The sequence below is a fragment of the Balaenoptera physalus genome, assembly GCF_965194825.1.
Source record: "Balaenoptera physalus genome assembly, chromosome: 21".
In the NCBI taxonomy this organism is placed as follows: domain Eukaryota; kingdom Metazoa; phylum Chordata; class Mammalia; order Artiodactyla; family Balaenopteridae; genus Balaenoptera; species Balaenoptera physalus.
The window spans coordinates 24,279,098-24,351,186 of record NC_138902.1 but is presented as its reverse complement, the minus strand read 5'-3'; the positions used below and the strand labels follow the sequence as shown (position 1 = coordinate 24,351,186).

At 36.7% G+C, this 72,089-nt stretch overlaps 1 long non-coding RNA gene across 1 annotated transcript; it reads left to right on the top strand.

Moving 5' to 3' along the window:
* The first annotated feature begins 52,417 nt into the window (after positions 1-52,417).
* Positions 52,418-57,876, top strand: LOC309651752. The gene is made up of 3 exons (XR_014258363.1): positions 52,418-52,838; positions 53,819-54,127; positions 54,438-57,876. It is a non-coding gene; the product is annotated as an uncharacterized lncRNA (long non-coding RNA).
* The last annotated feature ends 14,213 nt before the right edge of the window (positions 57,877-72,089 follow it).

The following is a 72,089-nucleotide window of genomic DNA, read 5'->3' as shown; positions in this document are numbered from 1 at the left end:
CTAAGTAATTATTTGAGCTCTCTCTCTCCCAATCCTTCCTCAAATATCTCTGTCCTCATTTTGTATTGCGGTGTTGGTTTTCATCTTAGGAAGCTGGGAGAGACCGTGTCGAGTGCACTTACACAGATGCCATTCAAAAGCAGATATTGAAAAAAGGATTTTTACTGCAGAATATTTAAGCCACACAACTTTAGACTTTCACCTGACCACTAACATAATCACTATCCATAAATTTTTGCTCTAGAATTATAGTAGACAAAAAATAAGACCGCATGATCCTCCCTGGATTCAAAAATCTTGTTCTAGAAACAAGATAAATAGGCAAGAAGCAATTAAAAAGAAGCAAATACACAGGGAATAGCTGTATGTTGCCACATGAGGGCTGAGGAAACACATCAGAGCATGTTCAAGCTTAACCTACCAAGTCCTTTGGCAGAAGATGTGCCTTAAGCTATTTGGTTTTTCTCTGCACATTGTTTTTCCTGCCAGGTAGTAACAGTTTAATTGTACTGGTAGAAAACTTTTGCAGCAGTTCTCTTCAATGCTGCACAATGGAAAGGGGCCTACATTGCACAATGGCAGAAACAACTGAGAATTTACATTTAGTTCTGTCTATTCTTACTGTATGTTTTATAATCCCTCAGACCAAGTGGAGTAGGAGATAGAATTGTTGGGCCACCTCAAATAATGATGCCCGCTGACTAGCTGCCCACCCTCATCATGACCTTAAAAGAAATGATTCCTCACATTCAAGGTCCCCAAATTCTTCCAATGCCCTTGAAAAATCAAAATGAGGAATAAAAATAAAATCTGTTTTCTTTGTAGGTTTTTAATACCAATAAATTTAATTTAAATCCTTTGAGTCAATAAATAATAGTCGTGAACGTTTAATGTGAATGTATAAATGTAAAAGAAGTAGCAGGGTGTAACTTCTGAGGATATTCAATTTGACAATTTTATTATACATTAGTAGTTGAGAGATGTAGGCCAATTATGTATTATTCAAACACGTACTTATTTGCAAACTTAACAGAATGAAAAATGTGTACAGATATTCATCTGCTTGCTATATTTGATTTTTAATACAGAATCTTATTTCAATATTCTCAAATTAATAATGTAATATGATACACTACCCTTCAAATTAGAGTATTACAAACATTAAACAATGAAATAGTTTTCTAAATCAGTTCTGAATTGAACAATATATTATTGAGATAAATATAAATGGCATAATAGCTAAGTGTAATCACAAAACTTAGGTCCACGTTTTCCAATAGCAAAGACTACTGTTTAAGAGAGTCATCTCTTTAGAGCAATACATTACTTTAAAATTAGGACAACCACTCTCCTTGGGATTTCAAAATAATGCTCGAAGGGATTTGCCTACTTAAATAAAAAGGAAAAGTTAAACATCAAGCACCAATGCCTTCTAATGTTACTGATCTCTGAGCTCTCCTGTCATTCATAAACCATGATAAAAAATTCATTTCACGCTTGTCTACTCTGATAAAACTCATGACTGAATTGTTTGAAAATACTGAAAACAGGGAATGATTATAGGAATGCCCCAAAGTGTGGGGCACATTGGAACAAAAATAGGTCCTTTGAGCTACTGTTGTGCTGGCCCAACTTCATATGTCAGCCGGGCTAGAATATTGCTAACCCTGGATACAGCAGATAGTTTACTTACATAAATTGGGGATAAACCATGAAAATTATAGTATTAATAAAATACAATGATAAAATTTTTACAAATATGCATATGCAAAAGCACATTTAAAAAATAGACTATCAAATGTTAGACTCCACTGATCCTAATTCCTTCCCCGTGTTCCCCAGTGACTGATAATGGAATCCTTCTCTAGGATTCACTTCCTGTCTACGCATGAATTTGAGGATGAAAGAGTACTCTCACATTAATTACTGTACTGTTTCTGTGTGTGTCTCTTCCCTCTGGTGTACAGTAAGTGAAACCTGTAGTCATGAGTGTAAGAGGCTCCTGGAGGGGTTCACTTCCATGGTTTCATTCTTTCCTGATTTTTCCTTCATAATTCTCTAAACACTTTTTAACATGCTCTAGTTTGAAGTCTTCCACTAACCCTTTAAATGTGAGTATTCCTCATTGTTCTCTTCCTGAACTTTTATTCACCTTACTCTGTACTTACTCTTTGTCTGAGAGCTACACATCTTCTCTACCAGGGACCTATTTTCTTCAGCTCCATATTGTGAACTGAGTATTGGGCATTCCCAGCCATAGGCTCAAAACATCAAAAGTTAAATTCACGGTTTTTATTACACCCTAAAACCTACTTTTTTTTCTTATTCTTAATTATAATAGATTGAAACACCACCTTCACATTCAAGCCAAAATAATTAGAAGTTTAAATTTAAAAGAAAAATTGTTCCTCGTAACTAGCATCAAGTTAGTCATGATGATTGATCCGTATACCTTCCTCAAAATATATGAAATAATTCAACAATTTTTCCATCATCACTGTCAGTGTCTTAGTTGATAATTTTATTATTTGCACTAGAATTTCTACAATGGCGTACCAGTAGGTTTCCCCAATGCTAATCATTGCCCCCTTGACTTAATTCTTCAAATTGTAGCCCAAGTGGACTTCCTGAAATGAAATTTGATGAAATAACTCCTCCGTTTAAAGACTGTAATTGCTCCCCCGTTGCTTTTGCAATGATATTCAAATATATAAAGTGTGTGTCTAATATCCTATATGACCTGGTTCAAGCCTTTCTTCCAAGCACCACCATTCATTGATTTTCCTTTTTCTCCTTCTTTCCTTGTTAAAAGTTTTACTCCTTGCTTTATTCATACAGAACTATGTCATCTTCTTTGGGTCCTTCCTGGAAACTCTACTTTATAGACTTAAACATGACAGTTTCTGCTTGTCACTGTTATATGCTTAGTATACAATACTGAAAGTATAAATTTTCATATCTGTATTACTGAGACCAAAAGCATCTTGAGAGTGGGAATGCTTATCTCTGCATCCCTAGCTCTTATTGCAATGCCTGGCATAATACAGGTTCTCAATAAATATCTGCTGAATCACTTAAGTGCTTGAGAAAATAAAGATATACTATTCAGTGATGTAGGCACTTGAGGAAAAGGCCTTTAATTAGAGGGTTTGCTGTTGCTTTTCTTTTGAAGAGCTATTAATACAATATCTTCCTTGGAGTTGACTCTCTCCATGTTATTGTTCCCCCTGACTACTTGGTATTTTACAGATACTTCAATAAACTTAGACTCCTCTAATTACTTTAAGAATAGATTTGTGACCTTTAAAATTATAGTAGTGAAAGCAACCTAAAAGATTCTTAGAAAAAAATACAAGATTTTAATTTCATAAGAGTGCTTAAATTGAAAATATACAAATTAATGTTTTCAACTAAATTTTGGTCAGGTGTAAGCAAGTATTACTGAAGAACTGAATTTGATGTGTTCTGTGGCTTTTCACTTAATTTTTCCAAAACAGGCAAGGTAAAAAATGCCTTAGTCTTTTTCCACTCTTGTGCAAGTGAATTTATTCTTTTTTTTTTTTTTTTTTTTACACATTCTAAACCTCTGATCCCTGATTCAGTTGGAGTTAACAGCCTTCACTGTCTTTTAGTCTCTTGGGCTAGAACAATAATAACAATAATAAGGAAATATCTAATCTATAATTTTAGATATTGAAAAAATTAAAATACTACTTACAGAAATTCAATTGACAATTCTGGTCTTTTAGTACCTTAGGTCAATGACCTTTAAACATTTGACTGCAACTCACAGTACAAAATACTTTCATTTGTCAGAAGCCAGTACACACACAAACATATATACATGTAAAATTAATATGATTCACAAAAGTATATTTAATCATTTCATATGAGTATGTAAGAAAATACTGATGATTAATCGTGAAATCAATTTCAGGAGCCAATAATGGATTGAACTTTGCAGCACATAAAAATAACTTTATATAATACTCTGATTGACAGTAGTAGAGGCCATATATTTATTTTCTCACCATTCTCCATATGGAAAGTGAGTAAAATTATAAAGCTCTACTAAAACACGCACTATTGTATTGCCAGTTGTATACAATCAAAATGTTTTGTTCTAGTAACTAAGCTGCCTTGATGCTTTGGCTAGAGGCAAGTCTCTCTCTTGTCAATAGGACTGGACAAAGCCACAGGCTATATGGACTCACACCCTTTGTCCACTGGGATGAATAGGGTAATCTGGCTCTGGCCTATATAGTTATAGATAGATAGATAGATAGATAGATAGACAGACAGACAGACAGACAGACAGACTGATTTTCCCTCACATCCCCTTTAGTAACCTTTGCCTCAGTGATTAACATTTCTTTGGGCTTAGGTTACAGGGCCATGGTGGCCTGAAGAGTTAGTAATAAGCTTAATTGTACCTGTAACTGTTAGAAAAGAACATGCATATTAGCATGCATTATTGTTATCAAGTTATCCATTTTCTAACCTTGGTGGCTCTTAATTTCCATTGCAATAATGTTTTGTTTACACTTGCCAGAATCAACTGACCAGAGTCTTAATTCTCTTCTGTAGGGTACCTTGATAATCCCTATCTTTTTCTCAGAAGCATAAGATAGTTTTGAATGCTATCCACAGTGTGAAATAATCTCCCTAGCCCTGTACTCCTTCCTAGTTGCTCCTATTAAAGGTGCCTGTAGAATTGTGACAGTTAAGCAACAGAGTAAGAACCTAAGGATCCATGCAGAAATAAGAAGACTTTGTTCTGTCCTAAGTTCTTCTTTCCCCAAACTTTTGAGGTCATTTCCCATTTCGTACTCTCAAATACTTAAGTAAGGAGACAAAAATGGTCAATCGTGCCATAATACTGTGTTACTCTCTTTGTGCTCAGGTTGGGGTAAATAGCAGAGAAATTCCCAAGGACAAGTTGTTCACTGCACTAATTATATATTGCTTTCTAAGGTAAGCAAGTACACATAAGTTGGAAATCGTCTGTGAATACTACAATGTAAAGACCCAAGGGTCAAAAACAGCTTTGGCTACAGAGGGTCATTCTCTCTAAAATAAGAAAAAAATAGTGAGGCTCCAGAAGATCATCTAAAAAGTATGAATCTGAGCTATTTAGCTAAGAGTTTAGTCTCTTGTTCTGAAAGTGTACTACGAAAATAACCTCAATTTCCTTCTTCAGATTACAGTGCATAGCCCATGTTTGTTCTATAATTTTTTCTTCCTTCATTGTACCCCTTCAGCCCTATACCATCTTCCCAAATGTTCCACTTGAGGTACAAGAGGCTAATGATGACATAAATCACCTGCCTTATTCAATACTCCAAGTGCTTGTCTGTTTTTCCCCCAGGGGTCAGGAAGAAAGGTGATATGAACTAGAAGGTCCTTCCTTCCATCTATGGGTTTCTTGACTCTAATGAATAGTTAGGCAAAGCACGTGGAAGGCAAAGTGACCGTCTTAGGACTCAGTATAAGGAAGTTAGGCAGCATGTTCTCCCGTGTATGTTCACAATACTAGTCCATTGACCCTCCTGGATCCATGTTCTAAGTCATTTTAGAGTTGGAATGAGCCCTTGTGTCATGCTGAATTTTTTGTTTTGTTCCATAACTTATTTTTATAAGCAATAAACCTTTTGTACCCAGGACAAAAAAAAAAAAAAAACGGTTTTTCATACATTCTTGACATCATTTGGGTTGTGTCTGTAAAACTGAGGCCCCAATCCATTTCAATCAGATTTCAATCATTTTTTGCAAATAAAATTCTCATTTTGCCAGCCATGGCTGCATTTAACTAGGAAGTCTGCACTTGGCTGGGATCACAGGGATGTGGTAGGAATCTATTCCTTTTATTATAAATTCAGTTTATGAGACCTCCGACCTTGAAGCCAGTCCCTGAAGTGGGGTCATGGGAAAAGCTCACCTCCTTGGGGGAACACTTCATGAACCCCTTGCAGATTTCCTCTCTGCTAACTTCTGCTGCATCTTTTTTGTCTCCGTGTCTTCTGTAGAATTAGCTACACACAACATCGACCTTCATCCAACAGAATAGCAACAGCTTGTTTCAGCTAATATCACCTCCTCCCTGGTGAGACAATGTTTGGGATGGTTGCTCTTTTAAAACCACATGAAAGATGGTTTCTTCCCCCATGTAATCCACATCTGAATCACAAGAGACCACACACATCATTCTGTCTTCAAGGGCTGTGCTCTCCTTACCAATATATCCCACTCTCTTTGCTCTCCACCAAATAGGCGGCAACTTCCAGTGTTTTAAATTTTTCTAGGGATGGGTTACAACAGAAATAAATGCTTTCCAGACTTCTAGGGACTTATGTATACTGTTCATGTTACTGCTTAATACCTTTCTGGCTTGAGCAGAGATGAGGGAGAAGAATCCTCTCCCCTCTCTCTTAGAAGATATGTTGTGGAAATAGCATAGCACTCCAGTAGCATTCTCCAAAGACATTTCTTCTTAATTTCTGAAATTCATGGCTGAATTTTTAAACTTATATTGTCTGAAGAGAGTTGTTGGTGAGTCTCATAAGGTGATATTTAGAACTTCCTCTATAACATTCATAATGCTGTAGCCACTCATTTTGGAAATTTGGGAGACTTGACCCCTATTGTTCTTAGATTCTTCCCTTCACCGAGGGCTAAATTTGAGCTGGCCAAATGACCATATGGGGCTGAAGTTGGAGCAGGGTGTTCCCATTGAAGTGATGTAATTTGAGGAAAAAGACTGAAAAGGAAAGTTGAGGAAAGGAACGTTGAGGAAAGTTCAATGTTTGGGGATTTGGGCAATAAGATGTGTACTTATTCGTATGACAACAATTTTATATTTTCTATGGAATGAGTTAGTTTTCCTTTTCGTATGGCTGATCTGAATTTGTTTATTATTATTGACAGCTGAGATGCCTAATGCTTACAGTACTATTTGCAGTACTGCTACAGATTTGTGCTAGACAAATATAAGGATTCTTGGAAGTCTTATTTTTATGGCATATTTTAATTGTATATGCTATATTATTTAGTATATGCTGTTAGGAGATAACTTCTGTTTTGATTAGGTGTCAGTGACAACCGAATACTCCACATACAGTCGTACCTGTATGATGACTAGAAGAATTTTTCCACAGAGCAGTTTTCAGCTCCATGTATTCCAGTCCTTATTTCTCCTTCAATACCCACGTATTTCTAGTGTTTCATACCTTAGGACATGTTTAAGTCACAAAATAACATGTGATCCTGCCCCTCTCTGTCACAATGCTGGGTGAGTTGGGACAATGGTAGATAGTAGATTTCCTGGTAGCCATTTCTACATGGAAACAGCTGAAAACAACTTAATTGTACATGGAAAGGACTGTGAAACGTATCACTATATCCCATTGATTCTAAACCAAATAGATCCCCAACTAACTTCCTCTTACCTGGATATCAGAAAGTGCCTATGGTATTTCCTCCAGGGGTGTTGGAAGGAAAGTGTGATGGGGGAAGTTGCATGGAGAAAATCACTGTCCTTTACTAATTGTAGCAAATTATTTTAATTTTGCAAATTTTCGGGAACTTATTGTAGGCCACTGCCAACTTGGAAAGGGGTCTGTGCCTGTGAAGGCCCCTAAAGCCAATGGTTCATTAGTTTCATGGAAGGTTTGTCATTAAAATGTAATCAAACTGTCTAAACAAGATTTTGTATTTCTTTACTTAGAATGTGATTTACTGATATCAGCTTATGAACAGAGGAATATGAAAATGCTCATGATTTCTCAAGCGCACAGATTATTACCTGTGTGGGCAAAGCAGGACATATTACAAAGAGCACACAAACAGAGGTTAAAAACCTTTATCGTTTTATTACCTTTTATTAATTTGTTGCTAAAATGATTTGTCCACACAAAACTGTTATGATTTACATTTATTTTAGGGCTTAAAATAAAAACATTAAAATCATTCTATAATTATTGATCACAAATTATTTATTTTTAAGAAGAAAACATAATTTGCTATTGCCAAGTCTCCTATTTAGAATGAACTTCTGTTTTGTAAAGGAAACTTATATTCAGGGAATGTTCATTCCATTTTATATTCTAGGGGCTGTGAGGACATTGGGGATATAGAGAAGAAAAGATAATCGATAATCTCTGGAACACTTCCAAGCCCCTCCAGGGCAAAGTCAATATATGGCTGTGTCATCTACAAAAGTCTTTTCTCTATCAAGAAAAAGGCTTAACAGCTACCAGGAAATCTAAGGTCTTAGATGAAAAGAAGCCCAGTATATTGCAAAGTTTATGGGCAATGTCCGAGCAATTTTGTTCTTTAGGAAACCTCCTAGATCTTGGTGAACAACATTTTAAGTTTTGAAGCCAAAGCATAAACTGTAGCAAAAATTTCAGCAAAGAATTTTCCTACATTCTCATGAAATCCATAAAATATATTGCATGATACATAGAAACCTCAAGGAAATTTCTTCTTTCAATTTTTATGCCATAATTCCGTGGGATCATTATAATCATCTCACACATATGAAGACCATCCCAAGCAGGTAACTGTGGCTGTATCTAGGTATTTTAATAATTTCTAATAAAAGGTGTGTGATTAATTTTACTTAAATTTGAGGTATTTTTAAATAACATAAAATTATTTATTTTAGGTTTATTTCCTCTAGGGGAACGAATATCATGCTTGAGAACATGAACAGTGAAATCATAGAGTCCCTGAAACAAATCTTAGCTTCACTACAGTTGGTGAAATTTTAGCAAAACACTTCAGCTTGTATTTAAAATGGTGATACTCATACACACACAAAGCCCTCAGGCATTAACATTGAGAAACAACAGAAATAATGTTATGCCCTTGGAGAGACTTACATTGTCATGTGAATAGGCTTAAAATTTCTTTAAACATTTGAGCTTGCTCCAAGGGAAGGAATATGTACTCTTGATACTTTTTATATAATTCATAGCCTCTAGTCTTTTAGGGAAATTCATAACTTTCAACAAAATTTATAAACGTTTGTAAGAAATTCAAAAAACTTGAAAGAAATATACACTCCTAATTCACTGGGGAGCCATCATGTTTGCTCTATATTTATATAAATTTTTAGCATGGATATATAATATACATACATGCACAGATATATTTTTAAAAGGAGACTATCATACATGCTATTTTGTACCTTAATTCTTTCATCAAAATATATGTTCTAGATGTATTTTCATATCAGTATGCACACATGTAACTCATTTAAAAAAAACTGTGTGATGTTTTTAATTAATTTACTTAACTATTTCCTCACTGATGAATATTTAGTTATTACTAATATTTACTGTGAGACAAAATGGTGCATTGAATATCTTTTGCATTTGATGTCATAATAAACGTGCTAGTAACTTATTTGGATCTTTGTGAATATATTCACAGTTAAAACCAATCATAGATTTTTTTTCCTTACCTGTGTCTAGGTTTTTTTCATTTATGTTAGCCATGTAAAATCAATTAGTATCATTCATTTCTATGCTCTGAAACAGTTTGTAGATATATATAAATAACACTGGAATATTTGTTTCCTGAGATTTTCTAAAACTTGTACCCAAAACATCTTGTCCTGGTAACTTACAGAAGGGAGGGGGGTAGAAAGCTGGGTAGCTATTCCTATTTCCTATTATTCCTAACTTTTTAAATTCAAGTTTTATTACATTATTTTATACTGCCAACTATGTATTTTCATATTTTTGTACCCTAGTGAAAGTTCCAGTTTCTTTTTGTAAATCGATTAATGCCTGCCTTCAAATTTCTAATTAAAATAGAAATATAAATGTATATATATCAGTTTCTCCTCCAATAATTGCCTCTCTCCAAACTAGAACATTAGTGTGCTTTAACTTAACTCATAAGCTTCATTTCTCAGTTTTTGTATATTCATCTGCAATTCATATATCAGATTATTTTACAAATGTACAGTTTTTTATTTTACAAATTTACAAATTTATAGTTTTGTTTTATATTAACCTTAGTTATTGGTTGCATTAAACTTAAAAGTTCTAGTTTTAGGAATCACTGAGAGTTTACAAAATTGTTTTGGATTCTTTAATTGACAAACATTTTATCATCAGATAAAAAAAAATCCCTTTCATTTTTAGAGCTCTTTACAAAGAACATTCCCATTTGTGAATTGTACAATTCTCAAAAATTCTCATGAAATAGGCAGAGCAGGCATGGTCAGCCCAGATTTAACTGGTGTGGAAACGAAAGAACAGAGACCACAGGATAACTGGATGAATGGAATATGGTCAGGTAATTTCTAATCCAGGACTCTTTCTTGAACTCTAGAATGAACCACAGTGAAAGTGTGCATTTGGGGCTTGGTCTTCCATTGGAAGTATGCTTCTTGTGTATTCAAGAGGGAATGACGTTGTTCTGCAGTGCTTCTGGAGTGCTTATCCCTCAGGACAACTCTGCAGCATGGTGATTACACTGGTACCTTGTTCACTAGAAATCTCTCTAGTGTGCTAGAGTCATGCTCAAATGTCCTCGTGTGACATCTACTGTCCTATTAGTTACTGAGGAGTTGAAACACAGGAACGAAGAAAGCAAAGAATATCCAGAATAGATGAGGCCAGTAGGTCAACAGTGAAGATGGGAATCTTGCATACGGTATGCTAGAGAATACAGTCAATGAGCAACGCTTCATGAACATTGAAGAAATGAAATATGTTCAGGCTTTACTCACTAAATACTTGTAGAAAAGACAACAGAAAGCTATTTGGCTTGTAAATTTTCTGATTTGGGGGGATGTATAAAAATATTTTGCCCTCAAATTTGAATATAGATTGGCTCATTTAAGACTTAGTATTATAACAGTTTTCTCCAGTGTTTTTCTTATTTCCCCAATATATTAGTTTGAGTTCTCCAGAGAAACAAACCGATAGAAGATGGTAGGTAGGTAGATAAATAGAGATAGAGATATCCATTTGCACTGTAGGGCAGATTTTATATATAAAAGTCAGCAAGCTGAAAACCCAAGAGAACAAGTGGTGTAACCTCAGTCAGAGTCTGAAGGCCTGAGAAATAGGAGAGCTGGCAGATAAATGCCAGTCTTGAGTTTGAGTTTAAAGGCAGAAGACCAATGTCCCAACTCAAAGACAGTAGGGCAGTGAGAGCAAATTCTCCCTTCCTCGGCCTTCTTGTTCTATTCTGGCCTTCAGTGAACTGGATGAGGCCACCCCACAGCAGGGAGGGCAATCTGCTTTGCTCAATCTGCTGATTCAAATGTAAATCTCATCAAGAATCTCCCTAGCAAACACACCCAGAATAGCCATGCTGGGAACAAAAGCTTCACTTGAGTTTCATTTCCATTCTTATAAGCTATTCTATCTCTCTTCAGTATTTTTTCTCACTTTACCAGGCAACAGTCAAGTATAGGTCTGTTTTCAGTTTTCCTCTAAAGATGGAAGAATTCTTGGCTGTTGATTCAAGTCCTGCTTCAGCTCAGGGAAATGTTCTTCCTTGATGTTTGCCTCTACACTGTCCTCCAGTCTCTTATTTTGGAGACCCAATTAGACAGTTAGGGTTCTCCAGAATCTATCCCCATGTTTTCTAACTTTGTGCTCATTAATGTTACCTTAGTTATTTTATTCCATATTCTAAGAATTCTTTCCAACCCATGATTTAGCCGATTTTCATACTCATTCTATGATTCAGTCTTTTTATTCTGTTTCTTTTTCTTTATTTTCATTTCTTCAAGTTATTTGCTTCTTGAGCACATTTTGTGGGGGTGGTTTTTGTGGCATCTCTTCATTCCTCTGAGGATACTATTTACATTTATGTTAAAGTTAGTTGCTGTTTCAATGCTTGGGATTTTTCAGTCTAGTGATTTTCTTTCATGCTACTGGTTTTATTCAACTTCGCAGTGATTTTTGGTTGCCTGCTTAATTTTCATGAAACAAAAGCTTAAATTGTAAAATATTTCTAGCTGAAGTGTTTCCTAAGCACTCTGCTTTCTGGCAATAAAGTAATTTTTCCAAACAAGGTAGAAGCTGTGCTGACTGAATTGAAGTGGGAAGCTAGGGGTTAGGGGTTAGCTTTTGGATAAGCGAACAGGCTGGCTTGCTTTTAGATAGATGGAATGTATCAGTATTTTCTAGGGATGCATATTTCATGTCCTTCGAAGAAACCAAATGGAAACTAAGTCCTGTGTTGCTTCTTTGCCTGACACTAATACCCATTTTATGAATCCCTATGACAAATTATTTATAAGTTTTAGTGTAAAAGTTATCATTGTACGTTTATCTTCAAGGCAAATACTAGACCCAACAGCTGTGATACCAAGATAATGGCACAATTTCCCATAGTCTTAAATTAATTGATTTGAAGACTGTCCCCTATTAGACCCTGCTGTCTCTGCTTGTGTGACTTGTCCAAGGTTTTGGTGGGAAACCTCACTTTCAGGGAGTAGTACTGTACTTCTCCTTTCTTCTGTCCCATATTGCTTTCCTCCATCAATCTGATTTCATATGATTTCTGTTTCCAACAGTTCAGTCCAAAAGGCTTTGTAGCATCCTAAACTTCTTAAACTTCAGTGAATTCTTCTTCTTTTTTATATTACTCTATCCTGTCAATTAGATTTTAGGAAGAAAAAAACATTTTGCCAAATCTGATGTTTTAATCCGTAAGATTTTTTTATGTTTTATATTTACCTCATATGTAGAGATTGGAGGTGATCATATTCCTCACTTTATGACACACTATTCCAATAGTCATTGAAAGCCTTCTTCTTGTGTATTTATTTTATCCCTCATGTCAGAGCCTAATGTATACGCGTCACAAACACATTCACTCAAGTGGTTCAATGTTCAGTACTAGGGTTTTCAGATCTCCTCATTGCTGTAGGGTATTTTATATATTCATCCAATACATTTTATTATTTATATTACCTTTAGTTATTCTGCTATAAGTGATGCTGACGTGAACATCTTCATATTAACCCTGTGCCCTGGGAACAGTTATAGTTTCTCTGGGAAATGTACCCAGGAGTGATGTGATGTGTGCATTCTCAATTTTACCAATTATGATAGAAATACTCTTTAAAACAACTACAACAATTTTTATTTAAATCAATAGTATATAAAAATTATTCCCCGTTGAGCCCTTGGTAATATTTAACTTTCTTATTTTTGCCAAGATAATGGATGTTAAGCAGTATCTCACCACTGTTTAAATTTGTATTTTCTAATTACTAGTGAGGTTGAGCATCTTTTCATATGCGTAGGCATTTGGTTTTCACATTGTATAAACTGCCTAGTAAAAACTTTTATCCTCTATTTTTAAACTGGATTGTTTTTGTTGGTTTTCTAATCATTGAAAAAATATATTTAATAGCATAGATATTAGAGAAATATATGTTTAATTTATACTTAATGAGAGCATGCATTAATTATAAAATTAAGTCTTTGGCAACTGATGAATAACTATATATGCAAATAGCTTTTAGTTCACTTCAAGTTCGGAAAAAATTGATTTCAGTTCATGTTGCAGTTTTAAATCCTATTACATTTTTTCTAACTTTCAGAAGCTATTTGAAATTCATTTTGGACAGTGTTTTAGATGTATGACTTTTTTTTTTTGTCATGCATGTGTTTTTGTGTGCTAAGCATGTGACCATCCAAAGAAACATAACTTATATGATTTTCTGCTTTTGTAGAAATCATAGTGAGTAAGTGAACATATTTGTTGTCATCTGGGCTGCTACTACAAATGTCATTATGCCAAGTACATATAGAATCACATGAGAATGCCTGCTTTCAGGCAGCTAAGTAACCCTTGCCACTTTTCATTAAGTTTGCTCTGGTTGAGGAGGTGCTCATTTAAAAATCTAGTTAATTCAACTGAATGCCATTTTCTTTTAGATTAAGGAACTAGAAATGTAACCTGAGCAGAAATGACAAGTATAGCACTCAAGTTATATATTAAATTATCTCAACACACTATACATAGTATTTTGCATGCTGTAAAATTATGTACAGTAAGTTCCCTACATACAAACCTTCAAGTTGCGAACTTTCAAAGATGAGAACCTGCATTCCATCAACGTCAGGTGTGAGTGAAATTGCAGCTTGCCCTCCGTCTCCTATTGCTGACGATCCTTCAGCTCTACCATCTCCCACCTCCTCTCCCTCCTCCAGTCAGTAACACTTCTCGCCTGTTCACTCGATGCCAGCCCCTGTATGCCAGCTGTTGTACTACTGTACTTTTCAAGGTACTGTACTGTAAGATTAAAAATGTTTTCTTTATTTTTTGTGTTTGTTTGTTTACATGTTATTCGTATGAAAAGTATTATAAACCTATTACAGTACAGTACTATATAGCCAGTTCTGTTAGTTGGGTACCTAGGTTAACTTTGTTGGACTTACAAACAAATTTGACTTACAAATGCACTCTCAGAACGGGACTTACTGCACTGTAGTGTAAAGAGCATAGATTTTAGAGTCACATGTATTTCCAAACCCTACTCCACTATTGAGTAGCACTATGAACTTCTGAAAGTTCCGAACTATAAATTTCTGAAAATTTCCTTACATGTAAAATGCTAATATTAATATCTGCATCATAGGTATTATTTTTGTTATGATACATTATTGTGAAAATTAAATGCAATCACAAATGCTCTCCCTGAATTTTCTTTATTTTCTGTTGAAATGTTAAGCTAGGGTTCTGTTACTCCATATATTTCATATATTTACTCCATATATTTCATTTAAGTACACTGAACTTAAACAAATCAAAACATAATTTTGGCACATTAGTAAACTAAACTAACTTTTTAAAAGCTTTATTAAGGTAAAGTTGTCAAATATGTTTAAAGTGTATATGATGATTTGATATACATATACATTGTGAAAGGATTCCCCCAATCAAGTTAATTGATGTATCCATCACCAGAAATGTATTTATTTATTTATTTGTTTATTTATTTATTTACATGAGAACATTTAGGTTCTACTCTTACCAAATTTCAATTATATGGTACGGTATTATCAATTAGAGTCATCATGTTTCACATTAAGACCTCAGCTCTTATTCATCTTATAACTGAAAGTCTGTAACCATTTGCCAGCCTCTTCCTATTTTTCCCACATTCTAGCCTCTGGCATCCACCATTCTACTCTCTGTTTCTGTGAGTTTGACTCTTTCCTTTTTTTTTTCCTTTTTGATTCCGCATGTAAGTGATACCATGCAGTAATTGTCTTTCTCTCTCTGACTTATTTCACTTAGCATAATGCCTTCTCTCTCTGACTTATTTCACTTAGCATAACACCTTTTAGGTTCATCCATGTTATCACAAATGACACTATGTCCTATTTTATGGCTGAGAAGTATTCTATTGTATCTATAAAACACAAAGTTTCTGCTGAAAAATCCACTGATAGCTTTGTAGGGGGTTCCCTTGTACATAAAAAAAGTTGCTTTTCCCTTGCTGTTTTTAAGATTCTGTCTTTACCTTATTGACAATTAAATTGTAATTAATAATAATGTACCTTAGTGTGGGTTTTTTAAACTCATCTTATTTGGTACTCATTGGGCTTCCTGGATCTGGATGTCTGTTTCTTTCCCCAGGTTAGGGATGTTTTCAGTTATTATTTCTTCAAATAGATTTTCTGCCTCTTTTCTCTTTTTCTTCTATTTCTGGGACCCTATAATGTGTACAGTATCCACTTGATGATGTCCCATAAGTTCTTTAATCAATCTTTACTCTTATTTTTTTTCTTATCTGTATGAATTCCACTGCCCTGTCTTAATTCACAGATCAATTCTTCCAATTGATCTAGTCTCTTGAACTCTATTTAAGTTTTCAGTTCAGTTATGGTATTCTTCTGCTCTATGATCTTTGTTTGGTACTTTTAAAATATTTTCTATCTCTGTTGAAGTTCTCACTTTGTTCATGCATTGCTCTTCTGACTTCAGTGAGCACCTTTAATGACTGTTATTTTGAGTTGTCCATCTGGTAAATCACTCACCTTTGTTTCATTAAGATCAGCTTCTGGAGAATTATCATGTTCTTTTATTTGGAACCTATCCCTTGTTCTTCATTTTCCTTGATCCTCTGTGTTGGTTTCTGCTCATTGGATAAGATAGCCACCTCTCCCAATCTTGACAGACTGACCTCATGTAAATGAACCTTGTCAATCAGCCAGACCCAAACTTGTGGTTGTCTCTCAACCTTTGTTGTTGCCTAAGCTGCCATCTTTGTTCTTTGTGGCTCCTAGTAAGTGAGGGTATGTGAAGACCTGTCAGTGTCCCAAAGGAAAGGATCATAGTCAGCACCTAGATGAGGCTGATTAGAAGCCAGACTCTCAGGCAGCAGCTGGGAAACTATGAAATTAAACCACTCCCAGGAAGAAACTGGGAGATAGGCATTTTTGCCTTCTCTCCCTTTGTGCTAAGCCAGGGTGTGTAGCCATGGGGTTGGGGGGTATTGCTCCTGTGCCTGGTTAAAAACTGCTTCTTTGTTTGTTATTGTCCTGTGGGACTCATGAATGCAAGCCCATTGATGATCAGAGTTAGGTGATTTAGGATCCATCCTCAGGTGACATTCGTAAAGTTTGGGGTGCGAGATGTGTCAATAAGCTCCTTCCAGGAAGATACTGGAGTCTTGGTTTTATTACTGGAGAGAAAGCTGAAGGGAAATGGTGGGGGAAGTTCACTCACACTGGATCTTTCAGGCTCCAGGGAGGATCACAGTCAGCACCAGGGTGCTTTCTAATAAGATGTTGCATTCTCAGGCAGCAGCTTGTAAAGTATGCAATTAAACTCCTTCCAGGGAGTTTGGTGTATATACCTCCTCCCTCTGTGCTATGCCCTGGGGAACAGGTGCCAGGAGTCCCTTTATGTCCATTAAGAACTGTTCTGCCTTTGCTATAATCCTGTGAGACTTGTTTACTCAAGTTTCATTGGCTTTCAGAGCTAGGAGTTTTGGGGGCTCATAGCTCAGATGAGAGTCTTAAAAGATGAGGGGCTGTGTGTGTGATCCAAATCCTTAGTTCCTCAGGGAGAAGCTTGGGAGTTGCATGTTCCCTCCCGTTTGTATGGTGCTGTGCCAGGACTGGGATTGATAGTGAGATCGTGTCTCAGCCTTTCCTTCCTGTTTCCTGTTTCTCATTTATCCAATATACAGAAGTCACTCAGATAGTTTCTGGATTTTTCTCAGCGGGAATTGCTCTGTGTGTAGCTGTACAGTTGATACATCTATGGGAAGAAGAAATTTCAAGAGTCTCCTAGGTCACCATCTTGGTCCCTCTCTCTAAGTATTAAGGCAGACTTTGGTCCTAAAAGAATGCTCTTGAGTAAAGACACTAGTGTTTCCCACAGACACAATTCACAATGTTCAGGGTTAATGTTAGATGGAAAAAAAGTTGAATTCAGCATTTACTTAAGAATTTTTTTTACACACTTTAAGAAAAGGCGCAGTAGGTTAATTAGGTCTTCAGGGAAGCTCGTGACCTATGTGTGAGTTCTTGCTCTTCTTGGTCCTTCGTCTTTATGTTACCCTGTTGTCCTTTCCAAGGCACCACCCTGCTGCAGAACCCTGAAACCAAATGCCACATCCATTTTTCTCAAAAGTGCTTCCTTACCTTAATAACTTGGCTCTTTGATACATGACTATATTTTTTTGTTGTTGTTAATGGTTAAACATGGTTATATTTAGCTAAAATATTTGCATGTTAACAGGAAACTCTAATTCTTTAACACTGAAGCGTGATTGATGATACACATCAATAACATTGAGATAAATAGATGGTATGAATATTATACAGATAGAATATACTTTCATTTCCTGTGAAATCAAATTATGTGAGCATTGGATGGTGCCCTAATTCTGTCCGAGTGTTTTTCCTTTACGGACATGAAAGAAGTATCAAAACAGTACCTGATTATTTCAGATCAAATTAGTTATCTTAACTCATTAAAGTTATAATATAATTCACTACATCTATACTGTCCTTAAAAATAAAAATTACGTGATTTTTATATTCAAAGTCATACAGTTAAAATGGCTCTTATTCATATTCATGTTCATTCGCCATTTCAGGCTTAAATGTGACTCATAAATTTGGAACTCCTTTCCCTGGCCCTATTTATATGTGTAATTTAGGTGTGTCAGAAATAGGATTCGTATATTAAATACATTTATGGACCATTGTAACTTCAGAGAATCTTTTAAAATTCTCTGCCAAGTTAAAATAGTATTTTTTATATATTTTTAAAAGTTAAAGTATCTAATAATTAACTAATGCACTTCCACCTCTACATTAAAGCTAGTATCATTTTTTAATCCAGACCACTGAGATTGTCTGTTGCTGTAGAATTAGTCTGAATTAATTAATCTCGAGATGTTAAATATTTACAAAAATATCTTTTGATTTTTCTGCCTAAATACATTTAGATTGCAGTCTCTGTTTCTCTTGCCCTTCAATCTTTCATATTCCATTTTTATTCTTTATTGGTCTAGAATTTAACTCACATTTTCTCACTTAAGTATTAGCATCATTATGATTCAGTCTTGTTCTTTGACAGTTTACATGGACTTTGAGTCACAAGTGTCCACAGTTAATTACTTTTTAAACTTCACTATCCTTGTTACTATTATACATAATTTTTTATTTGGTATATTTTGGGAGGCATGAGCGGCATATTTTGTAATGATCCATCCATCATCTTAAATGTAATTGCATAAATGCAGAAAATAGATTATAAATTATACACTGATAATTTATCATTTTGATCAGAATGAATTGTGTATTAAACTAATAACATAAAATTGAGTTAATCTCTCAATAGTTTACTATCATAAAAGCATGTACCCTAGGGATACATCATCAAAAATAAAATAATTTTACAAATATAAGCAATGTCCTAGGATAATTCAGGAGAGAGAAGCATGTTTACTCAGGATCTTGGATATCCTTACAACAGTTTCTATGCTTTGGTTGATCTTGTGTGTTTGTAGTTGTATATTTGAAATGATGAAGTCAAGCTATAAAAATAAGCAATGTGTGGCATTGTAAATCTGTACTGGCTTATTTTTTTTCCTTCAACAGAGTTAAACTTCATTTTACACCAAACTCTTACAATCCAGCTATCTTAATCATTCATCTTTTGCACAAATAAAATTGAATCATAAAATGTCAGTTTGTTTCACAGTGAGCAGATGTAGGTATACATTACATGGCATCCCATCTGTGACCATCATATATCTCTATGTCTCATAAAAATCATTGGTTCTCCTAAAGAAATGTTCATCAGTTGAAGATTCTGCACCAAGAATCTAGGTCTCAGCTATTTGAACTCACTCTCTTTTAACACAATGCTTAGGGCTCCCTTAAAGGCACTGTGGTGTAGTGCCAGACATTCTTCTAGATATTTGATGCTACAATGGTGAGCAAGAAAAATCCAGCTCCTATCATCTCAGACCTCACATACTAGTTAATAGAGCATTGTATATAAATAATATAATTGCCACAAATGCTAATTGCTATGAATAAAATAAAACAGGATGTTGGAATAGAATGTGAGAGTCTGGGGCAAAGGGGCACGTAAAAACCTTGGGGAGGAGCATTTGCCTAAAAAAAAGAGCAAAAACATAATCTCTGAGACAGGAATAAACTTGGTGTGTCCATAAGCCAGGGTTGACAAAATATCAGGAACTAGTGTAAGTGGATGAGGTCTTGAAACATAAGCGAGGGACAGACTAAATGGGGTCATTGTAACGGTTGGGATTTTATTTAATTGCATTGGGAAAACATCGAAGATTTTTAAGCAAAAGAGTTGCAAAATCAAATTTACAACTTGAAAGGCCATTGGGATCTGGGAACTGGGAAGAGAATGACTGACTCTAGGAGTTGCAGGAGAAACAGTATAACTAATCCTGATAGGAATTCATGAAGGAAGAGATGATGATGGTAACAACTTGGGTTACTGATAGGGAAAATGTCAAATTCGGAGAATATTTTGGAAATAGAGTGATATAACTTGCTGACTGATTAGATATATATGTAAAAGAGAAAGAAATCTCATATGACCGTAACACTTTTAGCCTGAGCAAGGGCAACTATAGATTAAGGCACTGTTTTATCTACTAAGAAATACGAATGAGGGAGGATCGGTTTTGGTAAATGGGGATTGAATTTAAAATTCTGTTTTACACAGTTAGGTTTGGGAATCTCACATGGCGTTTACTATAAACTATTACAGAGGAATTAAATCCTACTGCAGAATTAAGATTGAAGTCACTCAGCAAGGTAAAGATCATGTATGATTATTTTTTGAAAATCTCATAGGAATACCAATATTGAGCACATAATTATTTTTTCTTCATTAAGTTCAACACAGTGTTTTCCCAAAATATTGGAACACTTTACTATTTGCAGGGGAGGAAAGGGCCCCATTTCATTTTCATGCTTTTCAGATGAAAAAATATACTTTTTAATACTAGAATTACACTCAGCAGAGTAAGAGACTCACATTTGGAAAGGCACACAGGAACCGAGAACAACTGAGGGACAGTTCTTTTATGTCCTCTATGTCATACTCATTCTAGGCCTCTAGGGATGAAACAATAGTTGAACATAAACCAATCAATGTGATACACCTCATTAACAGAATGAATGACCATCTCAACAGATGCAGAAAAAGCATTTGACAAAATTCGACATCCTTTCCTGATAAAAACTCTCAACAAATTAAGTATAGAAAAAACATACCTCAACATAATAAAGGCCATATATGATAAGCCCACAGCTATCATTACAGTCAATAGTGAAAAGCTGAAATCTTTTCCTCTAAGATCAGGTGTCCACTGTCACCAATTTTTTTTTAACATAGCACTAAAAGTCCTAGCCAGAGCAATTAAGCAAGAAAAAGAAATAAAAGACAACTGAATCTGAAAGGAAGAAGTAAAACTGAATCTATTTGCAGGTGAATTAATAGTTATTTATTAAAAAACTCTAAGGACTCCACTGAAAAACTGTTAGAATTAATTAAAAAATTTTATTAAAGTTGCAGGATACAAAATCAATATACAAAAATCAGTTGTGTTTCTATACACTAATAAAAAACTATCAGAAAGAGAAATTAAGAAAACAAGCCCTTTACAGTAGCATCAAAATATAATTAGTTTAAACTTAATCAAGGGACTGAAAGATCTGTACACTGAAAACTATAAAAGTTAATGAAAAAAATTGGAGAGGACACACCTAAATGGAAAGATATTCCATATTCATGGATTGGAAGAATTAATATCATTAATATCATTAATTTAATATCATTAAGTGTCCATTCTACCCAAAGTGATCTACAGATTCAATGCAATCCTTATCAAAATTTCAATGGTATCTTTAACAGAAATAGTGAAGGCAATCTTAAAATTCATATTAAAAAATAACAAGGGATTCCAAATAACCAAAGCAATCTTGAGAAGGAAGAACAAAGCTGGAGGCATTATACTTCTTGATTTCAAACAATACTGCAAAGCTACAGCAATCAAAACAGTATGGTATTGGCATTAAAAAAAAAAAAAATATATATATATATATATATCAATGGAACACAACAGAGAGCCTAGAAATAAATCCAAATATAAATGATCACCTAATTTTCAACAAAAGAGCCATGAATATACATGAGAGAAGAATAGTTTCTTCAATAAATGGTGTTGGGAATACTGGATATCTTCATGCAAAAAAATTAAACTGGATTCCTGTCTTATACCATATGCAAAATTCAATTTAAAATGGATTAAAGTCTTGATTGTTAGATCTTGGTTATTAGAACCATAAAACTCCTAGAGGAAAACTTAGGGTGTAAGCTCTTTGACATTGTTCTTGGCAATGATTTTTTTGGATTTGACAGCAAAAGTCAAGGCGATGATAGCAAAAATAAACAAGGGGGACTACATCAAAATAAAAAGCTTCTGCACAATGAAGGAAACCACCAACAAAATGAGAAGGCAACCTATGGAATGAGAGAAAATATTTGCAAACCGCATATCCAGACTATGCAAGCAACTCATACAACTCAGTAGCGAAAAGAAAAACAGATTCAAAAATGAGCAGATCTGAACACAGTAGATGACATTTTTTTCCAAAGAGGACATACAGATAGCCAAAAGGTATGTGAAATGCAAATCAAAACCATAATAAGATATCACCTCATACCCGTTAGGATGGCTATTATCAAAAAGACAAGAGACAATAAATGCTGGCTAGAATGTGTAAAAAAGGAGAACCTTTGTGTACTGTTGGTGGAAATGTAAACTAGTATAGGTACTACGGAAAACAGTATGGCAGTTCCTCAAGAAATTAAAAATAGAACTACTATATGATTCAGCAATCCTACTTCCAGGTATATATCCATAGGAAGTAAAACCATTATCTCAAAGAGATATCTCTACTCCCGTGTTGATTACAGCATTATTCACAACAGTTAAGGTACAGAAACAGTTTCTATTGTGGGATGAATGGATAAAGAAAAAATTAGATAGATAGATAAATTATTCAGACAAAATTAAAAAGGAAAGAAAATCCTGTCATCTGCAACAACATGGATGAACCTGGAGGGCATTATGCTAAGTGAAATAAACCAAACAGAAAAAGACGAATAATGCATGGTATCACTTATATTTGAAATCCTGGGAAAAAAAAAAAAAAAGTCAAACTTATAGAAACAGAGTAGAAAATTATTTGCCTGGGACTGGAGAATGGAGGGAATGGGGGAAATAGGGAGAGGCTGGTAAAAAGATACAATCTCAGTTATAAAATAAATAAGGTCTGAGGATCTGATTATAGCATGATGACTATAGTAGATAATACGGCATTGATGGGGGGACTTCTTTCACAGTGTATACATATAGCAAATCATGACTTTGTACACTTTAAATATCTCATAATTTTATTTGTCAGTGAAACCTCCAGTAAAGCTGAAAAAAAATTACAAAGTAATAAAAATTAAATTGTATTAAATAATCCATAAGAACTGGTAAAATAAAAACCCAAGATTAATTTCAAAGAGAGTAAATGCCATCAAAAATTATCAGAGTAAAAATATACTAAGTTATTCTTACAAAAGATGGGTGAAAAAAAACTTCTATGAAGCAAAATTTCTTCAACTAAATAAAATCTCGAACAGAGAGTAAATTGGAACTCTGCCGGGATTTTTACTCGGCTGGAGTCAGGATGCATGAAGCAGCATATTGTAGGGAACGTTCTGACTTGCTTAAGAATTATGAGACCAGACAGTCCAAGGAGGATGTGGGAAGACTGGCTGAGGGAAGAAGCCAGCAGGACCCAAGAGAAAACAGGCTGCAGAGAACATTGGAAGTAATTAGTTAAAGATACTATGAAAGGTGCCCCTGAAACTGACACATTTAGTAATGGAATAGTTACAGGTAAAACAAAAGGTAAGGCAAGGCAGCATGTTTGAATGAACTAGAAAAGAAATTATGAAGGTTATTCTTCACTGTATTTTTGCTGATGTAAATGCATATCACTACCAGAAAAGTTAAAGCAAGCATTTTGTAAAAGGATTTAAGAGTATAAAATTGGAAAAAAGCTTTTCCTTTTGGCATAACTCTTAGACAATAATAAACCTTTGTTAGTCTTATAAAATTCTACCTGAAAATTGTAAGTGAACTCAGAATGTCTTGAAAATGCAAATGTCTTGAAAAGTGAAAACACAAAAAAGGATGTCGTTTGGTAACATGCCTAGGACTGTCTTCTTCTGGGGGAGGCAGAACACTGGACAGTCTGTCATTGCTACAGAACATATGTCAGAAAATACTAGTTTAACAGAACTAGGAGAGAGGCAAACTTATGGAGTTAGAAAGGCTCTGTACTTTCCAAGACTTCTGATCTTTAATACCAATTCTCCAATTCTATTTGTGAATAATTTTCCTTTATATGTGTATCTCATTTTCATTTTCTTGAAAAAAAGCAGTCAATTATATATATATATATACACACATATATATATACACACCTATCAATCTTTGTAAACCCATAGTCTACATTATTCAAGAAAAATAAGGTTTGCTTTTCCCCATACACTTCAAAGTTTTCATCTAAGTTCAGGTAACATAAAATCAGAGATTAGTGTTAGAGGCTTCCTGTATCCAGTGATATGTCCCTCAAGCTTGGATACTTGTGAACTTTGGGGATATACAGAGATGTCCTAGGCAGTCCTCATAGCCACAGGATAAAGATGATGAGTGTAAAATATCAGTTTAAGTAAATATTTTGGAAAAAATATATTAATATTGAAACAAGCAAGGATTTACTATTAAATCGAGTCCAAAATTCCATACTTTTTTTTTAATGAACATTAAAAGGCATTCCTCACTTTAAGTATCTTGGGATCTGCTACCATCAGCAATTACAAGGGATTCACCTAGCGGGATCACTGGGGAATGTTGCCCTCCCCACCCCAGACTTGGTGCAGAGCTAGTGCACTGCATTCTCTGAAGAGAGTTGCAGTCAAGGACTGTGGACCCCCCACCAGGCCAGGCTCTTAAGAATATTTGCATTCCTAATTCAAGTGCCTTCATTCCTAGGTTTCTCTATCTGGATCTTCTGCTGAGGTCTTCTTCAGCCCTCCTTAGCAGGGGAGGAGGGAGTAACCTTGAAGAAGCCACTTTTCCCCTATCTGACTCCTACCACTATTTTTCCAGTCCCCACCCTCACCCCAGGTCCATAAAAGTATAGGAGCCTTTTATTCCCACTCCCTTGACAGCGAGATAACTTCCATGTCTGTGCTGGTCAAATTTATTCTGAGAATACAGGGTTGACTTAACATTAAAAAAAAAAAAAATCAATCAGCATAATTCACCACATTAACAGTGTAAGAAAAAACACGATCATCTCAATAGATGCAGAAAGAGCAGATGACAAAAATCTCACGACCATTCCTGAAGAGGGAAAAATAAGCTCAGCAAACTAGGAACAGAAGGAGGATTTCTTATCTGGCAAAGAGCATCTATGAAAAAACCTACAGATAACATCATACTCAGTGATGGAAGCCTCTGCTTTCTCCCTAAGCAAGTGGAACAAGACGCAAATGTTCACTCCCACCATCTCTATTCCATATTATACTGGAAGTATAACCTAGGAAAATAACCTAAGAAAAAGAGATAAAAAGCATCCAAATTGGAAAGAAAGAAGCAAATCTCTCCGTGTTCACAAAGCATTTTGTCTATGTGAAAAATCCTTTGTAAAATGTAGAAAGCTACTAGAAGGTATAATTAAGAATAACTGTAGAATACATGATGAATATACAAAAATCAATTCTATTTCTATATATTAGCAAAGAACAATCAGAAATTGAAATTGGTTGTAAGAAAACATCAACAAATATGAAATAGTAAATGTAAATCTGACAAAGTTTTGCAAGTCATGTACATAGAAAACTGTAATATTGCAGAGAGACGTTAAAGAAGCCCTATATAAATGGAGAGGCATGTGGTGTTGATTTATCAGAAAATTAATATGGTTAAGACAACAATTCTCCCAAAATTGATTTGTAGTTTAAAAGCTATATTAATCAGAATTTCTTCAGACTTTTTGTGCAAAATGTGACGATATGAATTTGCTATTCCATGAGATCTTCACTTTCTTTGGAAGATCATCAAAGAATGAATGCTGACTTTCTATCTATTTTTAAAAAAATGATTTTCTAGATGGGATCTAGACTCAAAGCAGATCCCTTGGTGGAGCAGACAGCAGGTATCGTGACGTATTGTGTACGAGAGCAAGAGGGGCTCAGGATAGCATCTCCCACTGGAAAACTGCCATGGTTATTATTTATGGCAAGGTTACCATAGTCAGTGAGATGAACCACAATCATACCTTCCTTCAACAAAGGAATTCTCAGAGATCTGTGATTATCCAGAACCTGAGTATCTGGAATCTTCGTATGCTGTGGTTCCCAAATGTCTGTAACCAGAGAACCCCCTTCTCACAGAGCAAAAAGCAACACGCCAGTGTTTCTCTGACAGTGCCGTGAGAAATGGTGACCCAGGACATCAGTCCAGCAAATATTTACTGTTTACCTAATTTATGCCAAGGTGTAAGTTCTAGATACTTGGGATGCGGTAGGGAGTAAAACACAAAAATCACAACTCTAAACAAATTTTCATTCTAAATATGGTTTAAACAGTGAAGCCTTTTAAATGCTTGATACCTAATACCGTGTGTTCAATCCAATTTTCTGCAGTTTGGCGTAAGTGTATAATTTTTAGTTAAAGCATAGACTAAGGAATTTTACTTTTAGATTTTTTAAATACTATCATCATACTTACTGAGAAAAAAATGACACCGGTAACACCACAATTCCAGGTCTGGCATTTAAAATTGTGATCATTTATTCTCCAAAATCTCATTTATAAAAAAAAATTACTTTCTATTCTTTAAGTATTCAATGTATCAGTAATATCAAATTATAACCTCAATTATCTCACACTTAGATCTTCTTTTCATATCAATGTCTAATAATTTTAAAGTAAAACACTAAGTAATGATACAAGTAACATAAAATAACGAAATAAATGGACTTCATTCCTGTGCCCTCCTGTGTTTCTACCCCTATATCCCCTTATTTCCATTTTTTTCTTTTCATTTATAAATTCAAACATTTTCCATTAATATGTGTCCTACTACTTTCTTTCATAATATTTGATACCATTGAGACTCATTATAAGTATTTTAAACATTTTTTTCTTATAGATTTTCTAATGTACAATGTTAAACAGAGTCACTGCTCCCTTTTTAGAGAATGGTATTTTATGTAGGAGAAGAAAACTACAAAATGGATCCACAGCCTTAAAAATCTCAGAAAGGTAGCTCTCAAAATGTACGACTTGCTAACAAGCATAAAAATCAAGGATCTGCTAAAAGGTCATTTCCACTGTAAGTTTTTATCTGTTCAAAGAATAGCCCTGTGGGAACATGGGGTATCTTAAAAGGCAGTAATATTTTGATGATGCCAGGAGTTAGACTGGAAAGGCAGAAAATGTAGGAAACTACAATGACATTAAATTCACATGGAAGCTGAGTATAGAAACAGCCTATAAGCTTCAGAACCAATGCAGTGTGGTATGAAGATACAAGTTTATTAATGACACTGGAGGCTGAAATTCCCCAGTGTAGGGAAAGAAACTCTATTTAAAGAAGAAAGTTAAAGAATATGATGAACCAACTCTTAACACATTACATTTCAGATCTACTTGATTAAGGAAGGATTTTGCACAAGACTCACCAAAGAGAGTGTATGTGTGTGTGTGTGTGTCTAAGCTGGTTAATTGATTTTTTTTTTTTTTATGTTGGCGTTTCTTCGGTTGACTCTATTTAAGCCTGGGAATGAAACTGACATAAAAAGAGATGGAACGTCAAAAAGCAGTGATAGTTATTTTTTGGAATGTCCCTACAATCTTATTCTTCTCTCAGTAAATAGAAATGAGAATGTACCAACTAAGGGTTTCTCCAGTCTGGAGAGAGAAAACTTAGATGAAAATATATTGAGTCACCTTCTTGTAAGCTGTATGTTGAAGTCATTTGTGTTCAAATACTGCCCTGTGTTCAGAATCTGCCTTTGATTTGGACTGTATTCATCACTGAATTGTAATGTCAAAGATTTCTGTCTGCAGCAGAGAGAACATAGGGGATGGAAGGCATAGAGGAAACACTCTCTCCCAGCACAAAAAATATCCACTCTGCAGAAAGAAATCCCACCAAGGATCATTCGTGATTTTCCATGTAATATTTCTCTGCACTCTTCTTTTAAAAAGTATACATATTCCTAGATGGAGTGACTCCTACAGTCCATAAAGTCCTACAGTGGATGGATTTATGGGATCTGTGTGAGATAGCATGGAAACAGAATCAAAGGACATAGGAACAAATGATAAAAACAGAAGAAAAACATCAGAAACACATAAAATTAATAGAAAGGCAGTGGACTAGGATTCTGTGATTCCTAATTCTCAATCTCATTTCGATCATTAGCTCATTTTGTGACCCCAAGGAAGTCCATGTTTTCTTCACCTCCAAAATGAAAGGACGGGGCTCTCTAACCACAAAGATCATTTTCAGCCTAAAATTTTATGAAACTGGTTACTTCCTTATATTTCCTGGAGCTAATTCTGCTTTCCACAACTCTAAGTGAATTCAGGACGGATAGTCAAGTGTATACTCTGTTACTACCCTGACGGCAGAGTCTGGAGTAGCCAGCCCAGCTGAAAAGAAAGGCACAGAAAGGGCTCAGATGTGCTTCTTCTTACCTCTAAACCTGGATGGCTTAAATTCTGTTACTTTACCAAGAGGAAAGGGGCATAATGTTTATAGTTTAGTAACAGGCAGTAAAATATACCTTCAGTGCTCTTAGGAGTTCCCTTGTGGCCTGCAAAAGTTACCGCAGGGTCTAAAGGCAGTTTCATACAAGGATATATACATCGGAAGAGCTGGCTCAATGCTTTTCAGAAAGCTGATCAGTGTATCTACACAGAGTGCACAAGTGTAAACCCGTTCATTTCAGCTTTTTGTCAGTTTTATTCTAACTGCTTTCTCCATATTTTTTCTTGCCATCACCAATAGCAAGAAGTTTTCCTTGGGGGGGGCGATAAAAGAGTTTTTAAAATAGCTTGTTCATCTCTCTGATAAATACAGTTTCATATGATTATGGCAAGTTGAGTTTGAGCAGAGGAACATTTGCTTTTGTTGTTTCTAGAAGTCTGTGTCCAAGCGTAACTTGCACTGGACAAAGTAAAACAGGTAAGGAAGACTTTCCTCAAGGTTAAGGCAGAGAGGCCAAAACTCAGTCTGAGCTCAATTCCACTAGGACAAAGGGCTAGAGAGTTTTTAAGAGATGAGGGAAGGGAGAGAGAGATGGGTGGGGAGAATTACAGGTCATCCATGTTTACTAATTGGCCTTGCCCAAAGGAAAAGTAACTTTCTCCTATTTTCATGATAAGAGATAGTTTGCAACTTAGAGCAAGGTTCCCTGTGGGAATTAGGGTTCTAACTTCACAGAAGCTGGAAGGTGGGGCCCTAACGTCCATGAGAATTACATTTCAAAGAGGTGGCACCCAGGTCCTTGAAAAAGAGAGTCTTAGGTTGTAAAGCTGGCAAGAGGCTTTTAAAATGATTTCCATCTTAAAGGGGTAGAAAAAGAATTTACATTGCTAAGCTTTCCAAAGTCTGTGCTCTAAGAAAAAGGAGATCAGGGCCTAGAGTCGGGAAGAAGCCTAGTGACCATTAGTCCAGCTAAGGGGAACAGGAACATACTTCAGTCAAACTCAAAATTTTTTCCAAAAAACATTTTTTTTCAAAATCTGAGAGTTATAATCATCACTATCAACAGAGACAAATAAGCAGAGTTTAGTAAATGTTAACTCCTGCACTAAGTGTTGGAATATAACCGAGTATAAAATGCAGTTCCTGTTCTCTACATGTTTCTGGTCTAGAACAGAAGAGGGAAATTGAGATAATGATCAATACAATATAAATTTGTATATTTTGAATAGAAATGAGAAGGACTGATAGTAAAAAGCTCCCCAAACTCGGCCAGGAAGAGATAACTCAGGCATGCAGGCAGGCTTGCCTGTGTTAGGTTTTGTCCAATTAACCTTTAAAGAATTATTATTGTTCATGAGGTCAGAGATACTTTTGACGCTATCTATATTGAACAAGAAAAATGGGCCAGAGAATTCTGGATGTATGACTGATTTGAATATGGTTTTCAAACTGGGTTCCTGGAACCCTGGAGTTCCGTGGAGTAACCAGGGCATCACAGAGAAATTTAGATGAAAAGACAGCATGGAGCTTCAGTACTCCTCCCTGACAAGACAAGCTAGCAGCTCTGTTTTCATGTCTTCTATATGAGGGTGATAAGTTTCTCTGATTGGAAAAAAAAGATTTCATTGCCTTCAGAAGGAGATGAAAAGCTATAGAAAACAAAAAATTCCACACAAGGAACAACACGTGCAAAAATAATCCAATGATAGTTTAACTTTCATTTGTGGTGATGTTCATGTCTGTAATTCTGCCCCTCCACTCTGCCTCTCTTGCATGATTACCAAAAAGGCACTTGCCTCAGGCTGAGCAGATAGTCATTCTGCCTTCACTGTGCTGTACTGATACCTTCTTTGTAATGGTCTTCTGAGAAGTAGGGGCGTGGATAGAGGCCAAAAGATGTGAGCAGAGAGCTTGAAAACATCAAAGAGATATACCCCCAATGGTCACGTTTTCAGGGACCATTTCAAGCCTTATTGGTGCAATAAAAGGGAGTGAGGCAGTTGGAATCAGGGACCTAGGAGGAGTACACAGTGAATCAGAGAGCTGCAACCAGAACTGGCCACAATTCCCAATTGATGTATATACCCATCCACACGTCACACATGAACTGTGCTGACTAGCTGACAATAGTAAAAATGTAGGTTAGGGCAAAATGGGAAGCCTTGATGACAGGACTTGGATCTAAGTGTGCTTCTTTTTTTCATTTTTTATTTTTTTAGTTTCCAGAGACAGATTTTATTAACCTTTTATTCCCCACCGTAGAATACTTTCAACTCATCAGACTTTTAAAGGGCATTTGTAGTATTAGACTGTTTAATTTCTATTCAAGAGCACAGACATACTTTCTAAAACTAAGCATTTTTAAATTTTTAAATTTAATTTTTATTTTATATTATAGTTGATTTATAATGTGTTAGTTTCAGGTGTATAGCTAAGTGATTCATATATACACACACACACATACACACACATTCTTTTTCAGTTTCTTTTCCCACATGGGTTATTACAGAATATTGAGTAGAGTTCCCTGTGCTGTACAGTAGGTCCTTATTGATTATCTATTTTATATATACTAGTGTGTGTATGAAGAATCCCAAACTCCTAATTTATCCCTCCCCCCCTCCACCTACATATCCCCTTCGGTAACCATAAATTTGTTTTCGATATCTATGAGTCTGTTTCTATGTTGCAAAAATGTTCATCTATATCATTTTTTAAAATTAGATTCCACATGAGTGATATCATATGATATGTGTCTTTCTCTGTCTGACTTACATCACTTAGTATGATAATCTCCAGGTCCATCCATGTTGCTGCAAATGCCATTGTTTCATTCTTTTTAACAGCTAAGTAATATTCCACTGTATATATGCAATACATCGTCTTTATCCGTTCATCTGCCAATGAACATTTAGCTTGCTTCCATGTCTTGGCTATTGTAAGCAGCGTTGCAATGAACATTGGGGTGTATGTATCCTTTCAAACCATGGTGTTCTCTGGATATATGCCTAGGAGTAGGATTCCTGGATCATACAGTAGTTTTACATTTAGTTTTTTAAGGAACCTCCATACTGTTCTCCATAGTGGTTGTATCAATTTACATTCCCACCAACAGTGCAAGAAGGTTCCCTTTTCTCCACACCTTCTCCAGCATTTGTTGTTTGTAGACTTTTTGATGATGGCCATTCTCACTGGTGTGAGGTGATACCTCATTGTAGTTTTGATTTGCATTTCTCTAATAATTAGCGATGTAGAGCATCTTTTCATGTGATTTTTTGGCCATCTATATGTCTTTGGAGAAATATCTATTTAGATCTGCCCATTTTTTGATTGGGTTGCTTTTTTTGATATAAAGTTGCGTGAGCTATTTGTATATCTTGGAGATTAATCCCTTGTCGGTCACTTCGTTTGCAAATATTTTCTCCCATTCTGTGGGTTGTCTAAGTGTGCTTCTTTAGAAATAAAGCTTGATTTTCAAAACTCTCACTGAGATGCAAAGATACAAGTACAGAAAATGGAGTGGAGTTGTTCACAAATTTATACTGATTTTACACTGATATTTAACTGAGATGTTGCAGGGCAAGCAATTTTTGAATATGGGAAGAAATCAGAGAAGAAAAAAAAGGATAATATTGATGCATTGAACATCTCTGCTGAGAAACTTTGCATCTAACCTGACACTCAGTGGGTTCTCTCAGGACTTAGGAGAGAAGAGGTAAGCTGGTAGCTGGGAAAGAGGTTAATAATCTCCTTTGCAACTTTTCATGGAGCAGAAATGGGGCTGGTGTTGGTTTGAACATTAACCTGAATGCCAACCAAAAAATCCATCTGGAAAAATGATTCTGACAAGTTTAGTTTTCTAAATTCCTTCTCTTCCATTTTCATGTTTTCTAACATGTTTTCTTCTTTCTCAAGAAAGAGAGAAAGCAAAAAGAGGCCAGATTAACCTCCTTTCTACCCATCTTCCTTCTCTTCTCCTCAAATGCCTCCTCCCTACTTCACTTCCCCTGAGAGTGATCATTTATTCCCTCCAGCTAGGAGTTTCCCAACTGGCTTCATTTAAATACGCAGGAATGTGAAGGAACACACATTTCAGGAGTTTTGCATTTTGCACCTTTTGCTACCAAATGTAATTCAAAGCAATGACTAATTTCTAAAGCCTCAGAAGTACACTGGGGTATTTTCAAACTTAAGGGGGGCATCTTTCCTTCTGCACCATCACAAACTTCAAACGGCTCTAACAGAGCCCATATCCCTTGATTAGAAAGCATGAAACTACAGGGCAAATATTCTTTGCCAACTTAATTTGGCAAGTCCAGATCCGCTTACCTTCAGAGGAAGCTTTCAGACGTGTCTTTCTGAAACAACCTATTTTATGAGTGATTTCAATACTATTTACCATTGCTGGTTTTGTTTCATGTATCCTTTCCAGTTGGTAGTCTTAGGTATTTGGTGTCCTGCATTAATTTCCCAAAGAAGCTTGCCATTTAAGAAAAATCCAATAAATACTTAACTGACTGAAACACAGTCGAGACCTTATTATCTCTATATAGTCGAATAGTGCTGGAATTTAGCTTCTGTACTGTGTTCACTTTCAGCAGTGTCTTGAAAGGAACCAAAATGCTTTTCCTTTCGGTGTGATAATAAATGAAGGGCAGAGTTCCTCCTCCACCCCGTGACTATGACTGAAACAATTTAAGGAGCCTATTGGTTCCCAGAGAAGTGCTGGGGGTTGTTCGGTGTTGGTCAGGGGTGCGGTCTGCAGCACAAGTGATTTCATGCTCAGACTGAATTTGTGGTAGGAGAGTTGGAATAAGGACATGGATTCTAACTCTCCCGTTTCTAAAAAGAAAGTCTCAGCTGAAGCCCACTTCTATATTTAGTTCCTGCACTATTTCTTCATTGTTTCTTCACTTATATATTGGCTGAATTTAGGGTTGTGACAGTATTCTACACAGAAAGGAAGTAGCTGTTAATTAGTAGTGTTTTTTCCTATTTTAAGTCATCTGTTATATATTCCTAACCTCACCAGACCACTACCAAAAAGCTGCAAACTTTGATACTATAAGGATAAATACAAATTAAAACTAAGAGGCTGAATTCTCCCTGTTGAAAATAAAAGAGTTCCTTCCTTTTCCTTTTCTTAGAACATCTATTTTAGAAAAGTCACAAGTATACGTACAGTCTCCTCCCTTTTAAATGTGTAAATCCTTTTGAAAACTAGATAGGCCTTTTGTCATCTTTATGCCATAGTGTTATCTTTCTCAAGGATCCGGGAGCCATCTCTTTAAATGTAAATATCAAGGGAAATAGTCCCCCTATCTCCCAGTTTGTGTGGGAAGATAATAGCCTAATTTTGGTGAGTGCCTTGCTACAACCTGTAAGTTTACCTCCTGCCACAAAGACATGAAAACTTTGGTTTTTTTGTTTTTTTAACATCTTTATTGGAGTATAATTGCTTTACATTGTTGTGTTAGTTTCTGCTGTATAACAAGTGAATCAGCTATATGTATACGTATATCCCCATATCCCCTCCCTCTTGCATCTCCCTCCCACCCTCCCTATCCCACCCCTCTAGGTGGTCACAAAGCACTGAGCTGATCTCCCTGTGTTATGCGGCTGCTTCCCACTAGCTATCTATTTTACATTTGGTAGTGTATATATGTCCATGCCACTCTCTCACTTCATCCCAGCTTACTCTTCCCCCTCCCTGTGTCCTCAAGTCCATTCTCTACGTCTGCATCTTTATTCCTGTCCTGCCCCAAGGTTCTTCAGAACTATATATATATATATATATATATATATATTTAGATTCCATATATATGTTAGCATACGGTAGTTGTTTTTCTCTTTCTGAATTACTTCACTCTGTATAACAGTCTCTAGGGCCATCCACCTCACTACAAATAACTCAACTTCGTTTCTTTTTATGGCTGAGTAATATTCCATTGTACATATGTGCCACATCTTCTTTCCTGTGGATAAAGCCAATTAGCCAACACAGATGGTCGTTTCAATTACCAGGTGAATTTAGGATTAACTATGCATGACAAATGCGCTGTCAAGTCCATTTACTGGAGGGCTTTTACTGCTTATCTTGAAAACACTTATGTAAATGGATTGTATCTGCTTGGCTATATTAGAGGAGGAGATGTCCTTCTGTCTTTGCAACTTCTTAGCTGATTGCCTATGATGCAAATCACTTTCTGGTTTAATACTTATGCAATATTAAAATTGCTTTCTTTCTCTGCTACTTTTCTGGAGAGGTTTTCTGAGTTGGGCAAAGATTTTGTTTCTAATATTTCTCCCAAAATGCCAACCCCGATTTTCCAACATGGAGGCAACTAATGTTTCCTACTGGCTGGAGAAGACAGATACTTGGAATATACCAGCATTCTCACCTCTCAGAATGTTTTCTCATATTTACTTCTTCCCTAGCATGTTTAGGTTAAAATGTGTCTTTTTATACATATATTTAAGTTCATCAAACCATGAGTAGACATTTTCATAGTCAACTGGAGTTGGGTTAGTAATTTTTTTCCATGACACATTCACATTTAAGTCCTAACTCTGCAACATTATTAACATAATACTAAAGGTAAACACCATTCTTTTAATCGCTGCTAATTAACTCTACTGTCATATTCTGTAAAAGATGAATTACTGAAAGCACATCCTACATTCCAATTAATTTTGTGACTAATTGTTGTGTAACTCTGGGTAGATTATGGTTCTCCAGTAAATAGTTATGATTTACAAAATTAAAGGAAACGGTTGAAAGTGAAGAGTAAAAAAAAAATAGATAGACATTAGAAATTATGAAATAGTTCATGACCATCACAGTACACAGCTGCCGTATTTGCCTGAATTGTTAGAAAGTTAATCGTAAGTAACACTAATTGGGTATCCATGGTATGTCGCATTGTGCTGCGTTCTTTTATGTTTTCCATATATTTACAAATCAGTGATGCTTTTAAAAATTCATTGTGTTTTCTTCAGTGTTATCACTTGGGGAGTATTTATATTTGTCCCAGACATGCTGCCATCCTTGGAATAGTTTTAGACTTCCATAGAATCCACCACAAAGTCTTATTTTGTGTGATTTTTTTTAACCTGCTGTGATGCTCTGGGATCAAATGTTCATTGTTGAAGGTAAATTAGCCCTGGGGAAACACAAACTCAGTGATGACCATATCTGACATATCAAAGGAAGCAAGATGTAGAATATTACTTTTCATTTAAAATGTTTTTTGAGTGTTACTAAATAATAACATTTTTTTTTCACTTGTGGTTCCTTAACTAACTCTAAAACTGGTCATTTCAACTGAAGGCATGGCATAGCCAGGAATTAGGCCCTATCAATGTAAGTTGCAGCACATTTTTTCATAGGAGTAGGGTGAAGAAATGAATAAAAATAACATTTCAAGAACAAATTTCCTCACTTTTTGTCTGAGAAAGTTATCCTGCAAAAGTGATGGAGAAATACTTTCTCAGACAAACAAAAAGTAAGGAAATTTGTTCTTCAAACAAATAGACCTGCCTTGCAAGAAACAGTAAAAATTTCCCTGAGAGAAGGAAAAAATGACATAGGTTAGAAACTCAGATCTATACAAAGGAAGAGCATTAGAAAAGAAATGTGAAGGTAAAATAAAAACTTTTATTTCTCATTCTTAATTGATATAACAGATAACAGTTTGTCCAGAATAATAATAGCAACAATCTATGTAATGATTTTGTTATTAATTTTTATTGGAGTATAGTTGCTTTACAGTGTTGTGTTAGTTTCTGCTGTACAGCAAAGTGAATCAGCTGTACGTATACATATATCCCCTTTTTTGGATTTCCTTCCCATTTAGGTCACCACAGAGCACTGAGTAGAGTTCCCCATGCTACATAGTATGTTCTCATTAGTTATCTATTTTCTACATAGTAGAGTATATATGTCAATCCCAATCTCCCAATTCATCCCACTCCCCTCCTTTTCCTCCTTGGTATCCATACGTTTGTTCTCTATATCTGTGTCTCTATTTCTGCTTTGCAAATAAGATCATCTATACCATTTTTCTAGATTCCACATATATGCATTAATATACGATTTCTATGTAATGATTATAGCTTATATATGAATGAAATGAAAGCAGTGGATACAAAGTGTGAGGGAAGGAATCAGGAATACTTTGCTATATGAGCTACTTGTACTACCTGTGAAGTAACACAGTATTTGAAAGTGGACTTTTATTAGTTATAAATGTATATTGCAAACTCTAGGGCAACCACTGCAAAACACTTTTTTAAGTACAGTAAGTCCCCTACATACAAACCTTCAAGTTGCAAACTTTCCAAGGTGCGAATGTGCATTCCATCGACGTCAGGCCTGAGTGAAACTGCAGCTTGCCCTCTATCTCCTATTGCTGACGATCCTTCAGCTCTACCATCTCCCACCTCCTCTCCCTCCTCCAGTCAGTCACTCTTCTTGCCTGTTCACTCAATGCCAGACCCTGTATGCCAGCTTTTCAAGGTACTTGAAAAGGTACTGTAAGATGAAAAATGTTTTCTTTTGTTTTTTTGTGCTTGTTTTTTATGTATTATTTGTGTTAAAAGTATTATAAGCCTATTACAGTACAGTACTATATAGCCAATTGTGTTAGTTGGGTACCTAGGCCAACTTTGTTGGACTTACGAACAAACTGGACTTACGAACACGCTCTTGGAATGGAACTCGTTTGTATGCAGGGGACTTACTACTGTACAAATTACATGCTAAGAAAGGAGAAAAAAATCAAATCACATAAAATGCTCAATTAAAACCACAAAAGGTAGAAAAAGTGTGGAAGACAAAAATAAGGACAATGGAGAGAAAGCATTTAACGTGGTAAATTTTAACCCCTAACATCCCCAATCCCACATTGTTCAAGGGTCAACTTACATGTCTTTCTAAATTGCAAGGGTTCTCCAGGATACAAGAGAAAATGCCTTACCCAAAGAGTATATATTGCTACTTATTAAAAACAAATTTTTGCTTAAGGTCACTAAGACAGTGTTTACAAATAATAAATTAAACAGAAGGGTAAATAAGTGCAAGATTCTATTTCCTATTAATTAGTATTTTAGAGAAAATAAAATTCAAAACTATTAGTTTCTAATATTGTGACTTTTTATTTATGCCATTAAAATAACTTCCTAAATTCATTGCCAGTATTCAGAAATTACTCTGAACAAGTCTATGCTTTCTGAAATGTTTGAACAGAAGTTGCTTAAAGGATGTGATTTTCAGTCATGCTGCAGGATAAAATCTCTGACTTTTAAAATGGAATATTAGAAGTCTTTGATCCTCAGAGAATAGAATTTAATCAGATTGAAACAAGATAGCTGTGATGGACAGTTATTTATTTAAGAGCAGTATGACTTTTCGGTTTTGATAAGCAGAGTGCCCTCTTTTAATATTAAAGTTGACAACTGAAGTGAACTTACTTTTAAGTTCAGAAGGTAAGATAATGCATTTTTACAGACCCCTAGGAAGGTTTTTATGTTTCACACTGGAAAAAAAAATTGTAGTTAGACCACCTGGATACCAATAAAACTCTATCACAGAATTGTTCTCAGGGAATGTTAAACCTCTTCACTGAGCGCTCAGAGGCCCACCAGCCAACCCCATCCCTCTCTGTGTTTCTGAGTGCGTCACACAATACCTGGCTCACAGGATACAGTCAACAGATAACTGTTAACAGAAAACAAACTAACAAACAAAAAACACAGAGCAACTGTAGGATATGCCATTCTATAGGGATGTACTTTTGTCACTAGAAGCAGTATCTTTTTTTCCTCTCCCATAAAAAGGTGTTTCAAGGATTCATAACAAGATTCACAGGATGTTACTAAAACTACTGAGTACTTTGTATATGGCATACACTGTGTTAAACGGCTTTTTGTATATAATCTCATGTAATCCTCACAGTAACCACAGGAAGCTGTCATCACTGTTAACCCTTTTATAAATGAGAAAACTGAGGCGCAGAGAAGTTGAGTATTGCCTCCAACCAGAGTCCAGGGCTTTGAAATCAGATATTCTGTTTCTGCAGACCAGCTCTTACATCAAATTGCCTCCCAATAGAATCAAGGCTTTCAATGCAGATAAAGATGGTTTCACAGATTTTAAGAGAAGTTCAATATGATATCAAGAGAAAATATATGTACTGAAGAATACAGAGAAAAAAGGAGGTGGGAAGTCCTAGCTTATGTGTAACTAGACTCATAGAAGTAGAAAAGAGAAATAAGGGGACAGAAGCAACTTATAAAAAGATAAAGACCAAGAATTTTCCAAAATTGATTTAAAATACCAAGCCAAAAATTCAAGTAACACAAGCAATATAAGTGTCATACTAAAACTGCTGAATACCAAAAACAGAGACAAATTTTGACGCAGTCAGAAGAAAAAAGCAAATCACCTTCACAGGATTAACAGTAAGATACAAAGCTGACTTCTTAAAGGAGATTATGGATAAAAGGGTAATATCTTCAGAGTGCTTTCTATACGTTATTTCTATACCCAATGAAAATCTCTTTCAAAAATGAAAGCAAAATAAACACATTTTCAGAAAAATAAAACTATTCCACCAGCAGACCACATGAAAGGAAATACTGAAAGTTTTTTTTGTGACTTTTGACCACATAAGTAATACTACTAATAATAATTATAACAACAGCAGCAATAAGAAATTCAACAAAGAAAACTCAGTCTAACAGAAGGCAAGAACAGTGCAGAGATCAAGAGGAAAGCATGATTTAATTATCATATGATGGCATGAATAAGCCCATACATATTAGTTATTATAATAATTGTATGTTACATTAATCCTGAGATACAGAGAGAAAGAGAGATTTTCAAAATAGAGGAGCAGGTAGAGGTACGGATAAAGGAACAAAGGCTTTCCAAATGAGGTTTAGCTCTGAAAGGCAGTGAGGTCCCTCTACACTGAGGGACCTAAAATAAAGCATTATTTGTCAGGGTTACCAAATAGCCATCGTTGAGAAAACGTTCTTTACAGAATAATTCTGGCTTAGAAATGTGGAATTGATGGGAGAATTATAAAACCTTGATTTAAAAAAAAATTTTTTTTATTGAAGTAGAGTTGATTTACAATGTTTTGCCACTCTCTGCTGTACAGCAAAGTGACTCAGTTATACACAGAGACACTCTTTTTTTATATTTCCCACTATGGTTTATCCCAGGAGATTGGATACAGTTCTCTGTGCTATACAGTAGGACCTTGCTGTTTATCCATTCTAAATGTAATAGTTTGCATCTACCAACCCCAAACTCCCAGTCCATCCCTCTCCCTCTCCCCATCCCTTGGCAACCACAAGTCTGATCTCTATGAGTCTGTTTCAGTTTTGTAGATAGGTTCATTTGTGCCATATTTTAGATTCCACATATAAGGGATATCATATGGTATTTGTCTTTCTTTTTGACTTACTTCACTTAGTATGATAACCTCTAGTTGCTTCCATGTTGCTGCAAATGGCGGTCTTTCTTTCTTTTTTATGGCTGAGTAGTATTCCATTGTATATATGTACCACATCTTATTTATCCATTCACCTGTCGATGGACATTTAGGTTGTTTCCATGTTCTGGCTATTGTGAACAGTGCTGCTATGAATGTAGGGGTGCATGTATCTTTTTGAATTACAGTTTTTTGTCCAGGTGTATTCCCAGGAGTGGGACTGCTGGGTCATATGGTAATTCTATTTTCAGTTTTCTGAGGAACCTCCATACTCTTTTCCATAGTAGCTGTACCAACTTACATTCCCACCAACAGTGTAGGAGGGTTCCCTTTTCTCCACACCCTCTACAGCATCTGATAAAACCTTGATTTTTAACATGAAATAATGCTGCGCTGATAAACTGGCCCTCTAAAAAGAAAAACTCTTGATATGTAGGATTTGCTGATTTTTGTGGTGTAAATAATTCTATCATGGTTAATTTCAAGCTACCAAATCGGAGTCTTTGAACATGGAGTTGCAAATAAATGTACATAATTGGCTTTTATGAGCCGATGGAGGCAGACTCCAGCACACCACTAGAAATAATTGATTTAGGCAAATTTTTATCAATGGATGAAACCATCAGAAGACAGGTTAATGAGGAATTTTATGATGAAAGGACAAGGATTTTACCACATAAAGCCACTGACCAATCTCAGCATTACTAAGAATGCTACCATCAGATATTAAGGACCTTCTGATATACATGTGAGTTACACAGCAGCTCCTTCTTATTGCCTGTTCTTGAAAAAAAAAATTGAACTGGATCTAATAAAACTTGTGGAACTAATTTGAAGATTAAAGGACAAAGAAAAAAGGAAATACAATAAATGGCACCATTAGGAGGCAAATAGATTCAGACTGTGGGATGTTCTACAGGTCAGTTGGCCTGGTTTCTTCACCAAATAGAAAACATAATTTAGAAAAACAAAGTTGGGAGCACAAATTCCTTAGAACAGAAGAGGATAAAAAATTCTCTAATAAAGGGTAGATCTTGTCTGGATTTTGATTCACACAACAAATGATAAAATGACATTTTTCTTTTTCTTTTTTAATTAATTTTATTGGAGCAAATTGACTGAAAATGTTATATACGTTTCAGGTGTACAGCACAGCAATTCAATTATACATATACATATATTCATTCTTTTTCAGACTCTATTCCCATTTAGGTTATTACAGAATATTGAGTAGATTCCCCTGTGCTATACAGTTGGTCCTTGTTGGTTATCCATTTTATATATAGTAGTGTGTGTATGTTAATCCCAAGCTCCTAAATTATCCCTCCCCTCCACACTTCCCCTTTGGTAACTGTAAGTTTGTTTTCAAAATCTGTGAGTCTGTTTTGTAAATAAGTTCATTTATATCATTTTTAAAATTAGATTCCATGTATGAGTGATATCATATGATATTTGTCTTTCTCTGACTTCACGTGGTATGATAATCTCTAGGTCCATCCATGTTGCTGCAAATGGCATCATTTTGTTCTTTTTTATGGCTAAGTAATATTCCATTGTATATATGTATACATCCTTTTTATCCATTCCTCTGTCGATGGACATTTAGGTGCTAAATAATATCACTTATTGTAGATACTGATTTTCTTTGTGCTAATAGCATTTTAGTTATACATGCAAATGTTCATATCTTTAGAGATGGCATAATACCTGGAATTTTCCTTAAAACAATTCAGAAAAGGAAAAACATCCTTATAATTTTGGCATATGTGTGGTGGGCATACAGAGGTTACTTATGTTTTTCTTTCTTCTTTTGTGCATGTCTGGAATGTTTTAAAGTAAAACTTTATTACAATTTAATAACATAAGCCTCAAATATAAATACTTGGGAATAAATCTGAGGAGTTTGTAAGACATATAAAGACAATGATAGCATTTTTTTAAAAACACTTAAGAGAAAACTTAAATAGCTAGCAAGAAATACTGTTTTCCCTAATGAGAATAATCAGTGGTAGGTGATTCCAGGAAACAGGGGCAAGGGTTCAGGGAGAATAAGACAGAGAAAATAAAACCAAGTGTATGTGTGTGTTATTGAGGTTGCCATTTTGGAAAATACCAAATGAATGATGAACAGCACCCTGACAGCTCTTTGCAAAGAGATCCTCCTTATTAACTTCTTCAGCCTTTTAATAAATTGTGTTATATACCCTGGAGATGGGTACTGAGCATAAGGGTCTCGTAACTGATTTCTCATTCTCTACATATGTCTTGAATAGGTGATCTGGCAGCTATTTTAATCATCTCACCATTCTGCCTTCTGCCCAAACTCCATGAAAACAAGAAAAATCACTTCATCTTATTCTATTGTATTTCTAGTAATTCAAAATGAAATACTAATAGCAAATTAGTTAACTCCCTGTCTACCAAGTGTTTTTTATGGAGGAGTTCAAGTTCAACTAATTTTGTCTACAGAGTTTTATCTTAATGGCCCAATGATTTGTCCCAACATTACTAGTTAAAAATTAAGGAAACTGGAAAATGCCGAGTATGACAGTCTCAAGTGATCCAGTATCATTATAAAATACAATAGAACATCTGACTAGCTCTGTAATATCTTAGTCAACTGTGCCATCCTGAAAGAATTTGACATCTATAGTTTTACATGATAAATTGAAGTTACTTCAGAATAACTATTTGCAACAATATGTAGAATATGCAAAGTATGAAGAAAGCCAATTATTTTTTTCTGTTTATTCCACTATTGAGTTAAACTTCAGTTAAGCAACGTCTTTTTTTTTAAAAATATTTTATTTATTTATTTATTTATTTTTATTTATGGCTGTGCTGGGTCTTCGTTTCTGTGCGAGGGCTTTCTCCAGTTGCAGCAAGTGGGGGCCACTCTTCATCACGGTGCGCGGGCCTCTCACTATCGCGGCCTCTCTCCTTGCGGAGCACAGGCTCCAGTCGCGCAGGCTCAGTAGTTGTGGCTCACGGGCCTAGTTGCTCCACGGCATGTGGGATCTTCCCAGACCAGGGCTCGAACCCGTGTCCCCTGCATTGGCAGGCAGATTCTCAACCACTGCGCCACCAGGGAAGCCCAAGCAACGTCTTTAACTGAACTTCCCAACAATGCTGGGTAACTGTGGTGTTATTTTATCTTTGTTTTAATGTAGTAATAATGTTTATATAATTTTATTCCAGCTTGGAAGTTGTTTCCATACACTTCTATCCTAAGTCGAGTGATAGAAAGAAAATCTAGAATAAATCTACCTTTGATTAGGCCTGCTTTATAACTATGTCAGTATAAGCTAGACTTTATCAGGCTGCCTGAGAAAAGAGCATTATAATGCCTATACTTTTTATCTACTCTCCTACAGGCCAATTTAGATTGTATTTTTATACAATTGAGGTATTACTGACCTCTCAATTGCTCCCTAACATGAAAAACATAATCTCTTCAAACTGTTTTGAAGTGCTTTTTGTCAAAGGCCAAACTGCTGAGGAGGCTTGAGTGCAGATTTTAATTAACATATTCTATTGAAGTCTTTCAGAGCAGTCAACTTTCCTGTGGTTATTTGACACAGGTCCCTTGCTGTTTCAAATATCTTTCTCATCTCAGAACTCAATAGTTTGTGGACAGGTCCTGGAATTCAAATGCAGCGATACATAATGCCAATTTTAAATCATTTTTCATTTTACAATAATGGATTTCCCTGCTAAATTTTCTCTTTAAAAGAAGACATTAAATAAGGACATACTATGAATATAGGTAAAATAAGATGTTTGAAATAGTTTCTCTTTACAGGAATATTTACTACTGTTAGTTACTGAAGTTTCAATCAAATATGTTGCTGTAAGTTTTAATTTGAACAATGATGTTATCTCAGGAGGTAAACGAGAAGGAAAATTAAGTTTACTCATAAGAGGAACTCTAATGAGGAAACACTGAGGGAATTTAAAGGGAAATGTGGTATAACCATAAACTAAGTTTTGCTATCATTAGGTGGTTACATTGTAACTCATACTCTCCAGTGGAATAAGACCTGTAATTAGGGGCTTTTGCAGTGCTGGATAAATAAGAGAAGAGCACTTTATAAGACAGTAGCTGAAAAGTCACACTGGAGAACTCATTGCTGCTTTCGCCTCCTAAACTTATGTAAAATCTTTTCCTAGGTGTCTGAAGATTGGGCTGGATGGGGAATAAAGTAAATACAACTGTGCTCTTGACTGCAGAGCGCACATGAATGTGTGAAAGAACAGCAGCTCCTATTTAATGATCATTTATTGAGAGCCAAACACTGTCCTGAATGTTTTGCATGCATCATCGCATTTAATCCTCACAACACGTTCATGCATTAGGATCTATTGATTTTCTCATGTAGTGATAAGGGCATTAAGGCACAGAGGAACCCGGAATGGTAACTTCCATTCTAGTGCAGGATTTAAGTTAAACAGTTTCATGAAGACCAAAATATTTAGTATTACAACAGCCCGGTATTACTGTAAAATCTGTTCTTCCATAACCTCAAACCAGCATTTCATTCAAAAAGTGTATTTATTTTTCCTTGGATATGCTTCAAGAACGTAGGAGATTGGGAGTTGGCGGGTAAATGAATACTTCCCCAAGAGCACAAATCAGAACCAGCATCTTCACTCTTCCATTCATTACATCTAGAGCTTTGACAAAGTGACTCTCTAAAACCAATTTAAATAAATGTATGGGGGGGGGAGTTTAAAGATGGTTCAAGTTACTCTGTTGACAGGGATTCTCTGGTTATACTTTCTGCATATTAGTTTGAATCTCAGCAGGAAAGAGAAGGCACACTCAATTCGAATCATTAGGAGAATTTAATGAAGGGTATGGGAAGCTGTGGCCACTGCCAGGCTTCTGTGCAAAGGGAAGAGTGTTTCTGAGGGTGAACGGACAGCTCAACAGAACCCCCAGTTTCAGAGAGAGGCAGTCACTACCAGAACTGAGGAAGGATGTGGTGAAGAAATATCCTTACCACTCTTTCCTCCATTCAATAATCGACTGCTGCTGCCGCCGCCCTCCACTGGCTGAATCCAACCGGCAGCCAGAGGGCAGGAAACCCCAGATAAAATGCAGTCCCCAGGGGTCCACTCCTTAGAGCACAAACAAAAGAATAGCAGAAAATAGGTGTTTGGGCAGGCAGGAAGTAGCAAATGGAGTTTAGCCAACACTCTTCACATATTTTGCAACTCAGCATCCATTCCTGACCAACAGAGAGCAAAGCACAAAACCCCACCTGTCACCAAATCATCACAGGGCGATGTCAACTTAATCACACCTTCCATGGATCCCAAATTATAACATTAACCACACAAGGTTTAAAAAATGGAGGAAAAGGAGTTATTTGGCATAAGATATAACTACTGCAGTCCCTACCTCTGTAGCCAATCACAAGCTCAAAGTCAGGAGCCATAGTTCCCTTCCCCCTCTATCTAATTTCTTATTCCCTTTGCCTTACCTGGTGCCTTAGTGGGATGGGGTTCTTCCTTGGCTGGGCAACACAAAAATTTACTTCCATAGAATCTATGTTCATGTCAGTCCTGACCTTATTCAGTTGTCCTAGTTTCCCGCTGACATTATTACTGAACATGGGAATACAAAGAAATTCCTTATGAAGCCTCCAGGTCCAAGCATAGTTCTCTTTCTCTGCTTTGTCTAATAATAACCCAATTTTCCCTTGGTAATTTGGATAAATCACCACAGCTTACAAATTAATCCCCTCATCTGCTTGTCAGTTCAGTAGAAAATGAGTTCAGAATGGCCAGCTGGCAGTCTCATCTTCCAGTTTAATGGAACCATGATCCTTGGCATGGGTGTCTCTCTCCTGGGTACTAGGACTGCCAGCCCAACTGAGCCCAAGTTTCTGTGGATAGGAAGAAAAATACTGTGAATGGATTAGTAGGCATTATAGTGAGAAGGGACACCTCTCTCCACCCACTGCTGTAAGAACTACTAGGGAAACAGCACAATATAGTCTTCCAGTCTTCCATTTTAAGGCTTATGCCACAGCCTATAGGACAGGACCTCAAATTTCCTGGGTTTTCCCCCCCTCCCAGGTGGCATTACAATTGAGTCATCAGTTGGCCATTTCCGCCATTTTATCAGGTCAGCCGATTTTAATTGAATTCTTTCAGTGGATTCTGTGGCATGATCTCTGGCACCCTTCATTAGCGGTAAAATGAATTTCTTAAATTAGAAACGACATTGTTGGTAAAGTGGCCAGGAAAAGGCATTCTGTGAGCATATGAACGATGGTGCTGGCAAAAGTACTGTGCAAGGAATGGTCAGTTATCCAGAATAACTCTGTCTCTGTGAGAACAAACCACTCTCTCGTTTCATGGCAGAAGACACTTTGTGTAATCAGTCTTCAATCACATGGCTGGTTAGTCCACTGGAAAATGGTACCAAATTGGCTCAGCATTAGCCTGTTCTTGGTCATTTGGGCACAAAGCAGATCAGTTTTGATGAGGAAAAGTCCATGATATTGGTCCCACTGAGCAGGAGCCAGGCATCTGAAAACAAGTGTATTTACTTTCACAAGTACACAAAGAAAAAGGCTACCAACAGTTCTTGTCTGTTTGATTATTAAGATCCTTCTTTGTAGTAAATGCTCTTTAGGGAATTTAAATAGGACACAAACATCTTTGCACTTCGTTCCTGTTTTGACAGAAATATCCACATAATTCCCACCACTCCAGACTTGCCTGTCAGCCATCTTCCAGTTTCATCCTTTCTAAGTTCTTGATCAGCCAGCCAATCCAATAGGCATTGTTCAGGAATTAGTGTAGAACTGAACGTTTTCAACTAGAGTGAACAGTCGAATGTACTGCTCAAATCACTGCCAACTGGAAGGATTTCCCTTCTGTCTGGCAGGACGACCCCTGTGCGGAGCTACAGCACGGCAGGACACCTCCAGCTGGTGACTGCTGCACACCGTGTAAACCAGGCCTCTGTGAGTTCTCCATCTGTTAATTGGTTGACTGTGTCCTCTTCTGTTATTCAAAAGCTCATCATGATTCCGCAGGTACACGGTTGGAGGAGTGACAGAGAAGCAGTGGAAAGGAATACACATGCTTTTTTTTTTGCAAATCATTGAGTCTCCCAAACCTGCTCAGGCCTGATCTTGTACACAGCATTTCCAGCAATAATGGAATGCCAGGCACACCAGTCGCTTTATGATTTGATGACCAAAAAATCACTGGATTACTTGCCAAGCTGCCATTGCCGGGTGACTTGGTGTACCATGATCAGGGACCCAGTAGCAAGCCAAGAGCTTCTTTTCAAGTAGAGAACAGTTGGAGGTAGAAGAGACTATCATAGCTTTGCTTCAAACTCTTGTAAGTCTGCATTGCGATTCCCCTCTGGGGACTACCATACTGCCCCCGTCTGCCATAGACACTTGAAGTACCACTGGACGCTCCACCATAAGGCCCAGACATCCAGGCAGCTTACATCGGAGCATGAACCTTGAGTTAAGTCCTCTCTTCTCCGGATCGCAAACAAAACAGCTGGTTATTGCCCCTACTCTGTTTCTAAAAGTTAAACACCACTATTCCAGGATCCAATTATTTCTTTTGAAATCGTGGGCCTAATTCCATGGTATCACCTTCTAGAGCTTTTCTAGGATGTTAGCGCTCTCTTCACCACTGTGTTTCTTCATTCCTCGGTAAAAAGAATGTCCTCAAAGATGGCCCACTTGAGTGCTACAACAGCATACGGCTTAATAGGCTGCCTATAGTAGATGCACTTAAACATTCCCGTATCTCAGAGATTTTGAACTCTTTCCTCCAAATATGCCACAGAAGTCCCAGCATCTCAACCTCATGACTAGAAGAGAACTATGAGTTCAGGCTTCAATTAATCAGCCTTTCTGAGTGTAATATTGCTCCAAGTACTTGAACCAATATAGTTACAAGAAATTCTGATTGAGCGCATCTGAATGGATAAACTCAACCAGACCAGGCTTTATATTTAGCTCTGTGTGGTCTGTATCCCTTAGAATCCATTTAAACACGTTTTTCAGCCACTTGCTGATCATTTTTGGCAAGATCTTTCAACCTCACTGACTGTGTCCTTTCCTAAAAAGAGACATTATGATTTTTTTCTCTGATCCACAGAGAACTAGAAAAACTGGGTTAAGAAATAAGTGGTAGAACCACCGGATTCCTTGTGATGATCACTTTGACTCATGTGATCTCAGGAGATTCAGCAGAGAAACTGATAACCAGTTAATCTAGTAGATGACTTTAACTGGTCACCTGTTATCTCACTCTGAAAAGATATCCTCCATTGATGCAACTGACTATAACACTTCATTCTTTCTGCTCCCTGGAAATCATAGGACATAGCCTCATGCCCTAATCAATGTTTAACATTATGCTGTCAACTGAACATAATTTTTGCCATTGCTGTGTACAACCCACAGTAATAATGAATTCATGTTTTTCTTTAAATGTGCTTTTACTTTTTACAGATACACATGTTCCAGCCTTATCCTAAGCACCCATAAATCTGAATCATGGCTTTGTTTGCTAGCCATGTTTTTTCTAATAAATAAAAATGAAAATAAATACCTATTTTTAAATTTTATTTCTTTATTTTGGAGTATAGCTGATTTACAATGTTGTGTTAGTTTCAGGTGTACAGCAAAGTGATTCAGTTATACATATACATATATTCATTCTTTTTCAGATTCTTTTCCCATATAGGTTATTACAGAATATTGAGTAGAGTTCCCTGTGCTATACAGTAGTTCCTTGTTGGTTACCTATTTTATATATAGTAGCGTGTGTCTGTTAATCCCAAGCTCCTGATTTATCCTTCCCCTCCACGTTTCCCCTTTGGTAACCAAAAATTTGTTTTCAATATCTATGAGTCTGTTTCTACTTTGTAAATAAGTTCATCTATATCATTTTTTAAAATCAGATTCTACATATGAGTGATATCATGTGATACGTGTCTTTCCCTAACTTACTTCACTTAGTATGATAATCTCTGGGTCCATCCATGTTGCTGCAAATGGCATCATTTTGTTCTCTTTTATGGCTGAGTAATATTCCACTGTATATATGTACCACATCTTCTTTATCCATTCATCTGTTGATGGACATTTAGGTTGCTTCCATGTCTTGACTATTGTAAACAATGCTGCAGTGAACATTGGGGTGCATGTATCTTTTCGAATGGATATATGCCCAGGAGTGGGATTGCTGGATCATATGGTAGTTCTATTTTCAGTTTCTTAAGGAGCCTCCATACTGTTCTCCATAATGGTTGTACCAATTTACATTCCTACCAGTGTAGGAGGGTTCCCTTTTCTCCACAATACCTATTTTTTTTAAATTAACCCATTCTCCTCTGAAAATTCTGTTATGCATACAGCAGTGAGAGTAAACTACACTTAGATGAATCATATGGAAAAATTTCACATGTGATAAAGAGGCAAAAGAAACCACACACAAATGAGCATTACAATGGACTGAATGTTTATGTCCCCCCAGTATTTGTATTTTGAAAACCTAGTGTCCATGTGATGGTATTAGGAGATGGGGCATTTGAGAGGTGACTAGGTCTTAAAGGTTGAGACCTCATGAAAGGAATTAGTGCCGTTATAAAAGAGACCTGACAGAGCTCCCTTGCCCTGTAGGCCACAAAGCAGGCCCTCCTCACCAGACACCATATCTTCCAGCAGTGAGATCTTGAACTTCCCAGCCTTCAGAACTGTGAGTAATAAATGTTTGCTGTTTATAAATCACCCCGTTTATGGTATTTTGTAATAGCGGCCCAAATAGACTAAAACAAGTATGTACTGCAAGATTCCACCTTACACATTAGCATTTATACGTAGAGAAAAAAATATACAAAATTGATCTAGGTTTTTAGAAGTTGGGTCAGTGGTTATCTTTGGTTGGGTGGGATTTGTATCGGTAATGAAATAAGGGTTAATCTTTCTTAATTTGGGTGATGGTTCCACAAGTGTCCAGTTTATGAAAAATCGTCAAATTGTTCACTTAATAATGTGTTCCTCTATGTATTCCCACTACCCTTTATTTCCATGGTTGTTGATTTTTTTCTCCTGATTTTTCTATATTTCAAATGTAGGATGCTCTATCTTACTGCCTTGGGCATTGTCCCTTTATATTATCCAGTAATATGCAAGGTACCCATGACCTTAAATTTTATAGCATGTTACAAAGGCAATAAAGCAGAGGTGTCTTGTGCTTTCAACATAGGGTTTTTAAGGTTATACAAAGATTTTAGAAAAAAAAGTTTTTCTTTGGACCTTTTAACTTTCGTATCTCTCTAAAATTCTCTCATAAGATCTTAGCTAAAACATAACACTGGACTCAGTACTTTCTTCCTGCTCCTGGTCCAGGCTGCTTGGACCATATATAATAAGTGTCTTGACATTCTCCTCACTTTCTCTCCAAAATCTCTCAAAACCTTCCTTCCCTTACCTCATTGGTTTCCATACTCATCTAAACACTAAGGTAAAAAGAGTTATATTCTGAAATAAAAGCTTCCACTACTTCCCCTACACATGGGATTTGGATGAATTTAATGATTACTTCAGGTGTATACCACATCTAAAAGTGCCAGTAATTTGTTCAATAGATTATTAGCTGAGTATTTGACCACAGTTTTGCTGACCCTTAGCTCTTTTGTCAAAAGCACAGTAAACTCCCTGCAAGTATGTGATAATTACTCGCGGTCACTTGAGTAATTAATTTTTAAAAATTCTTCAAAGAGTTGCAATGGTAGCAATTTTATACTCATTGCTGTTTATTTTTAAGTACCATTTAAGTAAATTGTGCAAATCGAACTGGTCATGTAGGAGTCTGTTGTGTATTAACATAGTTAAGGAATTCAGAAAGTAATCAGTTAATTTAAAAAAAATTTAATGATGGCAAAGGTACAATGATTATTAGAATAAAATCTAATAAAATCTAGATGCTAGTTTGTATCCTATGTGTCCCAGTGACTTTCACATTCTGTTTTATTGTAAAGGAAAGAATATGGTTTGAAAATGGAGTCCACATCTACCTTAGAAAGCTTAGGAAATCTTAGTACACACTCGAGTATCCTGAGTTGGATCACTTCATGATTAACATGATGATTATGCAAAAAAGAACTTTGAAAATTGAATGAAAAAAGAGTTGATTCAGTAACTTGAGTATTGATGAGTCTGGAACACTAATGGTTATAAAGTTAATGTTAAATAGAGTATAGGTGGTATTTTTACTAGAGATCGAGATACTTATGTAGTTAAAGTCAATTGAAAGGTGATTTTTTTGGCAATTCGTCACGAGTCTAGTGTTGATCCTCAAACGACAGGTGTAATTGGCTGGTTGGTTTTTGTTTTTTAGCACAGGTATGGCTTTGTTTATTTAAGCCATTTGAGAGAGTAGATCTATTAAAGTTAATAGATCTATTCATTTTGTGGTATTTCTAACATTTCATTGTTTGTTATATTTCAAAGGGCACTTTTGGACACTAGTATGTGAACCTCTTGAGGACATAATGTTTACTAAGGTCTGATGAGGTTCTGAGGTAGTGTGCAGACAAGTCTTTTGACTTTTTCTAGAACAATTTGCTTGTTCAGCTTTTTTTTTTTTTGGCTGTGTTGGGTCTTTGTTGCGCGCGGGTTTTCTCTTGTTGCCGCGAGGGGGGGCTACTCTTCGTTGTGGTGCATGGGCTTCTCATTGCAGTGACTTCTCTTGTGGAGCACAGGCTCCGTAGTTGTGGCGCACGGGCTTAGTTGCTCCGCGGCATCTGGGATCTTCTGGGACCAGGGCTTGAACCCACGTCCCCTGCATTGGCAGGCGGATTCTTAACCACTGTGCCACCAGGGAAGCCCCTTGTTTAACTTTTATTAAGAGGTTTTTTAAGTTTTTTGCACGACAAGGCTCCAAGTGTTTAGGTTTTTACAAAGTGACATATATCAAAAACTTAAATTGAAAAAGGCTCAACCTATCTCTTTCTTTTAAATGAAGGAGCTGACAGTTTTGTGATTTATAAGTATTTAAGCTGTCACTAGCCACCCAGTGTCTTGCTAATGATTTTTCCCCTTTAGATGACAAAGCCAACTGATTAACTGTCCTAATTGCTACTGTGTGCACATCCTTCCTTAGCAGGAATCTTGGTAATTTGGAAGATATTTTTTAACTGGAAATTTGCTTGAAGCTTTAAAATGCACACAGAAAATTTGTTTATAAATATAATACTTAAATATACTATGTACCTGAGTTAAAAGGACAAGTAAACTCAGACGTGTTTGATGATTTATTTGAATGGTAAAGGTGTTAAACTTTAGGGAAAATGTCTATAGTATAACATTAAAAACATGTTTGAAGAAAGACTATAGATATAACTAAAAGGTTTATTACTCTAAAGAAAAATTAACTTAGATTCATTTAAAAATTAGTCTCTTTACAGGATTTAAATTCAATGTACTATATTCCTAACATATGTCAATTTATATAACACTGCAAAAATCACACTGATTACTTAAAGGGGGTATACATAACAAAACAAAAAAATTTTTATGATTTATCACCTTTTTTATTAATTTTTATTGGAGTACAGTTGCTTTACAATGTTGTGTTAGTTTCTGCTGTACAGCAAAGTGTTACTTTTTAATAAAATACTAGATTATTCTATATCACTATCATTTCTTGTAAATGAAGATTCCATTAAGTAATTGATTCAGTATAACTTTAGTAAATATAGTAACTTACATCATTAATTCATTTTAAAACAGCTGTGATTCTACAGATAACATAACAGATAAATTTGGTTCTAGTCAGTGATGTTTTCTAATCATAAATGTGTTTTTTTCAGTATTCTTAAGACCTCTGCTGTTTGGAAACAGAGAGGCTCTAGGAGGTGAAGAACAAAAGCAGAAAGCCCAATTCAATGACGACTGGAACAAATCATGAGCACACATGTACAATGGTGGATGAGGTAAGAGAATGTGGTGATGCCTGCCCAGTAATTTAGTGATTCCTTTGATGCCTTATTAATAGCCACAGTTATGTCTGCTTATAAGATTAAGATTGCACAGTATCTATAAATAAGCATAGTTCTTGAATTAGGGTGACTACTGTTCCTGTTTGCCCAGGACTAAGAGACATTTGGTGTTAAAACCAGGAGAGTTCCAAGTAAAATACAGTCACCCTAGACCTTGTTTTCACTTCTCCATCTGCACCCCATCATCCCCCAATATTTTAATGAGGGTTTTAAAAGAATACCACGTCACTCCATCACAACTATTTCTTGATTTTCCTTTCCATTGAAAGTCTCTTAAATTACGGTGTCCACATTATCCAACCTCATGGTTAGTATTATTGCATTTCACCAAAGGGATATGAATATTTTTTGCTGGGAGTAATAACAGATCTGTGTTTGAGATTTTACCCTCCTTTAATGCCAAATACTAAAGAAAATGATATAGAGACATATATTACATTAAATATTATAAAATAAATATATTTATTTATATTTATATTTTATTTATATTAAATATAAATATATTTATATTTAAATATATTTATAATTATAAAATATATTTATAATTATAAAATAAATATAATTTTATATAATATATTATAAAATAAATATAAAATATTATTTATATTTCATTGAGCTTAAAGATTTTTTTAAAAGATGATGGATGTTAACTAGACAATGTGGTGATCATTTTACAATATATACAAATACTGAACCATTTTATTGTACATCTGAAGGTAATATTTTATATATCATACCTTAATTTTAAAAAAAGTCATATGACTTTCATCAAACTTTCAAAGAGGATGAAGAGGAATAGATGTACTTTTCCCACCACTAAGTAAAACTTCAAGACTGGTCGATATAGATATAAATATATCTAGGAATGACAAGCTGGTGAATTCTGAGTTTTCTTTTTGCCTCACATGTCTCAGAATGAAAACTGGAGAAGCTGACAACTCCTAACCACCAGAAGCCTAGTACAGCCTCCTCTCTGTATAGCCCAAGGACCAGGTAAAAGGCAGCCCTGAAAGACAGAAAACCTTCAGACAATAACCAGTATATTCTAGCCTAACCTGCAGAAAAAACCACAGCCCCATCCCCACCCTCACTAGCAAAGTTTGAGTGAAAAGACTAGATTTCCACCCGTGGCAGGCCAACCGTGAGACACTCTGACCTTCCCTCTGCAGGATGATGTCAGAAAAGGCTGAGTGGAGAACTGAGACTTTCATCCCTGACAAAAGGTAACAACTACTCTTATGCCATACGCTGTAGTGGAGACCGGGAGACAGCCTGGAGATCCGTTCCTACTCAGCAATATCAAGGCTACCTCACTGGGGTTGTGTTAGAAAAGGTCCAACGCAGTCAAGACTTTTTTAATACTACTCAGTGATAGAGAGTCCACTTCCTCCCCAGAAGTGTTAGTGGGGGCCCCAGGTGGAGACCAGTAATGAGATATTCTCCTGCTCCCAGCCAGGTATGAGCTGAAGTTTAATGGGGAGCTTGAACTCTTACCCCCATCCAGTAGTAACGAAGAACCCTTCTTCATTCTAGATGTGAAACGAGGCCAAGTGAAGAACCTGTACTTCCAACTCGTCTGACGGTAACAAGAAGATACCCACACACACTTCATCCACTGCAGCGGCTGTCAGAGGAGGCTTGATAAACACAAGATTCAAATAATACCCAGCGTTTTAGCTCAAAGGTCCAGGTTTAGTTAAAAAAAATCACTCACTCGTCATACAAAGAACGAGGTAACCCCCTAGCTGAGTGAGAATAGACAAACAATTGACTCTGACACCAAGATTACATGGATGTTATTTTCTAACAAGAGAGTTTTTAAAGCAGGTACCATAAAAATGCTTCAGTGAGTAATTACAAAATGCTTAAAACAAATTTGTTTTCCTAAGGCAATAAAAGAAGTAGGAACCGAGTGGAAATTTTAGCACACAAAAATATCCACAGATGAGTGGATAAAGTGTGATTACTATATCAATCAGAATGTTGTTCAGCCTTTAAACAAAGATATCCTGCCCTTTGTGACAACATGGATGAACCTGGAGGGCATTATGCTAAATGAAATAAGCCAGACACAGAAAGACAAATACTGCATGATCTCATTTACATGTGGAATGTGAAAACGTTGAACTCACGGAGGCAGAGGGTAGAATGGTGGTTGCCAGGGGCTGGGTGGTGGGAGGAATGGGATCATGTTGGGCAAAGTGGACAAAAATCTCACTTTGCAGTAAGTTCTGGAGACCTAGTGTACAGCATGGGGACTACAGTTATCTACTGTATTACACACTTAAACTTGCTAAGAGTATATTTTAAGTGCTCTCACCATACACAAAGAAAATGGTAACTCTGTCAGGTGATGTATTTGTTAATTAGCCTGATTGTGGTCATTATTTCACAATGTATATATACATAAATTAAAATGTGACATTATATACCTTAAATATATACAATTTTTATTTGTCAGTTATACCTCAATAAAGAAAGGGGAGGCAAGGAAGTTTCCTTCCATATTGTAAATGGCATGGCCCATTAGTATCGCTCTACTTTTTGGCAGTTATCCATACATTTATGTCCTGGAAGCTTTCTCCTGCCACTATAAATGGTCAGGGCAACCAAATTAAAGGCTTATAGAGAACAACAGTTTATATGTTTTGTAGGCTAAAATTTTCCTCAGTTACTCATTTATTAATTTATTCTAATAAATGTTGTCTCTATTGATATCCTCAGACCTCACCCAAACTCTGACATGCACATTGAAACAGCTCACTTTATGTATCTGTAAGCTGTCACTACTCCCAATTTAACTCAGAGTGTTTTTTTCATTTAAACATCTACGCAGCTGAGGGCTCAAACTGACTCATGCTATATAAGTTCTCTTGTATTTAGGTCTTCATCCTTGGAAACAAGTCTAGAGGTTTTACACTTGTCCCAAGGAACTGTTAAATAATTTTGTATTTTGGCATAGAGAACACAGTTTGTTAAACCAGGAATATAACACAGAAATGAGTACAGATTAAATTACCTGCAAATTAAAAACTAATGACTCCATTTTCTCAGACCAGGACTTTCCTGTGCTTGTTTTCTCTGCAGTCCTTCAAATTTTCTTCTGAAAAGAAACAAGAACCTCTTATGGCAGTGATCCTGACATCATAACCTTTCATACTGGCTATAATATGGTATGTCTTTAATAAGTCAGAATTATCATTAAATGAAATTCTCCACTCTGAAGGGTTCTGAAGTCAATTTGGGGGACCCCCTGAAAGTTACAACATGTATACTCACAAACCAGTTTCTTAATTGCAGTCATCCTACAGCATCGACCCTATTTACTATTCTGGCTTCCATGTGCACAGCCCACAAAGTCACTTACAGAATCTGTAGCATTGCCACTGCCCATGGTGGGAATGCCAATGTTGATGTGAATATCAAAGCTTAACTGTAAAGCTGAAGAACACTCTGTCTACAAGGGTATACAATCAATCATTTTGTCATCTTTAACTTACCACATCAGCCTCAAACTCTTTAATTCAGTCAAAACAGTGAGTTAAATTGTTTCAATTTCACTTGGTTGACTATATCTAAATTAGCTCTTAAATCTGTTTTTATATGTACAATAATAACAAACAAAAACAAGAAAATAATCAAAAGGGGGAAGTCAAAAAAGTGTTTCTTGTCAGATTTTGAATGTTTCATTCAGAGAAAAAGGGTGTTTGAGAGCTGTAACTTCTGAAAGGGGTTATTATGTAGACCACATGTAGATTTCAACTGTCTTTTCCTAAGGAAGTAGAGGAATTTACAATATATAATTTATCTAAGGCAGTGGTTGTGTTTCTGCGAAATCATAACAAAAGTCATTAATCTAACCCTATCGTCCATAGTTGACAACTGCTCCAATTGTCCAAGATTCAGATTGTGTTCTAGCAGTATGTACAGCCATCCCTAGGTATCTAAGGACCAAAATCCTAGGATGTTCAAGTCCCTTGTATAAAATGGAGTAATATTTGCATAAAATCTATGCACATCCTCCAGTATACTTTAAATCTCTAGATTACCGATAGTACCTAATAAAATGTAAATGCTACATAAATCATTGTAAATACAATGTAAACACTATGTAAACAGTTATAACAACACAAATTCAAGTTTTGCTTTTTGGAACTTTCTGGAATTTTTTCCGAATATTTTTGATCCATGGTTGGCAGAACCTGTAGATACAGAAAGCCAACTGTATGTACATCCACTAAGAAAACAATAGAGGGAAGGAGACAATAATAACTGTCCTTTCTTTCTGACTAATTAAAGAAACTTTCATACCAAACCCTGTGTATCCCCATCCTATTGTTTAGTTAACAATTTGCTCATTAGTGGCTTTGGAAACACTTGTGTTTGGACAGAAATTGTCTATTTAAAAGGTAATGAGATGTTCGTGGAAAGCGGGTGCAGAGAAGGAAAACTGAAGGAAGGAGGGGGAGATTCATGGAAGGGAGAGAGGGAGAAGCTGTGGTCAGGTGGGGAAACCTGTGAAGATGAGGAGGAGACAGAGGGAAACAGCTGGAGAGAGAGGATGGGAAAAAGGGTCTCATCCCCCTGCAACTCACCCTCCTCACTGAAGACAAATTCATCTTCTTAATCCAAGGCTCTGAGGATGTTCCGTCTCAGCTCAAAACCTTCCCTGGCTTCAACCTTTTAATCAATAAAGATCTCCCTACTCTTTAAAATAATAATAATAATAATAATAATAATGAGACATGGTAGAAAATTTGAAAAACTCCTAGACAAAATAGAGATCAACAAAATTTGGAGTAAAAAAAAAATTAATAATAATAATAATAATGAGAAAAATACATCCAATATTCTGACTGACAGGTTGTTTTTAAAGACTTTTTAGGTGAAAGTAATGGGAAAACAGTTAACTTCCAATGGGGAAAAATATTCTGTAGTCTGAGTTGCATGTTAACTCCTTTAAGGTACCATTATCTCAAACATCAGTAACTGCTATATTTCAATGGTTCCTGGCAGCTTTTTGAGTTTCATTTGTGTGTGTGTGTGTGTCTGCACTCCAAAGAGTTTCAACTTGGAATTTAACAGTGCTTTTTAATAAATATTTCAGGACACACTCTCACTTTTCAAAGACTCTTATGTCTTAGCTATCAGAAGAAACATACCTTGGGTGTGGCATACCTCCATACAGGCGGCGTACCCCAGAGATATTGTGGGTTTAGTTCCAGACTACAATAAAGCAAGAATATCACAATAAAGTCAGGTACACAATTTTTGGGGGGTTTCCCAGTATATATAAAAATTATGTTCACACTATACTGTACACTACACTGTAGTCTATTAAGTGTGCAACAGCACTATGCCTAAAAAAATGTGCATACCTTAATTTTGAAATACTTTATTGCTAAAAACTGCTAAGCATCATCTGAGCCTTCAGCAAGTCTTAATCATTTTGCTGGTGGAGGGTCTTGCCTCGATTCTGATGCTGCTGACTGATCAGGGTGGTGGCTGCTGAAGGCTGGGGTGGCCGTGACAATTTCTTATAATAAGACGGTGATGAAGTTCATCACACCGATCGACTCTGCCTTTCATGAGCAATTTCTCCGTAGCAGGCAATGCTGTTTTACAGCATTTTACCCACAGAACTTCTTTCAAAATTGGAGTCAATCTTCTCAAACCCTGATGCTGCTTTATTAACAAAGTTTATGTAATATTCTAAATCCTTTGTTGTCATTTTCACAGTCTTCACGGCATCCTCACCAGGAATAGATTCCTTCTCAAGAAAACACTTTCTTTGCTCATCCATAAGAAGCAGCTCCTCATCCATTCACGTTTTATCACGAGATTGCAGCAATTCAGTTTCATCTTCAGGCTCCCTTGCAATTTCCACCACATTTGCAGTTACTTCCTCCACTGAATTCTTGAACCTCTCAAGAGGGCTGGAATCAACTTCTTACATTTTGACCTCTTCCCACAAATCACAAATGTTCCTAATGGCACCTAGGATGGTAAATTCTTTCCAGAAGGTTTTCAATTCACTTTGCCCAGATCCATCAGAGGAATCCCTATCTATGACAGCTATAGCTTTATGAAATGTAGTTAAATAATGACTTCAAATAACATGAGGAATCTGCACAATCTTTCTGATCTTACCCAAATAAAAATTAATATAAATTTAAATAATTTTCCAAATGTGTATACATTATTCTTTTACATAATATTACTATTTATGTGTTATTTTATGTATGTATATTATATATAAAATTGTATATGCATGAATCAAGTATTATTCGCTTTTTTGCTTAAGCTAGCTGCCAATTCTGAGTAATTAGAGTAGCAAAAACACAGTTAAAGTCCATTTTGAAACTAAAATGCATTCACATATCTAAATCAAATCAAGACAATTTTCTATGAAAACTTTGCAAGTGGAAAAAATTTGCTTTGAATTCCATACACACACAGAAGGGATGCAGTATGCTTGGAGCCTTCATAATGGCACATTGTGGCTGCACAGAAATGGTGATTGAACAGGCAAAGTAAAACAGGGTATTAAAATGGATAAATATTTATGTTAGAAATTTCTCCATTGCAACCAACAGACCTAAATAATAAAATGGTATACATATATGAGCTAAAAAATGGTGGCAATTTTCGGTACATATACCTAAAACTGGAATATGTCCACAAGTTGGGAAGGCTTCAGTCAAGCTTGAATATCTTCAAAGACTGCAATGTGTTCAACTTCTCTGTCTTCCATTATATCTGCTTCATGCTAAGTCTGAAAACCCTCACGGTCACAGAATGGCTGCCAGCAGCTTCCAAAGCTATAGGCATCCTCATTTAATTCCAGCTAATGAAATGATTCTCTCCAAATAACGTTTGTTGAAAACTCACAAATGCTTGTCCCCAAGAAGCCTGTCTCAAGAATATATACTCATATCTCACTGACTTTAATGGAACCATGAATCCATCTCCAAACAAAAAACCATGAACTGACTACCTTGAAGGGATGTGCTGACTACCTTGGAAGAAAGATCTGAGGATAAGTTCAGCTTCCATAGAGTTACATGGACTGCATGGGGACGGGGTGAATGCCTGAGAAGCAATTCAGAAAATGTTACCAAAAATAAAGGAGAATGGATGATGGAGAGCCCAAACTAGTTAAGTGACTTTTCCTATGTATTTTCAAAAGTATTAGTATATCCTATAATTCTTGAAGGACGTGTTATGAGTTGTATTATGAGTCTAAATGAAAGTAATAGAGAAATATTATAAATGTACTCATTTCAAATAGTAAAAATATATACCAGAGCGGAAGGAATGTGTTTTGCCCATTAAATAACTAGTTCCTTAACATTCTAGTATGCTGGTGGAAAAATTACACCAGTAGGAAAAAATGCACTAGAAAATTGTTGGTATAAGTTTGAAGGAATAAATTCACCATATAAGGTTTTAATATAACTAAAGATTTTCCTAAGCTAATCTGAATTGAACAAGGGATCCTCACGAAGCCTGAAATTTTATGTTCAGCAGAACTGTTTACAACCAGAAATTAAGCTCATTTTAGCATAAGCAGCTTTGCATATAAGCTGATTTTAGGGACTGCTGAAATTCAAAATGTAAACGGCTTTAATCTAATGGTATCCCTGCTTTGTAATAAATGCAGTCCAGCCTGTATCTTCGTTTCCCATTAATCATTGGGTTTTTTTTTTTTCAATTCACTTTGTTAAGGCCCAAAGTGGCCAATATATTGGATCACACACATTTCTCAACTGTTTGGCTCACAGGGTTTAACTCCTTTATGGCCAGGAAATTTGTGTGGATGTGGGGATGCTTCTAATTTTTAAAAAGAAAAAAGAAAGAAAGAAAAGAGCTGTGTCTCAGTGTACACACATGGCTGGTGGCTACACATTTCCAATCAGAATGCAGGTATACAAATAAATCTATTTTGTTAGGATTCTAAGAGGTATCAAAGCTATTTTGAGAATTTCTAAATTTCTTCAAGGATTTTCATTCATCTTTTAGACACCTAAATCAATATTTTCTCTTTTACTTCTACATCTGATACTATTGATAATCCTTTCCAATTACTCAGTGCCTAATATGTACCAGAAACTGTGCCAGAAGCATCATCTATTTTATCTCTAATAATAACAATTTTTGTTCAGGTTAGGTATTATAGCCCTCATTTTAATTATGGAGAAACTAAGACTCAGAAATTTTTTAAATTACCTAGTCAATAAAGCTAAGAAGATATAAAGCCTGCATCTCATCTCAGAATATGAAATTATTTTCTAGGCAGAAAATGCCACTGTAACCTTTCAACCTGATTACATTTTTCCTTTTTCATCTTCATATATTTAGGTCAAAATGAAGCATTTATGTTAAGAGAGGAATGCTTCTTGCATATTACTATTGTTTTAGAAATGCAGATCATTACGTATCTTATACAGAAAAGTAGGAAAGAGAGGAAAATGTTCATTCCTAACCTTCGAAAAAACATCTGCCCTCTGACTTGGAAGATGCTTAGGGATGGAAGAACTGACTGACTTAGATAGAAAAGAACTAAGTCAACAACTAATGTTTAACACCATCGCATCTACAGAAAGAGGAAGGAACCCATTAGGGGCTTAGAAGAAAAAGATCAAGATGCTAGAACTAGCTCTAGCTTTTCTCCTCTTGGGCGGGTCCCTGGGCTGGCTATTTTGTGTTTGCCCTGCCAGATCTGCCCTCTAGACTTTTCTTCCTGGATCACTGGAAGCTGACCTATGTGAACTGTATCTTCGTGCTCTTACCTTCGGAGGCTTCGGTTTGAGTTCAACCACTGGGAAGTTCTGGCAGAAAATGAGAGGGGAAAAAGAAATTGAGGTTCTGTTTTTATTTTACAGACTCCCTTGCTTCAGGGTCACTGTCAGACAGCTGCGTTACTCCAATAGGGAGACCAGTTTTGTCAGAGGGTCCACACAATGCATCTACCCACCCTGGGTCTAGATAACTGCTTTCCCTGCTTGCCATTTTAGTTAGTGATATTGGAGGCTAGCCACTTTTGCTAGCTTCAGGGTACTGCAATATCCCTTGACGTTTTCTTTATATGCTGCCCACACTTTAGTACAACATGCATTTATTAAACTTTCCTTAGTTACTCACTGTGAATGTTCCATCTTTTTCCAGCTGGGACATTGACAGAGTAATTGGCTTTTGGAGTAGCTTTAGGAAACTGGGTTTTCCACCATTTAGGGTTGTAGAATCATATCAAAATAAGATTCCATGATTGAGCTTGTATGTTTGAGAAGAGAAGAAATAACCTCTTTGCTGGGGGTAATGGACCAATACTAATTCTGTAGCATGTGGTGGCCTCTTGATAACTCAAATTATCCCCACTGGTAGCGTGGGATGAGGGATGTTGTGCGGATGGAGGTCAAGTGGCTAATGTACTTGGTAACTATGGTAACAATCATGATTATAAAGACTGTGGAGTCAGTTGGCTTTCTCTCACTACCCTAGAAAGCATAAATAGTGCAAAGGACAAACTGAAGTCCTTGAATGCCCAACTAAGAACAAACTGAGAAAACAAATCAGAAAATCTTTAGGGCCATTGTGAAGAGGCTCTCATCTCCTATAGCTGCAGCAAATATACACTAAAAGCTGTTAAATTACAGCACCATTTAAATATCAAATCTTGGGAAAATATATTTTCCAATATATTGGAAACAGCTGAACAGCTAAACTGCCCTGAATCCACCTTGCCAGCAGACATATCCCCCCCTCCATTGTGCAACAACCCAATACACACACACACGGAACCAGCATCCCTCTGCAGGAAAAAAAAAATGTGATGGTGATCCTTTTATTTTCTGTATTCTGATGCCTTGACATCTGGCGTCTTGCTGACCCTGGAGTGACTGCCCTCCCAGTGCTAGCCAGTTCTTAGAAACAATAAACAACTCAAACAGGAGTGTGCTTTTCAAACACAAACCAACTGACCCAAAGGCCACACCGCTAACCATCTCCTTTATTGGGCTCTCACGCTCTGGGCCGCTATCCACCTTCCCTAATTGAGAGGCCTGGGACCTGGGACCCTTTGCTGCAGTGCAGCAATGCTTGCACCTGGACAAACCTCTCCTCAAGCTACAAAATACAAAGAAACTGTAAGGGACTAAAAACAACTGCGTGCATGAGCAATTGGGGCAAATACTGGACAGAAGATACAAAAAGACCAAAAAACACCAACTGTCACTTCTGAGGAACTGGGAGCAAAAGCAGGGCACTGCGCCTGCCCCCTGCACACAGCACCACCAAGGGGTGGGCAGTCCACCTAAGCCACCCCTCTGGCTGGACCCCTGGACACACCCCTACCCTCACCCCATAGAAGGAACCAGCTCCCGCCCCCTCAGGGAGCGAGTGAGCAAAGGAACCTATTACTTGTTCTCACTCCCCCTGCTGCAGCAGGGGCCCCAATAAAGCCTTGCCTGAATTTCTTGTCTGGCCTCTGATCAATTTCTATTGATTAAGGAGGCCAAGAACGCTGGTGTGTAACATACTCACTCCAGGTCCAGGTACCAGAAAACTAAAGACAGTCGCTATGCCCCAGAGCCCACTGAAATTACTCCAGCTAGCCAATCCAAAGCCCGCTCATCCCTCCTTCCCCTTTCTTCTCCCCCGCAGAAACCACAGTAACAGCTCTTGCCCGCAGTTCCCTCTCTCCCTCTGCCTCCTAACTGACCCTGGGTCTTCCCCATATGGACCCCCATGGCACAGCATGCCCCCTCCTACTGGAACGATGAGTAATAAACTATCTTTTCAATGGCAGTCATTTCCTGATCTCTTGGTCTTACTATGCCTCAAATTTTCTATTAATAGCCTGTATGTTTTCTATTAATACATTATAGGTTAGAATGGTTCTCATGCTGTTTCCTCAGAAGAGGCTGCCGAGTCATCTCAGGGCATACCCCCACCTCACCTTTTTGCCTTCAAGTCCATGAAAAGTTAGATATTCACAGACTAGCCTGGAAAGTTCATGGCATGCCTCAAGAGGAGGTAGTTTATACTCTAAATATGTTACAGGATGTCACTAATTTCCACTGGCAGCAGTTTGGGAAACACTTTATGAGTGGACCCTAGATATTAAGCCAGAAAGGATAAAATATGAACATTGCCTAGGATGAATCTATTGATAGATTTACAGTATTGAATTGAGTGCCTGGGAATGGTGTTAGTAGCAGATCTTTAAACTTCCAAATTCCCCTGAACCTACCTTGCCATCCTCTCTTAGTATCTTGGCTAACTGACAGTTGAACTCAACAGTAGCTACAGTCATTAGGGATCAAATACCAGAACCTCACTGGTTTAGAGTGAATGTTAGATTGACTCTGTTATGTATAAAATGCTCATCTACCTATAAAAATCTTCTCTGCAGTTGCCCAAAGGAGATTCCATTTGTTAAACTGTTGAGAAACGTATTGGTGAGAGGGGCACCACCATGTAAAGCTCTGTAGTGGTTGTTTCCAGTAAGCCAGAGCTAACAATGAGGGATTCTGCAATAAAATTGGACTCCGTCATCTCAACAGGGATAATAGGATCCTAGAGGTGCACAGGTCAGGTGGCAATGTTGATTTGTCATAGATCATGTGAGTGCATCGAGAATAATAAGCCACTGAGTTGGGTGATAATCTTATTTTTGAGAGACAGAGGTCTGTGCCAATGGTTAACTGATCATGAAGTTACCAGGAGTGAAACAGATTGGTGGCCTAGAAATGTTTTTTGTATTAAAGTGGAAAATTCTAGGGCTAGTGGAAAAACCTGATTCAAGTGCAGTAGGGAACTTATGGCAGACACATCTTGTGATTATTTTCCCAATGTCTGGCCATTTAGTGGGGATAGATATACTTAGTTACTGGAAGAATACTTACACAGGTTCTATGATCTGTACAGTGAAGGTTATTATGACAGAAAAGGCCAAGTGAAAGCCCTTGTATATTTCCACTCCTGCCAAGAGGGTAAATAAAAAGCCAAGTCAATCTGGGACATATTTGCAGAGACTAGTACCAACTACACATATTTCAAATATGTAGGGATAGCAATTCCTACCACATCCTCATTAATTGCCTGTTAACCAGTGGAAAAGAGAATGAGCTCATAGAGAAAAACTATAGATTATCACAAAATTAACCAGTGGTGATAACAATCACAGTTCAGTTGCTGAAGTTAGTGCCTTTACTATGGTCAATCAACACAGTCTCTTGTGTGCAGGAGCTTCTTTTTCCCATTCCTATTAAAAAAATTAACCTGAAGCATTTTTACCTTCAGCAGCAATGATACCTGTATACCCTTACTCCTCTGACTTAGGGCTATGTCATAATAAAGTTGAAAAATCTCTTGCGTATGCTGGTATCTCATTACTCTTATTCTATATTGATGACAGTATTCTAATTGAATCTGATGGTGAGAAATTAATAAGCCTTCAAAATGCTACAGTAAGATACAGCTAAATCTTGCAAAATTTCAGGGATTCGCCACCTCAGGGAAGTTTCCATGGTGTTTCCTTAGCATAGAGAATATCTCAGAATACCCTCTTTAAAGTGAAAGCAAGTTGCTGCACTTTACACTGCCCATGATGAGAAAGAAGCTCAATGGTTGTTGGGACTCTCTGGATTTTGAGACAGCAACTATCATATTTATGTGTGCTTCTCTAACCCATTACTGGATAACCCATAAATCTGCCAGTTTTGAATGTACCTGAATAAGAAAAGACTTTGCAGTGGGGAAAAGATGCCCTGCAATTTAGAGTCAATCAGCAGAGCTGATAGTATCAGAAGTGTTTATGGCAGACAGAGATGCTCTAAGGAGCCCTTGGAAAGCCTCAACAGGAGAATCAGCACAGACCCCTACAGTCTGAGAGTAAGTCCTGGCCCTTTCAGTAACTAACTCTCCATTCAAAAAGCACCCTGTGATCTGGTACTGGTCCCTTGTAGAAACAAAATATTGGACCACGGGATCACAAGTAATCATGCATCCCTATCTGCCCATCATTAACAGGATGTGGCTGACCTACTGGATGAGTACAGTAGTACACCACTGTGTAATGGAAAAGGAATTTATGAGACTGGACCTGAACAGGTCTGGAATGTACAGACAAGCTGCAAAAGAATTAGGCTCAGCTGCACATGTTTTCACTGCTTTACCACCTCTCTCTCTTAAACGACATCAATGATTTATGTGACCATATATAGCTAACAACCAAACGAGGACACTTTTAAGAGCAAAAAGTGGCTATTAATAATTAAGATGGGACAGCGGGTATAAGTCAAGAGTGTCCTGGGCAAACCGCAATCTTTTATCACCCTGTTTATGACCATTTGACAAAGAAAGAAATGTATGGATTTGCTTAGAGTAATATACATCATATTCAAGAACTCATCAGAATTGGGCAGTTGCTGCATTATGATCCCATTAGGAATGTCCTTAGAAGGCCACAGAGCAGGGATGTCCCTCTAGTCTGCAGACTTCTGCAGTGTGGGGGAACATCACTTCATATACAAGGAGAGATAACTTGGGATACAGATCTGTGCTGATTCATGGGCAATGGCTAATGGGTCAGCTGGCTAATGAGGGACTTGGAAAGAACAAAATTAGAAGGCTAGCAACAAGAAATTTGGAGCTGAGGTGTGGACCTCTCGAAAGAAGCAAAGAGTGTAAACATATTTCTGACGCCTAGAAATGCCTACCAGTGGACGGCACTAGGAACGATACGGAGCCTGTGAACCACCCTGTGACTGTCAGCCATCCAGGTGCTTTCTCAAGGGGCCTATTTACAAAGTGGATATTGTCAGTGGGATGAGGGCTATGCATGGATTGAACAAGAGCTATTTCCTCTCCCAGGTTTATTTGGCTACTGCTATTATGCTCAACCTGCCAAAAGTAAATGCCAATGTTTCACTCCCAATGAAGTTTCATTCCCTGGGGGTACTAACTGGCCACCTGGTGACACAATGATTAGCTTTGATCCCTTATATCATGTGTATTAGATAGATTCTGTTACAGTAAAAATCAATCTCAACCTACCAGGGGCTTAAAATACTAGTAATAGCAGCAAAAACTATTTCTTGTTGTGTTACTTGTGTTGGCTGTGGGTCTGCTCCATTTGGCTTCTATCTCATTGTTCTAATCTGGGACCCATGGTGAAGGAACAACTCCAATTTGGAATATCCTGCTACTGTGACAGAGGGCAAAATCAGAAGAGGCTGAAACAAATCAATGATATAATTCATTGAAAGTCTCTATTCTCTGTGTGCAAATGCCATAAATCACATCCACTCATTTTCTTTTGACCGAAACAATTCACAAGACTAACCTCAGCAATGGGAGCAGGAAAATATACTCCATATACCATTTACAAGGCAAACGGAAAAATCACAAAAGCAAAGAGCACTGGAATATAATCCTCTTACGAGGAAAAGAGCCGATATTTGTGACAATAATGCAAATTTCCACAAAACAGGAGGAAACTATTCCACCTCACCCTGTACATACACACAGAAGCAGACATATATTCAGAAACATATTCATCTCTATCCACAATTCCTCTTCTAGGACAACCGTGTATGGAATTACAGAATGCCTTATCAATTGCCATGGTCTTCCATACAAAATACCCTTTGATCAAGAGACATATGTTACAGCAATGCAAAGATGGCACAGAGAATTCATAGGTCTTAGCACATCTTTCATCACCATAACATGGTTGAAAGCATATTAACAGTCCACAAGATTGGGATATCAATCAAAAAGATGTACTACTATAAGCCTCAAATCAGTGGGCAATATATGGTGCATAGATATCTGCCATAGATGGGATGCATGTATTTAAGAGCCAACAAGTAGAACTGGGAGTGATTTCTCTCACTATTAAAATCATTACCCATTGGAAGGATTTTAGCTCCCTGTCTCCATGAGTATGGGCTCTCTGGGTATTCAGATTTCTGTACTCAAAAAAGGAATACTTCCACCAGGACACATCATCATGATTTCACTAAATCGGAAGGTGAGACTGCACTCTGATAGTTTGTGTTCACTCCTATTTCTTTTGATCTCACAGGCAGAGAGGGGATAACTGTGTTACCTGAAGTAGCTGATCCTGATTTCCAAGGAAAAAATGTCCTGCTACAACACAGTGGAGAAGGGACAGACAATCTCAGGAACCCAAGTGATTCATGACTCACGGAGGCTCCCCTCAGGACTGCCTTGATCAACAGTTCAGGTCAGTGGGAAAGTGCAGGAGGATAACCAAGACTCAGATCCTGCAGGCATGAGAACTGGGCAACTCCACCAGACAAATGATGTCATTCAGTGGGGTGCAGTCAAAGGTTAGGGGCACATAAATTATGGTAGAAGAAGGCACCTGTGATTTCCAACGTAGACCTCATGACTAGTAATGCAATGAGGATGACAGTATCTATGTTCATGGTCATTGTTTCTTTTCTCTCCTATTTCTGGTAGTAGCTAGTATTTCACATTCCACGTAACTTTTAGAACTTTCTGTGTCCTTTGTATTAAGGACATACGTTTTTCTCTGGAGAAATGTTTAAAGTGGATGCCAAAAGAAGAGGGGATGAATTGCGCTGGATGACTTTCATTTGCCCCTTCCAGTACATTCTCCACTCCTTTCAACCCTAGTCTGTGACAAGACAGAACTGTATGGACGGCACAGCTGACAGGTAAGTCGATCTCTAAGGGTGAGCGCCGAGGGTGGAGGCCCTGTTACTGCTCGTGAGCACTCACCAGGGAGCACCACCACAAAGCAGCATTTAGTAACTCAACAGACAAAACGCCTCGGCCAACTGATGCCCGCCAGCCTGTCATCAGTCATGGCCGGTGTTGGCAGATCGCTCTTAAATGCGGTGGCCACAGTGTAGTGACATAGCTGGAGGCTAGGCGTGGGCTCAACAGCGCCAGCTTGCTCACCAAGGCTACTACAAGTGCCACTGCCAAACGTCCAGCAACTGGAATCCATCCTGGGACCTCAGTAAGACACCGACCCTGGAGACCAGCTGGAGTAGTGATTGTAGTTTGTCTTACTAACCTTCCTCTTCTCAGTTTCCCCAAAGGAAGAGACCAACCATTATCCCAAAGAGCTGTTCCCAGATAAGATGAACTCACTATATGAGTGAAAAAAGGGTTGGAAAGTAGTGGGAGCTAGGGTGCACCTACCAGATGCCACCTTTAGAACTAAACCAATTATTTCCTCAGCTGCTGGAGTACTGGCTGATGGCGAACAGCTAATTCCCTCTCCAGGAATGATTTCGGCCAAGGGGTGCCAACTCATCATTTATGACTGCTGAATATCGCACTACAAAACCTGGACCCTTGACTCAATTCAGAGTGGCCATCCCACTTCCAGATCTTCCCAGAGGAGTAGCTGTGGAGTCTTTTACAACTACATTGCAATTCAGTTGCTCCCTCTGCCCAGTCCTGATTCTTGCACTTACCTAGGATATATATTTGAAAGGACTCCTCAGTAAACTCCTGCTCACAAGTCCGCTTCTCAGAGTTTGTTTCCTGGAGAAATCCTAATCATTCTAAAGCAGATATTTAAATTAATAAATGATTGTTCTCTATTAAGATGATCTTTTTCTTATTCTAAGTAAATTACATTGATAGCTGTAATTAATATTGAAGCATCTTTGGGACTTCCCTGGTGGTCCACTAGTTAAGACTCTGCGCTCCCAATGCAGGGTGCCCAGGTTCAATGCCTGGTCAGGGAATGAGATCCCACATGCCGCAACTAAAGATCCCGCATGCAGCGAAGAAGACCTGGCATAGCCAAATAAATAAATAAATATTTCAAAAAATAAAAATAATAAAATGGAACCATATATTCCTTTAAAAAATACTGAAGCATCTTTGCATTTCTGGGATAAATCATTCTTTGGTTGATTCTTGAGAATACTGTGTTATATTCAATTTGCTATAATTTTATTCAGAATTTTTGCTTCCACACATATGCAATACCTATAAACTTATTTTTCTTACTCTTTTTCTCTCTGAAAGTTTTGCTATATTTTCTTTATCCTGATGTCGAGGAAACTTTAAAGTTATATCACTTGATATGGGCCCTTCTTCACTCATTGTGGTATAAATTCAACATATCATTTTAACCTAAAGATTAATATTCTTGCATTCTGGGGAAGTTTCTCTATAATTCCTTTGGTAATTTCCTCTTATAATTTCTTCTTTTTCTTTCAGAAACTCACAGTAGTTGGATATTGGGCGTCTTAAATTGTTCCTTATTTTTCTTTTGTTCTTCTCCTATTTTACATCTCTTTGTCTTTTTCCTCATTTTTGCAATGGAAGGTTGGTGACGGTAAAGCAAGAGGTTCAATTAATAAGAAGAATTTAACAAATTTTAATATGTAGTTGGGCTTTGGAAATAAATATTGTCAGTATTCCCAAACATTAAGATTCCAGTTTTTAAGAGATGTTTAGATAATTTCTGATGCACTGGTTGACATTTTAGTAACATAGATAAGGATGGAAAAATAAGGATGCCAAACTAATAAAATCAACTGTTCAGTTTTCCATTTTTTAATTTCCAAGTTCTATCCTATATCTCATTATTTATTTTTATTGTGAAATATAGCATACATACAACACAGTGTAAGAAATGCATGTGTACCCTAAAGAACAATAATAAAGAGAATATATGTGTAAGTAAGACCTGGGCCAGAAATGGGACAGCATCATGCCTCAGAAACCCTCGTTCCCAACATAACTTTCCTTTTTTTCCCTCCACAAAAAGCAACCCTATAATAGTCATGAGTTCAGTCTACCAAATATTTTAGATTCTTTTCTAAGCAGATGGTAGAACTGCATACTCCATTCCCTCGATGTTAAGGATTTGCTTTAGCCAATGAAATGTGTGTGGAAGTGAATGGATATTATTTTCGGCAGGAGCTTTACAGGCAAACACACAATTCAATACCTCCCCTTTCGTTCTTCCACATCAACCACTGATGTTCATGATACTGGCAGATTTATCGTCTTGTCCAGATTGAGGGCAACATGAAGTAGAACTTTCCTATCAATTTGCAATAAACATGTAATATAAATGAAAATTAAACCTCTGTTCTTTGATGTCCTTGAAATTTTGACATTGTTATTTCAGTGTCATCGAGTCAAAGATGATTGGGAACAACCGCAGTCATATGAAGTTGGGGTTTGGGGTACTCATTGTAACAAAGGAGACCGCAACACAATGGAGAACTGTAGGAATGTCAGTACAGGGGTTTAGAAGAGACTTGTTCATAGGATTTGGACTGATGTTATGTAATTTGGGGGAGGTTTCAAGTAAGCAAGCAGGTTTTGCTCTTGACTGGGTATCCTCAGTTAAGTACGGGGCAATTCTATGATTCTCTCAATATTTTTTTATTTAGAAGGCAAGAAGAATGGAGGAGAGCTATAGTTGATAAAGAAGCAGCAGTTATATAGCTAGCAAAGTGAAGGGGATGTTTGGGTATGATCATGGTTTGCACAGAGTTCTTTTTTTTTCCCCCGTGCTCAGAGTTGGTTACAGAGTGGTCTCGTTTTTGCCTTGCTTTATCATGGTTAGAATAACCTTGTCTAACATGGGTGTTCTGTGAAATTGTTTATATCTGGCAAGAGAACACTACATCATCCTAGGTGTTAGAGCCAGGCCAGCTTCCTGCTAAGAGCAGTCATGGGATATTTTTAACCTTTTCTTTTTCCAGTTCCCCTCTTTTATCTAAAGCCAACGTCAGAAGGGAGGACATTAGTCCAAGATACCCACATCTCTACCATTGCTGAAATTTTACTGTTGAGGAGGTTACCCAGATAACAAGTCTGTTTTTGCCTGGAGTTAGTCCCTTCTGCTCCCATGCTGCAGGATAAGTTGTCTAATTAAGACTTGACAATGGCTGTGCAATTGAATTTAAAGCTCAAGATAGGATGCATGGGCTAACTGCAACACAGGGAGGTACCAGAAATAAAATGGTTATGTTAGTTCTTGTAAAAAGCCCCGAAGTGAGGGAATTAGATTGTCAAAAAAGGCAATGAGAACAAGTCTGAAAATCCAGCTGAGACTCTTGTAGAGGTGGATTGTTTCTTGAGCCCAGTCATGGACTATTCTATTTGACATACATTATTTAAGCAGGTTTAGCAAGAAGGGTTTGCTAC